Source organism: Xenopus laevis, chromosome 2S (genome assembly GCF_017654675.1).
Source record: "Xenopus laevis strain J_2021 chromosome 2S, Xenopus_laevis_v10.1, whole genome shotgun sequence".
Classification (NCBI taxonomy): domain Eukaryota; kingdom Metazoa; phylum Chordata; class Amphibia; order Anura; family Pipidae; genus Xenopus; species Xenopus laevis.
Genome location: NC_054374.1, coordinates 147,212,432 through 147,284,520, shown reverse-complemented (window position 1 = coordinate 147,284,520; position 72,089 = coordinate 147,212,432). Strand labels below are relative to the sequence as shown.

General features: G+C 42.1%; 1 protein-coding gene across 1 annotated transcript; it reads right to left on the bottom strand.

The window, feature by feature from the left end:
* Positions 1–27,528: 27,528 nt before the first annotated feature.
* On the bottom strand, positions 27,529–36,278 carry cdx2.S (caudal type homeobox 2 S homeolog). The gene is made up of 3 exons (XM_018250269.1): positions 35,659–36,278; positions 29,869–30,017; positions 27,529–28,439 (listed from the first exon to the last, which is right to left on the bottom strand). Exons 1-3 carry the CDS (start codon positions 36,095–36,097, stop codon positions 28,263–28,265), a joined length of 765 nt encoding a protein of 254 aa, XP_018105758.1. The 5' UTR covers positions 36,098–36,278; the 3' UTR covers positions 27,529–28,262.
* Positions 36,279–72,089: the final 35,811 nt, after the last annotated feature.

Here is a 72,089-nt window from a genome sequence, read left to right as displayed (position 1 = left end):
AAAACATTCATAGACGGCGGAATCCGTAAATTCACTGCAAATCCATGCCTGTCGAATAAATTCGCCCATCTCTAGCTGCTGTCAGTGAGGGGTTGAAATCGACCTGTGGATTAAAGCAGCCTGATTTCGGTCCCATCTGTCCCCAGCCTTATGGTCCAAGTTGTAAACAAGCCATCAAAAAAGAAGAAAGCAGTGCCAGGGGGGGCGTGGCCTGCAGCTTGATGTGAGCAGTCGCACTTGTTGAGAGCTCCGGTGCCCAAACTCCTGAATTACCCTGATTTACCCGACGGATCCGCATTCGACTGGTACAGTGGAGCACCCCTGGGACCAACTACCTCCCAGACACCTGATGGGCCAAAACCGAGCTCAAAAACGGGCCTCAGAGGCGGCGGCGAAGCTGGGAAAGTTTGCCAGAGACGGCAAATCTGCGCAAGATGGCGCCTCTCAATCTCGGCCTAGTTCCCCGGACCCCCGGAAACGGCTGAGCCTACGCTCTCGGATTTGTTGGCGGAGATCCGTTCCACGAGAGAAACCTGTGCTTCCCTGATTACCGCTACGACAGAAGAGATCAAGGTAGATCTTTCCATTATTAAACATGATATGCAGAAAATCAGGGAGCGCGCCAAGATGGCGGAGCAGCGGATTAGCACGCTGGAAGATACTTGCCTGCCATTGCCTAACACGGTGCAGCAGCTACAACAGTCTCTGAAACAGGCCCAGCTTAAAGCTGATGATATGGAGAATAGGCTCCGCCGAAATAACCTACGGTTTGTGGGTTTTCCTGAGGGAGCGGAGGGGGACAGTCCGGAAACCTTCCTGGAACTATGGCTTAAAGATACCTTTGGGACTCACAATCTCTCCACGACATTCGCCATCGAGAGGGCCCATAGGGTCCCTACTAGACGCGGGCCTCCAGGTACTCCTGCGCGACTACTAATTGCACGCCTGCTGAATGCGAGGGATCGTGACAAATTTTTGAAATTGGCTAGAGAAAAAGGCAGCATTACATATCAAGCCAGCAATGTGTCTATTTATGCGGATTTCTCAGCGGAAATACAAAAGCAGAGAGCCCAATTTGCTGAAAGCAAGAGGAGATTGAGGGCGCTTAATTTACAGTATGCCATGATGTACCCCGCACATATGAGGATCTCCGTAGATGGCATTACCCACTTTTTCACCTCCCCACGAGACCTTAACGACTGGCTTGATCGCAACGGGCGCAGGGGTGACCCAGATCACCCGGATCCACAATAACTGACCCTGGAGGTGGTTTTCTTGTTGGAGCCCTATCCTCGTTTTGTCTATGTGTTTCCTTCACGTGGCGGCCCTGCATTCCGGATATCATTTGTACCACTACTTTGTGTTGGGCTTCGGATTCAAGCACGGGACTGGTAATAAGGGCCGCTAAGGCATATTTTACCCCCTTACTTGTCGTTTGGGCAGTTGGCTTATTTGATTTTCATGGGGGTGTACTATGCATGTTGAACACTTTTGCGTATGTGGACATTATGTCTCTGGACTTGGAAGGAGGGCACCGTTTGGAGCTGTTCAAGTTGCTATACTTTTAGCTCGTTGTACGTTTACTGTTTTGGCCACCCCGGAGTGACCTCTCACTTAAGGTTATGGGTAACATTCTACCTACTGTTGGGGATCTGGGTAGAAAGGGAGGGTTAGGGGACAGATTATGGGTTTTTTTTTAAACAGTTTCTTTCTATGCACAGCACATGTTCAGGGAGGTTGATGTCGACAACAATGCAGATACGCAAATTTTGTTACCAGTGAGATTAAAGCCACCATGACCTTGACCCTAGTTAGTTGGAATGTGCGGGGTATGAACCATCCCATTAAAAGACGGCTGGTTACTGACTACCTGAAGCGTAGGGGTGTGGGCATCGCTCTTTTACAGGAAACGCATTTGTCCGGTAGTAAAATACTTACTCTTAAAAAACCCTGGGTAGGCTGGCACTTCCATGCAACCTATAGTAAGCACTCTTCAGGTGTGGCGACTCTGGTGGCCAAACATATCCCTTTTCAATTACTGGGAGTCCAATCAGATGCTAAGGGTGAAGATACATTTTTCTGCATGCTAAGGTTTATCATCAGGAGTATATCATTGCCAATGTATACATCCCACCTCCTTATGATCCTACTTGTGTCAGACAACTTATTCAATTTATGGCCCAGCACCCCCATGCACGGGTTATCGCAGCTGGGGATTTTAACTCCCTGCTTGATACTGATCTGGACAGGCTGCGAATCCGCCCACATAGTACTGTAGATACAAGCTCTAACTTAGCTGCCCTGATGAGAGGTGTGGGGCTTACTGAAGTATGGAGGCACCTTCATCCACACGATAGACAGTATTCCTGTTTTTCAGCATCACACTTGGTGCTATCCAGAATAGACTTTGCTTTTGTGAACGATACTTCTCTTGCTTGTGTGCAGAGAGCAGCATACCTTCCTAGGGGTATAACAGATGACGCTCCCTTAGAGCTTACTCTTAGTGTGGGTGTTGTACAGCCGCAGAATAGGTGGGCACTTAACCCAGTTTGGTTACAAATCCTTGATAATGATAAAGAGCACGAGGTAATGTTCAAGGAATTTTTCCAACTCAATGCTGACACTGAGGACCTGAATGTATTATGGGATTCTTTTAAAGCGTACGTACGAGGCCAGCTAAATAATGAGATAATAGGGTATAAGAAGCAGTCTAGACAACAACAAACCCAACTAGAGAGTGATATAGTACGTGCTGAAGCCCAACTTGCTGTCTCCCCTACCCCTTTGCAATACACCTGCTTAAAACAACTACAGGACAACTATTCGCAGCATATGTGGGAAAGGTCGCAGCATAGGCACCTGTTCACCAAAGCCAAGGTGTTGGAGCAAGGGGAGAGAGCGGGTAGAATGTTGGCACTGCTTACGAGAGAACAGACTTTCCCTCCAGTAATTACTCATATTAAAAAGACTGCTACTGAGTTGTCGTCAGACCCAGAGGAAATTAAGCGATTGATAGCTCATTACTATGCTAACTTGTACAGCTCTAAATTGCCTGATGGGTGCCTAGTGGTGGATGAGTTTTTACAATCCCTGCGATTTCCAGCCCTGACTGAGGAATTTAGGGTATTCCTAGACCAGCCATTGACGGTGATTGAGATTGTGGAGGCTATAGAGTCGTTTCCAGTGGGTAAAGCTCCTGGCGTGGACGGGTTGCCCATAGAAATTTATAAAAGACATGCTGCTACTTTGGCACCTCTCCTTCTAAAAACATATGGGTTTGCTCTCCAAAAAAAACTGCTCCCGGCATCTATGTATGAAGCCACCATCATACTCCTCCCTAAACCAGGCAAGGACTTAACAAGCCCAGACTCTTATAGGCCTATATCTCTTCTCACAGCTGATGTTAAGATATTGGCCAAAGTCTTGGCCAGGCGTCTTGCGCAAGTTATCTCACATATGGTCACTGAGGATCAAACGGGGTTCATCCCGGGGAAAACGACAGCTCATAACGTTAGAAGGCTCATGCTTAATCTCACTATTGACCACTCTAACTCGGGCCAGAGAGCGATTGCAGCCTTAGATGTAGCAAAAGCATTTGACACGGTGGAATGGGCATATTTATGGAAAGTAATGAAGGCCTTTGGTATTGGTCCATATTTTACTTCGCTTACTCAAATTCTGTACGGGGCCCCTACTGCTTCACTAAGAGTTAATTCCTCTCAGACCGACAGTTTTACACTATCCAGAGGCACCCGTCAGGGTGCCCTCTGTCGCCCCTGCTCTTTGTCCTTGCAATTGAGCCACTGGGACTGGCAATTAGGCAGAACCCGCATATCAAAGGGCTCCTGACAGGAAAGCGGGAGGAAAAAGTTCAGATGTATGCGGATGATACTCTAGTGTACCTGGGTGACACCTTGGGTTCTCTTGAAGCACTATTAATCCTTACTAAAAAATTTGGGGAGGTCTCGGGCCTGCAAACCAACCCGGCTAAATCCTCCTTATTTTTGATTGATCCTGAGGATGCCTATACGTTTCCTACTCCATTACCACTACAACTAGCCTCTCAATTTACGTATCTAGGTGTCAAGGTGGCCCTACCAATATCGACTTATTATGAGTACAACATTGCCCCTCTGCTACAATGGTCTCGTGATAAATTTCAGGTCTGGAAGCAACTCCCACTGGGACCGACAGGCCGTATACAACTCATTAAAATGGTAATAGCACCCAAAATATTGTATGTGTTGTGGCAGGCGCCAATTAAAATATGCAAGGCCTATTTTAACGAACTAGCCCAGACTTTTAGGCTGTTTATTTGGGGTAAATCTAGAAGTAGACTCTCCACCGCAACCCTCCATAGGCCGAAAGACTTGGGGGGAATGGCTCTACCAGACATGCAACTTTACTATCTGGCATCTCATCATCATTTATTTATATAGCGCTGTCAAGATACGCAGTGCATCTCAATTGTCTCAGGTTTGGACCCTTAGATACTCAGGCAACAATGAGGCGCTGTACCAGCTATGGCAAGAAGTGTTGCATACGGAACTTCCCCCAATACATGCTTTGGAAGCCACGGGCCTGGGGGGCCTTAGGCCCATTACCAACCCAATATTAATATCCCAGAGGTATATTCTTGACTTAGCGAATCAAACTATTAAAGCAGACTCTTTGGGCCCACTCTCACCGCTATGGTATAACAAAAAACTTGCCCCTCTTGATACGCTAACCCCACCTAAATCCTGGTTGGAAGCTGGTATTTATGCCTTGGGGCAGGTCTGGACTGAACAGGGTATAGCTTCCTTTGCCCACCTAAAAGAGGTCTTCTCACTGCCTGATTCGCAATGGTTTACCTACTATAAAATCCGGAGAGCAGTTCAACATTCCCTCAACTTTAGATCCACTCAGTTGTCTGTGTCTCCAGTCGTTGAGGTGTTCCAGCAGGAACAGCCTGGTCACAAAATAACATTGTTTTACAAAGCCCTCCTGTCGCCCATAGTTAAGAGGTCGCCCTTGAAGGTCAGAGATAGATGGGAACTGGATGTTGAGCAGATAACGGATGATCAATGGGATCAGGTGCTTCTGACCCCTCTATTAATCTCTCCCATATATAAGTACAGACTGCTTCAATTGTATTTTATTCATAGGGCTTATTATACAAGAACTCTTCTGCACAAATTGAATCCAGAGATTTCCCCTATGTGTTTGAGGTGTAATCAGGAGGAGGGGACGTTCTTACACACCTTCTGGTCATGTCAGGTAATAAAACCATACTGGCTAGCGATACAAGAGAGAATTACTAAACTGTTAGGGTTTGAGGTTCCGCTGGATCCGAAATGGTACCTTATGGGGATGGATCCTCCCGTCCAGCTAACCCGCCCAGCCAAAAAAATTGTACTCAAGTTATTGTTCCAGGCCCGTAGGCTTATTGCACAACACTGGAAAGATAGGAGCCCTCCCACCTACCCTGAATGGGAAAAATCTATTCAAGAAACTCAGGCCATAGAACATTTGATTGCTAGGAAAAATGGTACAGTCAAACAACATCTTTCTGTCTGGCAACTGTGGATTCTTGAGAATACCTAGTCTTCAGCACGTGTATAACATGATATGATTTCTCACTGTACTTGATCTCCTTAATGTATCTTTTTGGTTTGTATTACCAAGCTTGTGTCCTGCTAAATTGTACGTTTGTGATTCCATTGTTGTACCTGCTATTGTTGTTCAAATAAATCTTACCTGAACTAAAAAAAAAAAGAAAGCAGTGCCAGGAGTTGGCAAAGCTCAGCGAGATCTCCTCTCAGTGCTCAGACTCTCCAAGTGTTGCCTCCATACAGACAAGTTTCCATTGTTTTCAATATGTCTCTCAAAGGGAATCCAAATTGGACATCCACAGGACTGATGTGGTCCTCCTAGAGATTTTGATGACCATTTTGGATGACATGATGAACTGCATGTTACTATTTTCTTTTTTACTCCTGTATAGGTATAATTCCCCCTATGGCACTGCCCCCCCATCAGACCCTGTCTCCAGGGCAGATTCGGGGAGATTTAGTTGCTTGGCAACTAATCGCCTCTTATGCGGGGCGACAATCTCCCCGAACTGCCTTCCACCTGCTGTAATGACAAAATGCCTGCACCAATGCACTCGCGGTGCTTCGATTTCCGAACTCGCCCAAAGTTGCCTCACCAGGGCTGGAATTAGGGGTAGGTGTGAGCCTAGAGCACATCAGTGGGGGTGCTAGGCATTTACCCCTTTTGCATGTTTGCCTACACCTAGCTCCGGGCCTTTTGCAGCAGTTCGGTGGGGCTGTTTGCAAGCATGAAATGGTGAGCAGTGGGTAGAGGGTTGGCAATGACAAGTAATGCAGTGAGCAGAGCAGTGAATGGTGTGGTGAGCAGAGGGTGGGTTGAGCACTTGGAGGCAAATCATTTCTTTGGATGCTAATAACTTTTGGACTGGCTCTGGTTACACCATTGCCCTTGGCCCCTTCTGAGCAAGTCTGCAACCATTTGCTCACCAAGGGGCCTGCAGATGTCCTGCCCATCTGGACTGTATAAGTGCACTGATGCCGTCTTCTCTTGACGGGTCCACCTTAGCCCCCATTATGATGATAATGTTAACGGTCAAACGGTCAGATCATCCCAATTTGATCCTTGTCAATAGGGATGTAGCGAACGTCGGAAAAAAAGTTCGCGAACATATTCGCGAACTTGCGCAAAAACGCGAGCGGTTCGCGAACGGTTCGCGAACCCCATAGACTTCAATGGGAAGGCGAACTTTAACATCTAAAAAAAAAATTTCTGGCCAGAAAAATGATTTTAAAGTTGTTTAAAGGGTGCAACGACCTGGACAGTGGCATGCCAGAGGGGGATCAAGGGCAAAAATGTATCTGAAAAATCTGCCTGTGTGTGCTTGGAAGAGATAGTGTAGGGGGAGAGCTGTTAGTGATTTCAGGGACAGATGATAGTAAGTTTGCTGGCTAGTAATCTGCTTGATACTGCTCTGTATTGGAGGGACAGAAGTCTGCAGGGATTTGAGGGACATTTTAGCTTAGGTAGCTTTGCTGGCTAGTAATCTACTGTTCTCTTTAAACAACTGCCATACGTTGACCTTGTAGGCATTGTTTGCCCAGTTTTTTTGGACGCAGCCACTGAAGCACAGTTGCCAGAAAAAATATGCCATATAAATGCTGAAAATAGTCATTTTTCGCCATACGTTGACCTTGTAGACATTGTTTGCCCAGTTTTTTTGGTTGCAGCCACTGAAGCACAGTTGCCAGAAAAAATATGCCATATAAATGCTGAAAATATGCATTTTTTGCCATATACGTTGACCTTGTAGGCATTGTTTGCCCAGTTTTTTTGGTCGCAGCCACTGAAGCACAGTTGCCAGAAAAAATATGCCATATAAATGCTGAAAATATGCATTTTTTGCCATATACGTTGAGTCAACGTATGGCAAAAAATGACTATTTTCAGCATTTATATGGCATATTTTTTCTGGCCTCTGTGCTTCAGTGGCTGCGGCCAAAAAAACTGGGCAAACAATGCCTACAAGGTCAACGTCGTTGACCTTGTAGGCATTGTTTGCCCAGTTTTTTTGGCCGCAGCCACTGAAGCACAGAGGCCAGAAAAAATATGCCATATAAATGCTGAAAATAGTCATTTTTTGCCATACGTTGACTCAACGTATATGGCAAAAAATGACTATTTTCAGCATTTATATGGCATATTTTTTCTGGCCTCTGTGCTTCAGTGGCTGCGGCCAAAAAAACTGGGCAAACAATGCCTACAAGGTCAACGTCGTTGACCTTGTAGGCATTGTTTGCCCAGTTTTTTTGGCCGCAGCCACTGAAGCACAGAGGCCAGAAAAAATATGCCATATAAATGCTGAAAATAGTCATTTTTTTGGTCGCAGCCACTGAAGCACAGTTGCCAGAAAAATTATGCCATATAAATGCTGAAAATATGCATTTTTTTGGTTGCAGCCACTGAAGCACAGAGGCCAGAAAAATTATGCCATATAAATGCTGAAAATATGCATTTTTTTGGTTGCAGCCACTGAAGCACAGAGGCCAGAAAAATTATGCCATATAAATGCTGAAAATATAAATTTTTTTGGTTGCAGCCACTGAAGCACAGAGGCCAGAAAAATTATGCCATATAAATGCTGAAAATATGCATTTTTTTGGTTGCAGCCACTGAAGCACAGAGGCCAGAAAAATTATGCCATATAAATGCAGAAAATATGCATTTTTTTGGACGCAGCCACTGAAGCACAGTTGCCAGAAAAAATATGCCATATAAATGCTGAAAATAGTCATTTTTTGCCATACGTTGACCTTGTAGACATTGTTTGCCCAGTTTTTTTTGGTTGCAGCCACTGAAGCACAGAGGCCAGAAAAAATTAAACCAGTAGGGTTTGCACCCTAGTTTGTAACGGTGGCGGAGGGAGGAGGAGGACGCTAAAGGACAGCTGTGTGTGGAGTCATGAGGCTTGAAGAGAAGGACAGCTGCATAGAAGTCAGAACAAGTCTTCCGGCGTGCAGTAACCCTCCGAGATCCACCCCTCATTCATTTTAATAAAGGTCAGGTAATCGACACTTTTGTGACCTAGGCGAGTTCTCTTCTCAGTTACAATCCCTCCTGCTGCACTGAAGGTCCTTTCTGAGAGCACACTTGAGGCTGGGCAAGACAAGAGGTTCATGGCAAATTGTGACAGCTCTGGCCACAGATCAAGCCTGCGCACCCAGTAGTCCAGGGGTTCATCGCTCCTCAGAGTGTCGATATCTGCAGTTAATGCCAGGTAGTCCGCTACCTGCCGGTCGAGGCGTTCTTTGAGGGTGGATCCAGAAGGGTTGTGGCGCTGCCTTGGACAGAAAAACATTTGCATGTCTGACGTTACAGACTGGCCAAAGGGCTTTGTCCTTGCAGGTGTGCTCGTGGCAGGATTACTGGCACCTCTGCCCCTGGAATGTTGATGAGTTCCTGAAGTGACATCACCCTTAAAAGCATTGTACAACATGTTTTGCAGGCTGGTTTGTAAATGCCGCATCTTTTCGGACTTGTGGTATGTTGGTAACATTTCTGACACTTTATGCTTGTACCGAGGGTCTAGTAGCGTTGCGACCCAGTACAGGTCCTTCTCCTTAAGCCTCTTGATACGGGGGTCCTTCAACAGGCATGACAGCATGAAAGAACCCATTCTCACAAGGTTGGATGCAGAGCTATCCATCTCCGCTTCCTCATTATCAAGGACTGCATCATCCACGGTCTCCTCCCCCCAGCCACGTACAAGACCAGGGGTCCCCAAAAGGTCACCACTAGCCCCCTGGGAAGCCTGCTCCTGTTGGTCCTCCTCCTCCTCCTCCACAAAGCCACCTTCCTCCTCTGACTCCACTTCTGGCACCTCTCCCTGCGTTGCAGCAGGTGCCTGGGTTCGTTCTGGTGATTCCGACCAGAAATCGTGCGCTTCCAGCTCCTCGTCACGCTGGTCTACAGCCTCATCTGTCACTCGTCGCACGGCACGCTCCAGGAATAAAGCGAAGGGTATTAGGTCGCTGATGGTGCCTTCGGTGCGACTGACCATATTTGTCACCTCTTCAAAAGGTCGCATGAGCCTGCAGGCATCGCGCATAAGCACCCAGTAACGGGGGAAAAAAATCCCCAGCTGTGCAGATCCAGTCCTACCACCCAGTTCAAAAAGGTACTCGTTGACGGCCCTTTGTTGTTGCAGCAGACGTTCCAACATAAGGAGCGTTGAATTCCAGCGAGTCTGGCTGTCAGAAATCAAACGCCTGACTGGCATGTTGTAGCGCTGCTGAATGTCAGCAAGGCGTGCCATGGCTGTGTAGGAACGTCTGAAATGGGCCGACACCTTTCTGGACTGGGTGAGAACGTCCTGGAATCCTGGGTACTTGGAGACAAAACGTTGGACTATTAAATTTAACACATGTGCCATGCAGGGCACATGTGTTAAATTGCCTAGTCTCAACGCTGCCAACAGATTGCTTCCATTGTCACACACCACTTTTCCGATCTGCAGTTGGTGTGGGGTCAGCCACCGATCGGCCTGTGACTGCAGAGATGACAGGAGTACAGATCCGGTATGGTTTTTGCTTTCCAGGCACGTCATCCCCAAGACAGCGTGACAACGGCGTACCTGGCACGTCGAATAGCCTAGGGGGAGCTGGGGGTGCACAGGTGTGGAGGAGGAGAAGGAGGACCCAGCAGCAGAGTAAGAAGAAGAAGAAGACGAGGTAGAGAGCGATGGAGGAGTAGAGGTGGTGGCAGAACCGCGTGCAATCTGTGGCGGTGACACCAACTCCACTGTTGTTGTTGAGCTACCCATTCCCTGCTTCCCAGCCATTACCAAGTTCACCCAGTGGGCAGTGTAGGTGACATACCTGCCCTGACCATGCTTGGAGGACCATGCGTCAGTAGTCATATGGACCTTTGGCCCAACACTAAGTGACAGAGATGCGGTAACTTGGCTCTGCACATGTTGGTACAGGTGTGGTATTCCCTTTTTAGAAAAAAAATTGCGGCTGGGTACCTTCCACTGCGGTGTCCCAATTGCTACAAATTTGCGGAAGGCCTCAGAGTCCACCAGCTGGTATGGTAAAAGCTGGCGGGCTAAGAGTGCAGACAAGCCAGCTGTCAGACGCCAGGCAAGGGGGTGACAGTCAGACATTGGCTTCTTACGCTCAAACATGGCCTTCACAGAAACTTGGCTGGTGGCAGATGACTGGGAATGGGAACAGGTGGTCAAGATGGAAGGCGGAGTGGAGGGTGGTTCAGACGGGTCAAGGAGAGCAGAGGTAGAGCAGTAAGATGCTGGACCAGAAGGAGTGTGGCTTTTAGTTTGCCTGTTGCCTTTGAGGTGTTGCTCCCAAAGTGCTTTGTGCTTGCCGCTCATGTGCCTTCGCATAGAAGTTGTACCTATGTGGCTGTTGGGCTTACCAAGGCTCAGTTTCTGACTGCACTCATTGCAAATTACAATGCTTTTGTCAGAGGCACACACATTAAAAAAATCCCACACTGCTGACTTTTTGGAAGTGTGCGATCTGGCGGTAACAGTAGAAGTTGGCGGCATTGGCGGCAATGGCGGGTGCGTTGGCCGGCTGAACACAGGTGCCGATACATGTTGTTGCCCTACTGATCCCTGCGGGCTGTCCTCCCTGCTTCTTCTAAGTCTTATTCTCCTACTGCCTCTCTGACTCTCCGTCTCTCCATCTGAACTACCCTCCTCTTGCTCTCTTCTACTAGGCACCCACAAAACATCAATCTCCTCATCATCATTCTCCTCAGATGCATCAATTTCTTCTGACACATCACAGAAGGAAGCAGCAGCGGGGACCTCCTCCTCATCACTCATTATGTCCATCTCTGTCGTGTTCTCTGCCAGAATTAAATCTGGTGTAAGGTCCTCATCTCCTTCATCTTCTTCTGGCAATAATGGTTGCGCATTACTCAGTTCAAGAAACTCATGGGAAAATAACTCCTCTGACCCCAGTGAAGAAGGGGCACCGGTGGTGGAGGAAGTGTTACGTGGGGTGGCCATAGCAGTGGAGGATGAGGAGGATGTTGTGGTAAAGTTAGAAACGGTAGAGGATGGGGTGTGCTGTGTAAGCCAGTCAACTACCTCTTCAGCATTTTGGGAGTTCAGGGTCATTGGCTTTTTAAAACTGGGCAATTTGCTAGGGCCACAGGATTGCATAGCAGCACGGCCCCTAGCACGGCCTCTGCGTGGCGGCCTGCCTTTGCCTGGCATTATTTTTTAAAAAACAACAACAACAACAAAAACTCAGTTGGTTTTTCTGGAAACGATAATACACACAGCTAGATGGCGGGTTGAAGAAAACAGTGTGCAAATAATGCCTACAAGGTCAACGTATACACTACTACAGCGGTGGATACGGATTACGTAAAATATATTATGGCTGCTTGAAAAAAGTCACTCCGGTGTTTTTTCTGGAGACGGTAATATTATGGATATTTAGACAGAATGTGAACAAGGTCACACAGCTAGATGGCGGGTTGAAGAAAACAGTGTGCAAATAATGCCTACAAGGTCAACGTATACACTACTACAGTGGTGGATACAGATTACGTAAAATATATTATGGCTGCTTGAAAAAAGTCACTCCGGTGTTTTTTCTGGAGACGGTAATATTATGGATATTTAGACAGAATGTGAACAAGGTCACACAGCTAGATGGCGGGTTGAAGAAAACAGTGTGCAAATAATGCCTACAAGGTCAACGTATACACTACTACAGCGGTGGATACGGATTACGTAAAATATATTATGGCTGCTTGAAAAAAGTCACTCCGGTGTTTTTTCTGGAGACGGTAATATTATGGATATTTAGACAGAATGTGAACAAGGTCACACAGCTAGATGGCGGGTTGAAGAAAACACTGTGCAAATAATGCCTACAAGGTCAACGTATACACTACTACAGCGGTGGATACGGATTACGTAAAATATATTATGGCTGCTTGAAAAAAGTCACTCCGGTGTTTTTTCTGGAGACGGTAATATTATGGATATTTAGACAGAATGTGAACAAGGTCACACAGCTAGATGGCAGGTTGAAGAAAACAGTGTGCAAATAATGCCTACAAGGTCAACGTATACACTACTACAGCGGTGGATACGGATTACGTAAAATATATTATGGCTGCTTGAAAAAAGTCACTCCGGTGTTTTTTCTGGAGACGGTAATATTATGGATATTTAGACAGAATGTGAACAAGGTCACACAGCTAGATGGAGGGTTGAAGAAAACAGTGTGCAAATAATGCCTACAAGGTCAACGTATACACTACTACAGCGGTGGATACGGATTACGTAAAATATATTATGGCTGCTTGAAAAAAGTCACTCCGGTGTTTTTTCTGGAGACGGTAATATTATGGATATTTAGACAGAATGTGAACAAGGTCACACAGCTAGATGGCGGGTTGAAGAAAACAGTGTGCAAATAATGCCTACAAGGTCAACGTATACACTACTACAGCGGTGGATACGGATTACGTAAAATATATTATGGCTGCTTGAAAAAAGTCACTCCGGTGTTTTTTCTGGAGACGGTAATATTATGGATATTTAGACAGAATGTGAACAAGGTCACACAGCTAGATGGCGGGTTGAAGAAAACACTGTGCAAATAATGCCTACAAGGTCAACGTATACACTACTACAGCGGTGGATACGGATTACGTAAAATATATTATGGCTGCTTGAAAAAAGTCACTCCGGTGTTTTTTCTGGAGACGGTAATATTATGGATATTTAGACAGAATGTGAACAAGGTCACACAGCTAGATGGCGGGTTGAAGAAAACACTGTGCAAATAATGCCTACAAGGTCAACGTATACACTACTACAGCGGTGGATACGGATTACGTGAAATATATTATGGCTGCTTGAAAAAAGTCACTCCGGTGTTTTTTCTGGAGACGGTAATATTATGGATATTTAGACAGAATGTGAACAAGGTCACACAGCTAGATGGCGGGTTGAAGAAAACAGTGTGCAAATAATGCCTACAAGGTCAACGTATACACTACTACAGCGGTGGATACGGATTACGTAAAATATATTATGGCTGCTTGAAAAAAGTCACTCCGGTGTTTTTTCTGGAGACGGTAATATTATGGATATTTAGACAGAATGTGAACAAGGTCACACAGCTAGATGGCGGGTTGAAGAAAACAGTGTGCAAATAATGCCTACAAGGTCAACGTATACACTACTACAGCGGTGGATACGGATTACGTAAAATATATTATGGCTGCTTGAAAAAAGTCACTCCGGTGTTTTTTCTGGAGACGGTAATATTATGGATATTTAGACAGAATGTGAACAAGGTCACACAGCTAGATGGCGGGTTGAAGAAAACACTGTGCAAATAATGCCTACAAGGTCAACGTATACACTACTACAGCGGTGGATACGGATTACGTAAAATATATTATGGCTGCTTGAAAAAAGTCACTCCGGTGTTTTTTCTGGAGACGGTAATATTATGGATATTTAGACAGAATGTGAACAAGGTCACACAGCTAGATGGCGGGTTGAAGAAAACAGTGTGCAAATAATGCCTACAAGGTCAACGTATACACTACTACAGCGGTGGATACGGATTACGTAAAATATATTATGGCTGCTTGAAAAAAGTCACTCCGGTGTTTTTTCTGGAGACGGTAATATTATGGATATTTAGACAGAATGTGAACAAGGTCACACAGCTAGATGGCGGGTTGAAGAAAACACTGTGCAAATAATGCCTACAGGGCAAATAATGCCTAAAAGGTCAACTTATACACTACTACAGCGGTAGTAAAATAAAAAAAAGTAAAATAAAAAAAAAATGAATATTAAAAAAAAAAAATTAAAGTTGGTGCTGCTGAACTACTAGGAGCAGCAGATTAGCACACCAGTCCCACTCCCCAACACTGCTAGACTAATAGCACTGGGCTCTTATAGTAGTAGTAGTAGTAGTAGTAAAACAACAAAAAAATAAATAAAAGCAGTCCTTACAAGGACTACTGTTATTGCAGCAGTCAGCAGATGAGATCAGAAGCAGGACAGCTGCCCACTGCAGCTACATACAGAGCACTGCAGTAGAAGGTAGATTACTAGCCAGCAAAGCTACCTAAGCTAAAATGTCCCTCAAACCCCTGCAGACTTCTGTCCCTCCAATAACAGAGCAGTATCAAAACGATTACTAGCCAGCAAACTTTCAACTGTCCCTGAAATCACTAACAGGCAGCAGCTCTCTCCCTACACTATCTCTTCAGCACACACAGGCAGAGTGAAAAAACGCTGCAGGGCTTCGGTTTTTATAGGGAAGGGGAGTGGTCCAGGGGAGAGCTTCCTGATTGGCTGCCATGTACCTGCTGGTCTGGGGTGAGAGGGCAAAAAAAAGCGCCAACAATGGCGAACCCAAAATGGCGAACGTCGCGCGACGTTCGCGAACTTCCGGCGAGCGCGAACACCCGATGTTCGCGCGAACAAGTTCGCCGGCGAACAGTTCGCGACATCTCTACTTGTCAATCTAGCAAATCTGACAGTTTAATGGGGCTCCTGTACTTACCACTTTGTTTAGTTACCCGACATTTGGGATGCTCTGTGCATATAATCTGTGGCTTTGTCCATATGATTGGTCATTCACCGAAAATAGGCTAATCTTATTATGGTTTTTGGATTTATATCTTTATTTCTGAATCAAGTCCTCAAAATTCAGGGACCAACCTATTTCATTAAAAGACTTCTAGCAGCTCCCTGTAGATTGCATTCACATGGGCTGCACGGCTATACATTGTCATATATGCACTAGAGAGAATACTTGTTTTTTCCTACCTGCCCGGGGATAGTAAAATGCTGACATCAGTATATATGCCCAGTGCCGGACTGGCCCACTGGGATACCAGGAAAACTCCCGGTGGGCCCAGGTGTCAGTGGACCTCTTGCTTCTACCCATGTGGCATATTTCATGGTCATTCCCTATTTCTTTATGGTAAAAAAGAGGCTTAATAATGGAAGAATAGTAATAATAATAATAATAAAAAATAGTAAGTAGATGTAGGGCCCTATAGGGATACAGGCCCTATAGAGTTAATCTTTTCACCATTTCCTTGGGTTATTGGGTAGAATCCCTGTTACAGAATAACCTTTACAGTGATAGGCTGAGAGATTTGATGACACTGCTCTGACTCACTCCTATATAGTGTGTGCAGGGAGTGGCCTCTTCCTCTTTTGCCTCTGGATGTGATTCAGCTGGATGTGCTCAGGGGGACTGAGTGCAATAGGCCCAGAAGAAGGCATGTGTCCAAGTCGGGGACCAGGTAACCCCGTGAATGAGGAACAGATATACTAGGGCAGACTTGTCATAGTCTCTCTAGGAGAGAAAGGCAGAGAGGATAGAGAAAAAGAGCAGCTGAAGCTCCAACAAGGATTTGCAGAAAGGGAGTAGCTTCCCAGAGGCTCTGTGTGTTGCCTCCAGTCAGGGACCTCAGTGAAGAGGGACTGTAGGGTAGAAGCTGCTTTCCTGACAACTTCCAGAAGGGAAAGGTTGTACTGCATTTGCCTGTGTACTCTCTGTGTGAGCCTGCCTTTGTTCTGTGTGAACTCTCAATATGCTGTTTTCCTCAACTCCTGCGTGAGTATTAAACCTGTGGTCATTTGCCCTTTTTGGCATAATAAACCGTTCCTGATTGTTAAGAACCTCCTGGTGCCCAAGTTGTTTTTTTGTATGCACAGTAGCCTGGGGGGAAGTAGTTGCACTACACCATAGAGGGAACACTTCCACTTAGCGAAGGCCCTGCCCTGGGTGTAAGTCGCGTGTAACCCATGCTCTAGTGTTCTAGCTGGTGAATTAACCCCGAGTGGCCCAAATAGGTGTTACATTTGGCGCCCAACGTGGGGCATTAACCCTTTAAATACCAGGCTGTGCATTGTTTTGTTCGAATCGTACGAATGGATGTACGAATTTGTCGGAGTGTACGAATGGATCGTACGAATTTTTTGAAGTGGATTAACGGAACGTACGAATTCTTCGAATCGTACAAATTTCCTTAGAAGTATTTGGCCGTGGGTTCGGGCTTGGAGGTTCGCCCCAAATTTCACGAAGGCCTGCGGATGTCAGTTGGATGGGAGGAAGATGGATGTCCCGGTTGGAGCCATTTCCTGCTCATGTGTGATCCCGGATCATGGATCTGGAAGAGGAGAACCTGGAGGATGGATTCTTCTGATGTTTGCTACAGCTCTTCTATGGACTCCTGCAGAGTGAGATGCCTAGAGTGCTGCTTGCTTGTTTTTTTGTGGCTGGAAGGACTGCTGGACTAAGTGGGTTCTAATTCAGGACTATTGATCCCCACCACAACTCTTCTGCCTTGTTTCTGCACTTCAAGGATGACCTGTGTGGACCCTTGGGAGGAAAGAAAGTTTTTGGCGCATAATAAAGTTGACCAACTGCAACTGTTATTATTTAATGTTGATACAGTATTGTGTATGCTGTGTGTGTTTCCTTTGCAGTGACCATTGTTACCAGGTATGCCTAGGAGAGGATACCAGAAGTGGATGTGATGGTACTGTAAGTTGAAATGTTGGGGATTGTTAAACCATTGTCAGGAGAAATGGGTTTTTTTCCCCCGGGTGAATGTAGGGCCCTATAGGGATACAGGCCCTATAGAGTTAATCTTTTCACCATTTCCTTGGGTTATTGGGTATAATCCCTGTTACAGAATAACCTTTACAGTGATAGGCTGAGAGATTTGATGACACTGCTCTGACTCACTCCTATATAGTGTGTGCAGGGAGTGGCCTCTTCCTCTTTTGCCTCTGGATGTGATTCAGCTGGATGTGCTCAGGGGGACTGAGTGCAATAGGCCCAGAAGGAAGGAAGGAAACCCCGTGAATGAGGAACAGATATACTAGGGCAGACTTGTCATAGTCTCTCTAGGAGAGAAAGGCAGAGAGGATAGAGAAAAAGAGCAGCTGAAGCTCCAACAAGGATTTGCAGTAAGGGAGTAGCTTCCCAGAGGCTCTGTGTGTTGCCTCCAGTCAGGGACCTCAGTGAAGAGGGACTGTAGGGTAGAAGCTGCTTTCCTGACAACTTCCAGAAGGGAAAGGTTGTACTGCAGTTGCCTGTGTACTCTCTGTGTGAGCCTGCCTTTGTTCTGTGTGAACTCTCAATATGCTGTTTTCCTCAACTCCTGCGTGAGTATTAAACCTGTGGTCATTTGCCCTTTTTGGCATAATAAACCGTTCCTGATTGTTAAGAACCTCCTGGCGCCCAAGTTGTTTTTTTGTATGCACAGTAGCCTGGGGGGAAGTAGTTGCACTACACCATAGAGGGAACACTTCCACTTAGCGAAGGCCCTGCCCTGGGTGTAAGTCGCGTGTAACCCATGCTCTAGTGTTCTAGCTGGTGAATTAACCCCGAGTGGCCCAAATAGGTGTTACATAGATATAAAAGACTAGGAGAATAAAGAGGTTGACTTCAGAGAGAAGGAATAATAGTTTGGAAAGTGGGCCCATGGTCACGGTTTACTGGTGGGCCCACCATCTAAAGTTTTCTGGTGGGCCCCCGGCCTTCCAGTCCGACACTTGTGTAGCCTTGTCACTTACAGCCCCCCACCTTGGCTATACACAGAATTCCCAGCACAACACAATGGTCACCTGTTCAGTAGCTAATAACTAGTGATGGACGAATTTGGGAGAAAAATTCCCGAAACGGCGCCGGCGTCTCGTTTTTGATGCCAGCGTCTGTGTTTGAAGGCGGTGTCCATTTTTTTGGATGCCAGCGTCCGTTTTTTTTTACGCCGGCACAAATTCACTGGCGAAAATGCGACGGCGGCAAAAAAAAACGATGCCGGTATTTGGAATTTTCACTGGCGAATTTTAGCAGCGGTTTTGCAAATTTATTTGCTGGCGGCAAATCACGGGAATTCCATGCGAATTTGCACCTGGCGAATAAATTCGCCCATCACTACTAATAACTATATTTATTTGTGAACAAATTCATTGGTCGAAAAATAATGACTGAGGAAGAACAAACTACTTTTAAATCGTAGTAAATAATACAGCATTTCCACAGGGTAAAGCCAGAGGCTGGATACTCTGAATACTAAGGCTAGGGGCACACGGCGCGATTTCGCCGCGATTCTGCGCTGGGCGAGTTGTCGCTGCGTTTTTTAAGCCGAAATAGCTTTGCTAACTTTGGCGCTGGCGTCAATGCAAATCGCGGCGAAATCGCTGCGCTAATTCACACGCGGCGATTCTTTTTCTACTGTCGCCCGGAAACGCCCAGCGAGGCAACTTCGGACGACAATAGAAAACGAATCGCCGCCTGTGAATTAGCGCAGCGATTTCGCCGCGATTTGCATTGACGCCAGCGCCAAAGTTAGCAAAGCTATTTCGGCTTAAAAAACGCAGCGACAACTCGCTTAGCGCAGAATCGCGGCGAAATTGCGCCGTGTGCCCCTACCCTAAAGAGTACAGTGCAGACATGTGAGGCGTCCACATATCAATGTGCATAAGCAAGAGGTGACAGGTCATTAAATATGTAATTATTCTTTACTACTGCCAGCAATGACTACTACACTAGGAGCCCCTGCAGGGTTTCTGTTTGATACAACACAATAGTATGTCTGAAATTCGGGGAGATTTTAGACTTGCCTGTAATTTGTCATAGATGCAAAGATACATGCAAGATAGTTCAGAGCCACAGTCCCATAGGACAAAGCAATTAACCTTTATCTGAATGCCTTGCTAATATTTACTGCACTGCTGCCTGGAGATTTCAATGGCTGATTTAGCAATAAGAGTGAAAGTGATACAGGGGCTTGGTTGAGTCAAAGTAAAAGAATCCATTGATCTTAAAGGAGAACTAAACCCTAAAAATGAATATTACTAAAAATGCAACATGTTATATATTGACTTGCACCAGCCTAAAGTTTCAGCTTGTCAATAGCAGCAATGATTCAGGACTTCAAACTTGTCACAGGGGGTCACCATCTTGGAAAGTGTCTGTGACACTCACATGCTCAGTGGGCTCGGAGCAGCTGTTGAGAAGCTAAGCTTAGGGGTCGTAGCAAATTATCATGCAGAAAATTAGGTTTCACTGTAATATAAGCTGATGCTGATTATTAAATTCTGATGTTAATTGCACTGGTTTCTGTACTGCCATGTAGTAATTATCTGTATTAATTACTAATCAGCCTTATATTGTGACATTTCTATTCTATGTGTACTGTATATTGTGAGTGGGTCCCTAAGCTCAGTAAGTGACAGCAGCACAGAGCATTTGCAGTGAATCAGCAGAAAAGAAGATGGGGAGCTACTGGGGCATCTTTGGAGACACAGATCTTTACTGCTAAAGGGCTGTGGTTGCCTTGGACTGGTACAGAAGCACAAAACATAATGTACATTTCTAGCTACTTTTTTAGTTATGCTTTAGTTCACCTTTAAGATGTCCATAGACACAAAGATAAATTCACATAAAATTAGTTTTGTATGATTTTTGGACCATGTGTGGATTGTCCCGGCATTTTTCATACCATGGCGATCATCATTTAGTTGATCGGACAAGTTAGAAGATTTCTGTCGGCTTACTATAATATCTCTGCATGTATTGCCTATCTGACAATATCAATGGGTGACTGTCACTACTATTTGTCAGACATGACTTTTGTGCCATTGCTGTATGTCAATTCATGGCTGATTTGTTCTTTTACTACTTTATTTAAATGGTTAGTTGCAGGTCAGAAGATTGCACACAGGCTGAAGGCTCCAGTTACTCCCAGCCTATGTATTTTTGCAGGCAGAGAGAAGCGTATCTGCTCCGTGCCCCTACCCAATTGATTTGAATCCTATCAGACTGTATGCGCACACACAGCAGAGTGAAGTGGAGGTCAGTCTGAAGTTGGGCTGTGTGTGAGCTTATGCAGGCTGATCGGATTAAAATCAATGCTTGCTCTTTTGCTCTACCCTCATAAATCCATGAACAGTCCACTTTCTCTGTCCTCCCGGTGCCATATTCTTGGTCAATTCTGGCTTGGTCACCAGGGGGCAACATCAACAGACTTTACAAAGCAAAGTGTATTGCATTCACACTTTGTAACATTTACCTGTGCTGAGTTTATTGCCAAGTTCATTGACTGAGCAGAAATATGTGCTGACATAGGATGTAGCACCAATATCAAATACACTATATTAACATCTCTGACGGTTCAATTGCATTGAATCTATGCCACCTTGTAGTTGCACATGGCTTGGTCATTATTACGTGTGTTTCTCTGCCCTGTGCAGGTCAGTAATGGTGTGGGTCTGAGGTCTGGTGTTAAGGTAACACAATAATGTAACTATAGTCACATGTGCCAGCTGCTCTATTTTCACACAGGGACCCCTGACCCTCCACACTTTCCCCTTCACCCTAAGGACGTCTGCCCCCTGGACAGACACCTGCATAAATACCTTTCTCTCCCCTCAACAATCCTCACACTGTTATATCTGCAACGGATGGACCCTGGTGCAATTGCACCCGCTGCACCCCAGGTATTTACTCCACTGATGCATCACCAGAACTAAATACAGCCCTAGGCCCTGTAATCCACTGTTCTCTTATTCCAGCCATGTATACAGTGAGGGTAAGGCCACACGAGGAGATTCAGGGAGACTAATCGCCTCGTCTTTTGAGCGACTATCTCCCCAAACTGCCTCAGCGTTTTTCACCATAGGCGGCGATGCATTTTCAATAGTCACCCAAAGTTGCCTCAGTAAGGCAACTTCAGGCGACTATAGAATATATATATTCTATAGTGCAATAGCGCAGGCAACTTTTTATTGTAACCTATGGGGGAAAAATGCTGAGGCAGTTGAGGGAGATAGTCGCTCAAAAGTTGAGGCGATTAGTCGCCCATAGCCCATAGCATTAGCTTTTGATTAGATTTTCTCAGCCAGCTGCAGGTTGAGCAGTGAAAGCAGACATCTGATTGGTAGCCATGGCTGGATCTGCAGCCGAGTCTGCTCTGTTCCAGTGTTTTTGTATGTGCGGGGGCTGCCATATAACTTGCAGTGATTACACTCCCAAAGACAGGCACACACACACAATGTGGAGCAGGAAATGCTTAAAGTTAATTCTATATTTGACTGAAGTCCAAAGGTGACATGATCCATGCAAATACCAGGGAGTGGAGACGCTCACTAACCCTGGCATCTGTCACCAGCAATGATCTAAACCTGGAGCCACAGTGCTCCTGTGATAATTTCTCGACCAGACTGTATGAACAGAAATCTTCTGACCTGCAACTAACCATTTAAATAAAGTAGTAAAAGAACAAATCAGCCATGAATTGACAGACAGCAATGGCAATGACAAATAGTAGTGACAGTCACCCACTGATATAGTCAGATAGGCAATACATGCAGAGATATTATAGTAAGCCGACAGAAATCTTCTAACCTGTCCAATCAACTAAATGGCCTAGCCGGTAAAACACCTGCCAAGGCCGGGGCCAGTGTTACAAATTTACCAGCAATGTAGCTGCCAGTAAATTTGTAATACCCTTCAAAAAAGAGCCCTTGGCCTGCCCCTGATCCCCTGTAATTTACCTTTTCTCCTCAGTCTATGGTTCTCTGTGATGTGGCCCGTCCCTTTTGACATCACGACCCGCCCCCTTTGACATCACAGCCCCACCCTTTTGTTCCACCCCCACCAGCCGGTAAAAAATATAAGAAAAGGTGGCAACCCTAGCTGCCACCCTAGCCTCGGACTCATCAAACCCAGCGCCAGCCTCCACTTACTCACCCACTTCATGTACCTATTACTTCCTCATCTAGGCAGCAATTACACATCATACTTCCCCTTTGTGATTCACTGAAACTACACAAACACTAAATCTAGGGTCCCCAACCTTTTTCTACCTGTGAGCCACATTCAATTGTAAAAAGAGTTGGGGAGCAACATAAGCATGATAAAAGTTCTTGGGTGTGTCAAATAAGGACTGGTAGTTGCTATTTGGTAGCCCCTATGTGGACTATCAGCCTACAGGAGGATCTGTTTGGCAGTACACCTGGTTTTTATGGAACTAAAGCTGGGCTCCAAGCCATGAATTCAAAAATAAGCACCTGCTTTGAGGTCACTGAGAGCAACATCCAAGGGGTTGGTGAGTAACATGTTGCTCATGAGCTACTGGTTGGGGATCACTGCTCTAAAGCAATTGTTCCACCCAGTGAGGCTGGCAAAATACCATTCCCTGCCTTCTGCCTCAGGTTTGCAAATGCCCCAGGTTTGCCCCAGACACAGCACACACACACGGGGTGTATTATGGCACTAAAACACAAAAGTCTGTATTTTTGTACACAGATGTCAGTATCTGGCTGTTTCTCTGCACTTGACTCTTGATGCAATGTAGCAAAAGCCAGTGACAGTAACAGACCTGTCGGAAAATGAATCGCTCCGAGCGCCATCCCGCTAGCGATTTACATTCTAGCCGGCGGGAAGGCTTTTCTGGGAGATTAGTTGCCCGATGAAGAATAGATTTGTTGCTGGGCGACTAATCTCCCATAAATCTTAGCGTGTGTCACTACCCTGAATTGTTCTAAAATGATACATTCAGTTGATAAATTTATTTTTGTCCCTGCTGAGCAGTATCCCTGAGTTTCTTTAAAGGCAGCTGTTAGAATTGATACAATAGTTGCTGATATTACACAGATACTGCTGAGAAATGTTTCAACTAATTGTATCAACTAATGTAGCAAATTGTAACAGTTCAAAATCTGCTCTTGGATCACTGAGCTGCCAGACTTAAACACTAGAGACAGTGACATTATCTTTAAACTTAGATTTTTGGGGAAACCAGTTAAAAAAAAAAAAAAAGTCTTTGTTTATGGTGAACAATCTGAACTTTAAAAAAGTGTTTGGAAGGTGAAAAACCCCTTTAAAAGTCAGAACCAGAGTAGAGAAAGGGATTGAAAAAAAAAACCCTGCTTTCAATTCCAATTGTAAACAGAAAACGTTAAACCCATTCATAAAAAGTGTAATGAATGTATAAAGTTGCTTAAAATTACAATTTTCTTCCATGGTGAAAAAAAGAACTATTTTGGGTAGAGTTCCCCTTTAATCTTGAGGTTGACTCTAGCAACATAGATGGTGCAGTTGAGCAGACTGTGCCCAAGTCTGAATATATAGTACAGGGTTTGGATTTGGCCCGGATCTTTATAAATAGATAGGGTCAACACATGTCCTCTTGGATCCAGTTCTAGCAGCAATAATAATGTTACTAAATAATCAGTGTCTAATTTGCCACCAAAGTCATTTTTATTTTCCATTGCTCCTCCCTGTTCAAACAACTGTAATGATCTGCAAAAATCCGGCAGCCCATTCTGCCCCCTCAGTGCCACCCTCCGGCACTGGCATAACCTTTGCAATAAATATATCTGCTATTATTCAACCTTTCTTTCATTTCTTTTCAAATAAAAAGTGTATAAAAATACTCAGCACATCAATTCATAGTTCCTTGCTGCAGGATTTCCAAGTATTGATTTTTCATTTATCTTCATTGCTGAACCAAACAAATACCAGCAAGGAGAGGTGCAAATGGTGATGTAAACTTCTCCCAACATGATTGCTTTATAGTGCAGAGAGAGAGAGAGAGAGAGACAGGCAAGCCCTTGTTAACTGCGGACACAACTACAACTCCCAGTGGTTGAGGTGCTGAAAGCTGCCTCATCCTGTTATAGATATGGGGTATGGTGGCTTATCAATATTATGATCATAACTTTGTAACAAAAAAACCCTGTTTCAAAATTAAATGCACTGGCATATTTACTTGAATTACTTAGACAGGGCTTTATACTTTTTGAAATTATACTTTTTGAAATTGGCCTTAGGTGTGCATCCACAAACCCCCCCATATTGATGTATTTGCCTGAAGCTTTGGCTAAGCTCATGTGGTTATTGCACCCTCATATCCCCCCTTTATACTTTTGGTGGTCCCCCTCACTTGTTGTGCCTTGGTTTGTGCAATCACTCTCTCTTAAAAGCCATAAGTGCTGGCGGCATGGGAGGGTCTAGCCGTGAAAAAACCAACGTCCCATTAGACACTACTCTATGTACACATACACTTATTATGTCTCTCATTTATTTCTTCTTTACATTCTTTTATTCTATGCTTTCTTACACATATACTCCCAAATACACATACACTTTCCCTTACCACTACCATACATACTTTCACTTTTCACTTACACATGTATACACACTATTGTGCAACTGCACATATCACTCTACCTTGATTTTAATTACAACACCTGATTTCTACTTTTCTAAAATGGGCGTTGGTTAAGGCAGTCTCTCCCTCTTAAAAGCCGCTCAGCAAGTTGGCGGGGGAGGATTTAGCACAGAGTTGAAACCAAGGCACAGGAGATGTTTATACAAAGAATTGCTACTACAGAGAGGTAATGTACCTTGTTTACTATGACTAAAGATGAATAAGTTAGGGACCACCATGTGGGGTTTTACCTTGACGTGGTATGGTGGCTTATCAATATTATGATCATAACTTTGTAACAAAAAAACCCTGTTTCAAAATTAAATGCACTGGCATATTTACTTGAATTACTTAGACAGGGCTTTATACTTTTTGAAATTATACTTTTTGAAATTGGCCTTAGGTGTGCATCCACAAACCCCCCCATATTCATCCTGTTATAGACCCATTCATCATGGTCCATTTATGTGATTGATAAAATTGCTGAAATAAAAGACTAATAAGGGTTTAAGCACATGGCCAGATTCAAGGAGATTTAGTCGCCTGGCGACTAATCGCCTCTTCTGCAGGGTGACAATCTCCCCCAACTGCCTTCCCCCTGCCTGCCGCCTGCTATAATGACAAAACACCAGCGCCAATACACTCGTGAGGCAACTTCGGGCGACTTCGGAAATCGAAGCGCCCGTGTGCTTAGGGATGCACCGAATCCACTATTTTGGATTCAGCCGAACCCCCAAAACCTTCGCAAAAGATTTGGCTGAATACCCAACCGAATTCAAATCCTAATTTGCATATGCAAATTAGGGGTAGAAAGGGGAAAACATTTTTACTTACTTGTTTTGTAACAAAAAGTCATGTGATTTCCCTCCCCACCCCTAATTTGCATATGCAAATTAGGATTCCGATTCGGTTCGGCCAGGCAGAAGGATTCGGCCGAATCTGAATCCTGCTGAAAAAGGCCGAATCCTGGCCGAATCCCCAACTGAATCCTGGATTCAGTGCATCCCTTAGGAGTAGGATTCCTTCATTCGCTTAAATTAAGCACCATTAACTCTGACAGAAATGCGCCCATTTTCTGTACCTGGTGCAGGTTATTTATCAAAAACCGGATTTTTAAGTAAAAAATGTCAGACCAAACTAGAATCCACGATTTGTCTATGAAATTGGTTCGGAAAAAAACTTGAAAAACCTTATGTGTTTTATGCCAGAAATGCTCGAATTTTTAATTAAACCCCCCCCCCCAGATTTTTTGGGATTTTTGGCAGAAACTCCGCACAGACCATTGTATCTTCAAATTTGAAATGGGACCTTTGCATTGACTTCTACAGGACCCTAACAGCTTGGAGAAAGAGTATTTTTGGATTATGACTTTTAGCAGCTTCGGGGTATAATAAATCATAAAAAATTTGAGTTATTTTTCAACTAAAAATTCAGATTTTACATTATAAAAAACCCTATTTTTATGCATTTTTGGCATTCGGACTTTAATAAATAACCATCAGTGTGTTTTGTATTTGTGCCATGGAATAGTGTCTATATAAGGGCTCTTACCCATGGGAATTTCTGCAGTCCAGTCTTTTCTATAGGGACGGTACCCACAGAAGCACATGTAAATGCTGAAAGCTGATAAACTGGGGCATGTACAGTTTTTAACGTTATTTAGTGTTTGCCTTCACACCCAGTGGTACCATGCCCATAGAACTGGGATCAGTTAACTCCTGCATTGCTGTACTGTAGAACCGGAGGTGTATTTAGGTCTGCTGCTACCCTGGTCACCCAACCTCAGCCTGTTCCCTTCCTATCAGCGACTAATGTATGTACAGGAGAGTCTGCAAAGAGATAGTTGCCTCCTCTCCATGGAACTGCCACTAGATTTAGATGAAAGTATTCGGTGGTGGGCTGGAGGGAATTTTTCTTCTGGACTATTAATAATATAGGCTCCCCTAAAGCTGCTGCCCTAGGTACAGGCCCTGGGTGGAATGCACTAAAATGATGCAGAAGGATATCCCACTTATAAATGCCTGTGTGTAAGAGCTAAATGATTAAGTGCCTAAAGGCACGAAACGTGTTAGGCTATGTATTTATTTACATTGTGGCCTAAAATTAAGTTCTCAATTCTTTTACAAGCCTGATCTGTGAGTGCCTGTTATCTTCATTTTTGGTTGGATACCTCCACCTTGAGCTGTAGGTCTGGGGCACCCAGACCCCATGTGCTACTGGTAAGATAAAAACCTATTGGTCTTACACTGGGATTTTTTCTTTTTACCTGTATGTAAGAGCTCTTAGTGAATGAGGCCCTGATCTTACAAGACAAGTGGGTTTATGTAATAAAAGTCACTAAGTTTGCCAAGGAGCAGTAACCCATAGCAACCAATGAGCAGGTATCATTTACTGGTCACCTGTTTAAAAGAATGCATTTTATCGGTTGCTATGGGTTACTGCTCCTAGGCAAACTTACTGCCTTTTATTACATATAGGGAAGGTCTCTTTCCAATGGACAAGGGAGAGGCTGTATCTGAAGAACCCCCCCGAAATGTTGTGTATGCCACACACTCAATGGAGTAACTAGATGTTACTGGGCCCCCAGCATATTCAGAGTTTGCCCATTTTTACCAATATATGTTGACATTGCTCATTAATTAAGGCTTCATGGAGCCCCCTGTACCCCCTGGTCCCCCCTGCAGCCGCAAGGTCTGCTTCCTCTGTAGTTACAACCCTGCACACACGGCTTACACTGTATATCTTACAATAAAATATTTTAATAAAAGGGATGTAATCCCCCACTGAAATGTCAGAGTGCTTGCCTCTATTCTATTGCATGTGAAAGGCTGCCGGGTACATCACATATTATCATCTGCTTTGAAGATGGTTAAAGTTTAACAGAATATTTCCCCCACCCTGTTGCATCTGCTCCCATTAACTGGCACATGTGGAGCTGCCATACTGTATAGAGGGTCGACCTTTACCGCTTTAATAACCCATCCTGCACGGTCATATGTAAGTAAACAAATAATCCCTGAGACATACAATATCACATAAAAATATCATTTTTGTTACCATTTTATGTACAAATATATTAAAATTAACTGCATATTTTAAACCCTTCAATCTCTTAGGAGAAATGATTTTTATGTAAAAGTCTATGAGTATGCAGGAGTCCTGGGGTGCTGTCAGTGACCCCCAAGAATACACCCAATGAATAGCAGTCCATTCCTGTGTAGGCGTGTGCTACTGTTAGCAGCCCCAGGGATATAGACCCAATGGGTACCAGGAAGAGGTGGTACTGTCTGTTACATATAATAATATAATAATAACTGTCGGTGCTCCCCATCAGTCCAACCAGCTAAGAAGGGTCTTGCTCATAGTGACTTCCCACACATCTGGGTCCATCTCCAACCAGCTGGGGATCCAGAGAGAGGGGCGGTCAGTGTCCTTGAGAGCTGCTCATGATCAAACATTAAGGAGTAGGGGTTTCACTGAGTGACAGTATTTGGCAAGACCCCCACGTTACTTGTAGCATGTTGTATCATGTGGTGGGTAATGGAGGGTTCTGGGCTGAGAGTGTCTGGTCCATTTTGGCCAGTCTGCTGGATTCTTTTCTTGTTGATTTTTCTTTCTTTGGCTCTTCTGTTTTGGAACCAAATCTTTACCTGGAGGTGAAAAAAATGGCAGCAACAGGTCAACCCAAGGCTCTGGGACATAGTAACATTACCCTAGTTCAGAAGAAGCATGCATTATGGCAACTCCAGTATATGTATAGATAGAGAGAGAGAGAGAGAGAGATGAGAGAGAGAGGGGGGAGGGGGGGGGAGGGGGAGGGAGAGAGAGAGAGAGAGAGAGAGAGAGAGAGAGATCTATGGACAGACAGATAAAGATGAGAGAATTGCAACATTCTAAGCACCCACAGACTGGCAGGTCATAGTGTGACCCCCAAGCAAGGAATAATGATTGTACAGGCATTTGATCCGTTATCCGGAAACCCATTATCCAGAATTAAAGAAAGGCCATCTTCCATAGACTCCATTTTATCCAAATAATCCAGATTTTTAAAAATGATTTAAGGTATGAAGATGCAATTTACGGAAATGCAGAAAACCCCAGGTCCCGAGCATTCTGGATAACAGGTCCCATACCTGTACAGTTCATTCAGAAAATAATAAAACTGCATGAAAATCTGTATGCCTCCTTGATACAATTCCCTGGCAAGGTGCTCAACAGAGCTGTTTATACTTCACGGACTATATCAGGGGAAATACATGAAAGTTAATTGAAAATCATATAAAGGGGGAATCCGGTTTTACTGAAGAGACAAGCAGAATAGAAACCCTAATGGTAACAATAAGTCAACACCAGTAAAAATGACAATTCAAACGTTGAAACCTAATGGGGTACAAAACCCAAATACAAGATCTTTCCACTATACATGAATTACACAAATTATATCACATTAAAGTCAATTCCTGAATGTATCAATGCAACAGAAGCCAGGCCATTGTGAAGGCCTTCTGCTACATTGTTGCAAGAGAAAGGGAAAGGCAAATACATTTACTGCCAACAACTATTCTTCCTTAGAATTGCACTTTCTGTCATGAGGACTATTTTTTTTTTTTTTAGGTCTCATTTTGAAGAAGATATCAATTGGAAGTGAGGTTGGGGCATGGCTGCTGCAGAACCTCTTGAGCTTTGGAAACGATTGATATATTATTTTGAGGTTTACTTCTTCTTTTACTCAAAATCTAATTTTGAAGATGATAGCAATGGGAAGTGAGGTTATATGCAAAGATCAGTTTGGGGCGTGGCTGCTGCAGAACCTCTTGGGCTTTGGAACGTATTGATATTTTTATTTTGAGGTTACCATCCTCTTTTACTCAGCATCTCATTTTGAAGAAGATATGAATTGGAAGTGAGGTTAAATGCAAAGATCGGGTTGGGGCATGGCTGCTGCAGAACCTCTTGGGCTTTGGAAAGTGCTTGCAGCTCTGAAGCTTTGGCAGGTAACTGCAAAAGTTGCTGATGTGGCAGTTTCCCAGCGCTACTCAGCGCTATTACTGTGCAATCTGTTCTCTCCTTGGCCCTCACCTGTCTCTCTGAGAGCCCCAGATTGACTGCCAGCTCTGCTTTCCTCCTGATAGTGATATATCTGCTGTAATGGAATTCCTTCTCCAGCTCTAACCGCTGCTGGTCTGTGTATACAACGCGATACTTGTCCTTTGTCCTTGTCTTGGTTCCTGGGGAGAAATGAAAAGCGCTGTCAGTCGCAATCGCAAAACACTGCATTGTCTCTACACACATGGTTAACATTTACTGAATAAACATTTGTTTTCTTATATTTAAGCATGTATTTATAATATAACTCCCCCCCTCCCAGTTGACAATTTATATTAGATTGTAAGCTGTATGGGGCAGTGACCTCCATCCTCTTTGTCACTGCTCTTCTACTTTTGTAACTGTACTTTATATTTATTTTTGTACTTTTCACTATTTGTTTTATTGTAATGACCCCTGCTTGTTCTAATAATTTATTACACTATATAAATAAAAGTAGACACACACATATATAGTATATGTATAGATCTATGTGCAATAAAAAATGCAATAGTGGTACTGTTAGGCATATTGCACAGGAGAAACCTGAACAGTCAACGCAATTGCATTTAAATTTGGAATAACGCTATCACTCCTCCCGGATATAATTCGGTTGATGGTGGTGCGTTGGTCAAAGTTTGATAATACAATCCAGTAAATGGACCGGCACTCGTTCATATTCAGTGAAATAAATGTGTCTTTATTCACAGGTTCATTTCCAACGTTTCGGTCCTCTCTGGGACCTTTTTCTATCCTTGAAAAAGGTCCCAGAGAGGACCGAAACGTTGGAAATGAACCTGTGAATAAAGACACATTTATTTCACTGAATATGAACGAGTGCGGGTCCATTTACTGGATTATATTTATATATATATATATATATATAATATTATTATTAGTAGTAGTAGTAGCAGTATTTTGATATAATTTAAAAAATTCTAAATACTTCTTGAACTGCAGTCTAATAGAAATTCCCTAGTTTTCTCATTTGTAAAATCATATTGTGCAATTATTGTTATTATTATTATTAGTAGTATTATTATTCTTGTATTATTATTATTATTATTATTATTATGTATTTTAGAGCCCTTACATATTGCCATGAATTTGAAGCTTGCCAAGAGTTATTTTACTCTTGAACAATAATGTAAAACAAACGGGAAAAAAGTAAAAACAAAACGATAGAAAGGAATAAAAATCTTAACATGAAAAATGGAAATTTCACAAAATAAATTCTAGCAAATTAGCCGCTGTTGACAACGAAATTAGGTCAATTAAACGCCTTAACAAATATTATTGCAGGAGTGAATGGATGGCTGTTCCTTTCCCTGGAGGATCTGAGGGGAATTGCTATATAAATGACACCCATATTACAACTAATCATGTTTAATTTGATAGGTGTTGTAAAAAAGGTACAATTAGCGCCCATTTCGCCTTGAAACCCTCAATCTACAATATCGGCCTATGTCTCTATTAAAAATGATGTGCGAATTCACCTGCCACTATTACTGTTACACCGGGAGACACTTATTCATTTGAAAACTGATTTTGTTTTTTGTTTTAATTTCAGGGATCAAGAAGTCGGCGCTTGGGATCTCAACAATCGCAAGGATTTATTCCGGGTTACCGCTTTATTTCTTTTGAATATATTCGGCAACGTGTCAGGTTTGGAAGACGAACGAATGTGGACGTTTATTTGTAAGTGAAAATAATAAAATGAACTACCTGGGCCAAGTGGCATCCTTTTAATAAACCAAATTGAAATGGAGACGTTAAGAAGAAATTTTCATTTCAGTTACCAGCTTGTGCTTGTCAGGGAATGCTGGGAGTTGAATGCAAACAGACCTGGAGCTGAGATAGACTTGATTTAAGGCAAGTCGCGGCCCTCCAGCTGCAACTCCAGTCCAAGCGCTCGCCTACCTTTATTATTCCAGCCATTGCTAAATGAACAGTACAGGTAATAAATATTTAATTGTATGGTGTGGTGCCTGAATAAGTGTGTGTGCAAACGAAAAAAGGAGCTGAGTATGTGCAGGGGCAGAAGTTTAGGCACCGAGGTCGTTTGATGTCGCACTATCAGATGCATCTTGTAGTAGGTGTGTAATGCCTGCCAGGGGGACTTTGTTCAGGTTAAACTCTACAAGGAACAACAAAGACCCCCTGGAGAGGGGACAAAACAGATCAGAGAGAATTGGGCAGTGTTAGTGAATGGAGAACAATGAGCTACAAAGCGACTTTATCAGGGAGATGGCCTATAGATTGCAGATTTAGGAGGAATTACCACTACTGAACAAACGCCGCCGAAACCTTTCATCCCGACATTAACATAAACTGACAAACAGCCCCGCACAATAGGAGTGGGTCTAGCCCAGAACCAAGCAGAACCTCACAATAGAAGTGGGTCTATCCAATAACCAAGCAGAACCTCATAATAGGAGTGGGTCTATCCCATAACCAAGCAGAACCTCGCAATAGAAGTGGGTCTATCCAGGAACCAAGCAGAAACTCACAATAGGAGTGGGCCTATCCCATAAAGAAGCAGAACCCACACAATAGGAGTGGGCCTATCCCAGAACCAGGCAGAACCTCACAATAGGAGTGGGCCTATGCCAGAAACAAGCAGAACCCACACAATAGGAGTGGGCTTATCCCAGAACCAAGCAGAACCTCACAATAGGAGTGGTACAATCCCAGATCCAAGCAGAACCTCACAATAGGAGTGGGCTTATCCCAGAACCAAGCAGAACCCGCACAATAGTAGTGGGTCTATCCCATAACCAAGCAGAACCTAACAATAGGAGTGGGCCTATCCCATAACCAGGCAGAAGCCTCTCAAGAAACAGCAGCCCAGAACAGAACCCCGATTAACTCCAAACCCTGATCTGACCCTAGAAGCAAAAGAAAAAAAAGAATTCTTTGAAAAAAAAACCTCTTCCCCAATCTTTAATCAATTATAGACACAGAACCTGCATGAACAAAGCTTCTCTTGGCTAAAGCAGGGACTCATTTCCTCCATTGTAGGCAGATTTTAGTGAAACGTTTTAATTTTATGTCAATAATAGATTTCTTTTTAAGTTACACGTGAGCTGACAATCGAATGTGAATTGGAACAGACTCCAGTGTCACCAATTCTAGAAATAATCCTTTCATTTCTCCTTTGAAAATCACTAATGATTCCAGGACTGGAGACGTGATTGCCCATTTAACCAGTTCGATACCAAGCCAGGCTGCAGGCGTTTGCGTCGTCCTGCGCCCAATTGTCCCCCCTATTCTCCTGCTAGGAGGGTCTTGTCAAAAATCTTTATTTACTGCTATTTGAAGCGTGTTTTCCGGTCACAGGGGGGAAACAATAGTTTACAAGGTGGATATCAAAGCAATAGTCGCATGACAGATGTGCGACTGGCGCACCCTCTTCCTTATAATCAAGGCTGCAGCTCAAAGGCAACATTAACATGACAAGGGGACAGGGTCGCCTGACTTTCTCGCCACCCAGGTGAAAGGGACATCACCCTGCTCCTATGTAACCCCTCAAACCTACCCCTCTACTGTCTCCTACCCCTCTGCAGCTCCAATGATATATTGCTCAGGTGCTGGTATTATATTTTGCATTGCACAGAAAAGGCATATATATATATATATTTTTTTTTTTTCTATGTTTCAAATAATTAGAATTAGCCCTAGTGGAGTCAAATTATTATGAAATAATACCAGTTATAATGGACTCTATATAGTTATAAAAATATTCCATTATACTATGCATATGGGTTGAATACACATTATATATATATATATATATATATATATATATATATATATATATATATATATATATATATATATATATATATATAGTTATAAATATAATAAAACCTCGGTTTTATTCTAAAGCGTGGTGTACTCCTTATAAATATCTCTAATTTTAATACAATAATCCCATTTTCAGCCCCCCCCCCAGCACAACATAAATGCAGATTGGCAGAGCTCAGTAAATGCACAGGCATTTTTGCAAATTTTATATATATATATATATATATATATATATATATATATATATATATATATATATATATATATATATATATTTGTGTAATCTGCAGATTGTGGAATAAAGATTTCATGATACTTGTATATGGATTGCACAACAATACATATACAATACATATCTATATATTGTTTATTGTATATGTATTTGTACAATCTGCATATATTAGAATAAATATTTCATTATACTGTGCATAAGGAATGAAAACAGGTACATGTACAATACATATAGTTATTTGTGTATTGTATATGTATTTGTACAATCTGCATATATTAGAATAAATATTTTATTATACTGTGTATAAGTAATGAAAACAGGTACATGTACAATACATATATTTCTTTGTGTATTGTGTGTTTATTTGTATGCAACCTGCATATATTAGAATAAAGATTCCATTATACTGTACATATGGGTTGCATACAAAAACATATAAAATACTCATATATATCTGTGCATGGTTGATGTCCTTGTATGTAATCTGCATATATATATATTGGCTTGCATGTGATTTCACAACATAAATTGACTATATCACAAGAGATCTCGGTGTGTATTCAACCCATATGCATAGTATAATGGAATATATATATCTATATATATTTATATCAATATATTAATAAATAATATAATAAAACCTCGGTTTTATTGTAAAGCATGGTGTACTCTACTCCTTATAAATATCTCTAATTTTAATATAATAATCCCATTTTGCAGCCCCCCAGCACAACAGAAATGCAGATTGTCAGAGCTCAGTAAATGCACAGGCTCTATTATCCCAACACAATCAGAATTAATGGATGAGGGATATCTACTTAATGAATGACTCAGAAAGCAATGTCAGCGGCTGCAGGATTCATAGGATTCTAATAAGACATAAATGATATTTAACTGGCCATAACTAGGGCAACACGAAGGTTTTCAAGTGTCACTGGGTCGAGGGTCATTTTGCCTGTTTTTAAATTCTACTAAAAAAAAAAAAAAAAAGAACAGAGAATGGAGAAAAAGTCTACTTTATACCCAGGGTATTAGATTAACAACTAATTCAAATTATTTTTATTTTGTAGCAATAAATTACCGGTGAAACATTTCTACTAAAGTGTTCATATGTTCACTTGTCTTACAGTTTCAAATAATGGCAATTTATTTCTGAGTATGGCCTCTTTTTGACATATATTTATTGTCTTTTCAGTTCCAAAGTTTATAGCCGAACTCTATATATATATATATATATATATATATATATATATATATATATATATTTAACCACTTACCTGCCAGTAGAAGATCAGCCAATAGCAACATGTTAATGCAACTGTAGTTTAATAAGGCAATTTTTCAAACTAACGAATACACATTGCAACAGCCCCAGCGCAGGAATTAAATGTATTTTTTTTTCCTGCCTCGGAATTGTAATTCGATTTAAACCCAGGCAATCGGTTTCTAACCCTCAGATTTTTACACAGAGGAAGAAAAATGAGCGCATTTCTGCCGTATGACTAAGATTTCCTAGGAATTACCTGTCAGAAAGTTAAAATTTAACACTTCCCCTTGTCAGGGGGAATGGGCACAGGAAAAAGCAGAACTGGGTCGTGTCAGTTTCATTGTATTTAGGATTATTTTCCCTCTTCTTGCTTTATTTCTAGAATATATTTAACTCTGACTAGTGACTACGAACCTGTAAGTATCACATCCTACTGCTGGGAGTTGTAGCCCATGTTGGGGCAATTAAGGTGCCTTACCAATGCTGGCCTGGGGGACGGGTTTCCTGAGCCATTCGTAGTGATGCCGCCGGTGACCATCCTCTGATCCAGGCGATAGCTGAGGGGGTGGTGGTGGGGGCCCAGCTGGTAATACCCCAACACAAGGCTGTCCCTGCACCTGCGCCGGGGAATATTCAGGGCTAAAGGCCATGTTCCCTACAGGAGAGGGGTTGATGTGAGAGTGCCCAGGGGAGTACGTCGGATGGACCCCCCATTCATCCCTTGGGGGTCCATAGGGGGTGATCCAGCCAGCCGAGGAACCAGAGGAAGGTGCCCCATGGTCTGTGCCCATTGCATGGTATCCGGCATAGTCAGGGTACTGGGGGGCAGAGGGGTAGTTCTGGAGCCCCGGGTGGGCGCGCATAGATCCAGGGTACATGGCAGCAGCGTCCTTTTCCAATAAGTAACTCACGTACATGGTGGCAGGGGGGTGCCAGGCAGCTGCATAATCCTGTGCCCCTCTAACTGCCAGCTCAGACGTCTCGGGAAGCCCCTTTGCCTGTGATCCCGGCCCCAGCCTGTGAGCTCAACCGACAACTTCCACTCAGCAGCAGCGCCGCGCGCCCATTGGCCCAACACTCATCAACTGCGCCCAGTGCTACTCGCCTCTATTAGTATGGCCGCTCCCGCTGCGCGTGACGTCACCTCTCCCCCCCCCGGCGCTATTTGCATGTAAAGGAGATAAGAGGAGGCAGCAAGCTGATCCCAGAGAAATACTCCAACCTTTATTGTCTCACAGCTTCCTCCTGCCATTACCAAGCCCTGCACTTTAACCTTCAGCCGGGGGTTCAAAGAGCTCAGCCGAGCAATTGGCTCTACAGGCAACAAACAAATGGGCTAATAACTAATATGAATCTAATTCTCCCTGGCTGCTCTCCCTCCTCTCAGGCGCCCATTGCAGCATTATTAGGAGGTGCAGCTGAGAATAACGGTGCTCTTTATAGGACTAGATATTCCCTCTGTCATTCTGTCAAAATATCCATATCCATTATATGTTATCATCACCTCTTTCTTTCTTTCTTTCTTTCTTTCTTTCTTTCTTTCTTTCTTTCTTTCTTTCTTTCTTTCTTTCTTTCTTTCTTTTCTTTTCTTTTCTTTTCTTTTCTTTCTTCTTTTTTTCTTTCTTTCTTTCTTTCATCATCTATCTCATATCTATATAATTTTAGTAGTACTTATTCCTTCTATAATTCTCTCTCTCTCTCTCTCTCTCTCTCTCTCTCTCTCTCTTTCTTTCTATCTACCTTTCTTCCTTTATCTATCATCTCTCTTTCTTTCTTTCTTTCGTTTTTTTCTATCTATCTATCTATCTATCTATCTATCTATCTATCTATCTATCTATCTATCTATCTATCATTTCTTTCTTTCTTTCTTTCTTTCTTTCTTTCTTTCTTTTCTCTTATTTTCTTTCTTTCATCATCTATCTCATATCTATATAATTTTAGTTGTACATATTCCTTCTATAATTCTCTCTCGTTCTTTCTTTCTTTCTTTCTTTCTTTCTTTCTTTCTTTCTTTCTTTTTCTTTCTTTCTTTCTTTCTTTCTTTCTTTCTTTCTTTCTTTCTTTCTTTCTTTCTTTCTTTCTTTCTTTCTTTCTTTCTTTCTCTCTCTCTCTCTCTATCTATCTATCTATCTATCTATCTTTTCTTTCTTTATTTCTTTCTTTCTCTATCATCTTTCTTTCTTTCTTTCTTTCTTTCTTTCTTTCTTTCTTTCTTTCTTTCTTTTTTTCTTTCTTTCTTTCTTTCTTTCTTCTTTCTTCATACCCCTCTCTCTCTCATCTATCTATTTCTTTATTTCTCTTTCTTTCTTTCTTTCTTTCTTTCATCTATCTATCTATCTATCTATCTATCTATCTATCTATCTATCTATCTATCTATCATCTATCTATCTATCTATCTATCTATCTATCTATCTATCTATCTCTTTATCATCTGTTATTCACTTATCTATCTCATTACAATATCATTTTCCATTAATCAACTTTAAACCTATCATGTATCCATCTATCATTACCTGTAATTCTGTCATCCACTTATCTATCCATCATTTCTCCATCATTGCACACATCAGTCAACCATCTTCCTATCATGAATCCATATAGCATTGTGATCTGTAATTCCATAATAATACACAAAAGCCATGAATATCTTGTAAATTATATGCTTATAAACGGCGAGTAGTGATGTCATCAGTTATTGGTGAGTAGTGATATGGTCATGAAACTCCTCTGTAACTTATAATATCATTATAATTTACAAGAGGGGGTACTTTATTCACTATTTATTTATCACTGCCCTTATGATATGTACATTTATCACCTATAATCTATCTATGTCTCTATCATATATATGATATGCTATTTATAGCGCTATCTATAAAGTTATTTTGTAAATAAGGGCTATTTATGACTCTTCTATCACCGCACAGGTGGAGGTGCGCTCAGTGAGTGCTGGAGCAGATGGAGATTGTCTGTAGGAAACCTGATCATCGCTTCATTGCTTTCCTCACTATTAACCCATTTTACGGCAATTTATTCATTGTGAAATTAATCCCCAAAACCCTTGTCCATCTTGTACCGGCACCGGATTCGGAATCCTGATCTTTAATCAACACCATTTTCGGTTCATGCGATTTGCTATTCAGTTGGTTGAACAATGAAACTCTGTTGGCAACGGATTCACATTATTCGGAATTATTTCCTATGAACTCGCACACGAATCTGTTTAGTCGAGAACCTACTCTGAAGGCTGCACATGCTTCTAACAAAGTCCATCACAAAATAAATACATTTAACATGACAAATATTGTTTTTAAAAATATCGAACAAATGGTTACAATTTGTATTAATATATATGAATTTATTATTATTATTATTATTATTATTATTATTATTATTATTATTATTATTATTATTATTATTATTATTATTATAATGGGGGAGGGGTTGCTGCTCACACTGAACAATAATACAACTATTTCTTTCCATTGTGACTCCATGTAGCTGCCTGATGTTCTAATTATTGAGTCCAATTACTGGTTACACTGTATCTTTCAGGAAAGTGAATATAAATATTTAATCAGAATTTCGCTTCTGTCTCCACTGCTGTTTTTCTTTTTTACAAACACCGTTCTGATTAAATATTTTTGGCAAATATACTGAATAAAACACAGCAACCGATCACTGATTTGAACCAATCAGCCAGGTAATTCATTTCTAAACGATTTTGCAGGGCTCACAGTTTCAAGAAAAAATAAGGAGCAAGGGAAAATCCCCTGCTATCGATTTTCTTTATCCAAAAGGAACAACAAAATCAAATTCAGGAGATTCTAAAATTTTAAATAACAAATATGTTATTTCGATTTGATTAGAATAAAAATACATGATATGGTTGATTTTAACCCCAAGTTCGTAGTGTTTTGTGTGTAATTAAATTGTAAGTTTCTCGAGTCTGTAACCGGTTGTATCTTTCGCGTTACGCCAAATAATAAGACTGTTATTTCTATGCAACAGCTTAGATATAAATACATAGATACAAACTACATAAACACAGATGCGCATTTATGCCTTTTATTGAAATATTTAAGGATGTCCCAAAACAAAATCGCAGGCGCTGTTTGCACTCAATCCAACATACACGCAAAGGCAAAGTACAATCTATGGATATAGAGTAGCGTTGGGGCCATAAATAGTCATTAATTACTTAGCTGGTGTGAAAGACTGGAACAGTTATTGTTAAAAGGTGCCCTCAGCCCCCTAAAACAGAAGTTATACAGGATACACTGTGGGGTCGGTGGAGAATTAGAGAACTGGTGTCAATTGCAGTGATACTTGTGCAGAGAAAGCAAACTGTCAGGGGAGTGGGCAAAACACCACTTTGTGTCTCTATCGTGTTCCAAAGTTCCCTGAGAATAACTGCAGGCAGAAGGCTCATACACTGCATATACTCTCTCTGGATCCATATTTTTTTTACAAAACTAAAATCAAGTGAATGACTAACACAAATGGAAAAAGGAGAATTCAAAAATGCAGATGTATAAACAGCTGACTTTACACCATGCACCCACACAATAGGGGTGTAACTACAGAGGAAGCAGACCCTACAGTTGGGGGGGGGCAGGAGGTATATAGGGGCCCTACAAGGCCCTCATTAATACACAATTTCAATAAATATTGGCAAAACAGGTCAACCTCTAAACATTTTTTTTTGTAACTTACTTTTTATTAGTTTTACATAAGTCACTTTGAACATGGCATTTTTCCATTTCATTTTTCCATTTTTCTCTAAACATTTTAAGGGCCCCAAGAATAATTTGCTGTGGTACCCAATAATCAGGGCAGCCATCAGGGGGGGACAGGGGGGAGAGTTGTAGGGGGCCTGAGGGTAAGGGGTAGAGATGTCGCGAACTGTTCGCCGGCGAACTTGTTCGCGCGAACATCGGGTGTTCGCGCTCGCCGGAAGTTCGCGAACGTCGCGCGACGTTCGCCATTTTGGGTTCGCCATTGTTGGCGCTTTTTTTTGCCCTCTCACCCCAGACCAGCAGGTACATGGCAGCCAATCAGGAAGCTCTCCCCTGGACCACTCCCCTTCCCTATAAAAACCGAAGCCCTGCAGCGTTTTTTTCACTCTGCCTGTGTGTGCTGAAGAGATAGTGTAGGGAGAGAGCTGCTGCCTGTTAGTGATTTCAGGGACAGTTGAAAGTTTGCTGGCTAGTAATCGTTTTGATACTGCTCTGTTATTGGAGGGACAGAAGTCTGCAGGGGTTTGAGGGACATTTAAGCTTAGGTAGCTTTGCTGGCTAGTAATCTACCTTCTACTGCAGTGCTCTGTATGTAGCTGCAGTGGGCAGCTGTCCTGCTTCAGATCTCATCTGCTGACTGCTGCAATAACAGTAGTCCTTGTAAGGACTGCTTTTATTTATTTTTTTGTTGTTTTACTACTACTACTACTACTACTACTACTACTACTACTACTACTATAAGAGCCCAGTGCTATTAGTCTAGCAGTGTTGGGGAGTGGGACTGGTGTCCCTGAAATCACTAACAGCTCTCCCCCTACACTATCTCTTCCAAGCACACACAGGCAGATTTTTCAGATACATTTTTGCCCTTGATCCCCCTCTGGCATGCCACTGTCCAGGTCGTTGCACCCTTTAAACAACTTTAAAATCATTTTTCTGGCCAGAAATGTCTTTTCTAGATGTTAAAGTTCGCCTTCCCATTGAAGTCTATGGGGTTCGCGAACCGTTCGCGAACCGCTCGCATTTTTGCGCAAGTTCGCGAATATGTTCGCGAACTTTTTTTCCGACGTTCGCTACATCCCTAGTAAGGGGGGCCGGCCACGCCACACTTGCTTGATTAGCCAGGCCTCCCATCTTTCTGAGAGCTGCTGACTTTGGGAAGGCATGGACGTTTAAGGGGCCCTGGCCACCAATTTTCTTATAATGTGTGTGTGTGTGTGTGTGTGTGTGTGGGGGGGGGGGGGTGGCCACCAATTTGTTTTCTCATGTGGGGTCCTAGCCACCAATATTTTTAATGGGGGGCCTTGGCACCAATATCTTTTTATTTTTTTATTAATATGTGGGAACCCTAGCCACCAATATTTTTTTGTTTTTTTTACTGTGTGGTGGGGGCGGACCTGTGGGGTGGGGAGGGCGGACCTGTAGGTGGGGCTTGCGGTGGGCGCAGCCCAGGGGGCCCAGGAAATTTTGTCGTATGGGGCCCTGATGGCGGTCCTGCCAGTAATATCTAGTTATGCCACTGTCTGCAAGTTCCCCAGCAGGGATGCTAATTTGTGTCTGTACAGGTAAATCATGAGCAGTGCATGATTTTCTACAGTAGACTGCAAAAACACTGCAATTCTGGGAGGAAATTACTGCATTGTGGGTAAATAGTATAGTGACTGGTAAAGCAACTTGGGTTTGAGCCTTTATAAGGGAAAATGGGTTTTGAGATCCAGCTTTTCCTTCTAAGGCCTGCGTGTGCTCCTCTCGTGTGTGCGCTGACAGGCAGGGGCGTAACTACAGAGGAAGCAGACTCCTGCCGGCCCAGGGGTATAGGAGGCCGAATGAAGCCCTTATTAATGAGCAATTTCAACATATATTTGTAAAAAGGGACAACCTCGAGATATGTTGGGGGCCCTAAAATTAAATTGCTGTGGGGCCCAGAAACATCTCGTTACACCACTGCTGACAGTCATGGCTCATGGCTCTCATGGAGCTGATTTTGGAGCTGATATGGTAAATGATAATATGGATTCTCAAGCCGTTATCTGACCCGTGTGTGTGCTGATAGACCAATGCCGTGCCTGTCAGCGCACACACAAGAGGGGATTGGACACAAGCAGATCTGCATTTTTTAATGGCTTGAAATAAATGTATATGTATTGTAAAATGGCTATTTACCCCTTTCTAATAAAAATAATTGTATATCTGTACCCAAAATGCAGAAAAATCCTGGTAATTATAACTCCTGTTATTATTTTTTTCTTTATTGTGTTTTTCCAACATATACATACATTGTATCTTAAAATACTTCTCTAAGGAGTAAGATCTAAAATAAACTATAAATCTTAAAAAAAAAAAAAAAAAAAAAAAAAGAGGCCCATAAAAAAAAATAAAAAAATTAAAGTGAAGATATTATACCTCCTAGGGTAGTTACTACTAAAGATAGTCCAAGACAATATAGGCTTTATGTTTTGGTCTTAGATATATCTCCTGTTATTATAATTGGGTTTAACAAGGAAACAGTCCTGAGAAGCCATAAAGTTTCCTTGGTGAGTCACATGAAACGTCAAGGATTCTTCCCTGACATCAGTGGGCACAGGCACAGCTTCAGCCTGTCAGAGCACAGATAGGACAGAGTTTGCTACAAAAATGCACACTTTCCTGTTTCTGTGCAAAAAAAATCCACTCCATCTGTGCTATTATAGGTTGATCTTGTTCCACCAGGGTAGCCAATCAGCTCTCTTCCTACAATAGAATATAGTAATTAAAGCAAAACATAGAACCAATTATTGCTTATAAAAATTAGTCCTGAAACATAATTTGGATCCTCAGAGGAAAAGGTTAAAGGGGAACTGTCACGAAAATAAAATATTAATATAAGCTTCAGCATACTAAAATATGAAGCTTTGTAAATATAATCAATTAAAAACTCTGTACCATTTCTGAAGTAATTAAGTTTATCTCCACAATCCCTCTCTCAGTATTTCTGTTTCTCTTCATTCTGTCTTCATGCAGCAGTTGGGTGTCAGATATTCATTGACAGTTAGATCCAATTTATCTTATAGGGGGCTCCTTTTGCCTAGAAGATGTATTAGAGCTCACTCTATTAAAATCACCAGACATCATGTCTCTCTACATGCAGGATTTGTGCAAAAGGCAATTATTTTGTTCGATTTCGTTTGTACTGGAATCAGTTAATTGAGTGAGCTCTAATATATCTGCTAGGAAAGGAAGCCCACCATAAGATAAAATGGATCATACATCTGACACCAAACTGCTGCATGAAGACAGAATGAAGAGAAACAGATACTGAGAGCTGAATATTGAACATAAACTTGATTATTTCAGAAACGATGCAGAATATTTAATTGATTGCATTGAGAATGTTTCTTATTTCAGTATGATGAAGCTTATATTACATTTTCATTTTCTTGATAGTTCCCCTTTAAGCACTATTATAAATGGTGTTTAGTGATGTCATCAGTTATAATTGGTGCTTTGTGATGGCAATAAAGCAAGTTCATTGAAGCTTGTGTATTCTATGAAATAATGTTTCACCTTTTTAAAAAAATATCCGAATATAATATATCAGAGTTCCATGCCCTGTATAAAACCACTCAGCCTTTGGCCTGATACCTTTATGTGTATGTTGTACAGTATGTACAGGTATGGAGCCACTTTAGAATGCTTGGGATCTTTAGCTTTCTGGATAAGGGGTTTCCATAATTTGGATCTCCATGCCTCATGTCTACTAAAAAAAAAGTTTAAACCCAATAGAATAGTTTAGTCTGCAATAAGGATAGATTATACCTTAGAATTAAGCACAGTGAACCGTTTTTATATTATAGTGAAAAAGAAAAAAATTTTTTTAAATTTTAATTATTGGAGTCTAGGGGAGCTTTCTGGTGAATTTTTCTGGTTTCTAACTTGGAGCTTTCTGGTTAATGGGTTTTCAGATAATTGGTCCCATACCTGTATTACAATATGGGGGCCCTTATTTCCTATATATTCTCTTCTCTATCCATTCTGGAAATGCACACATGCCCATATACACATACAGAATTTTTTCAAAAACATCTAATTTCTTTAGCCCTATCTGTATTTAAGGAATATTTGCTTGAAGCATTATTGACCTACAGTGCTTATGCCAAAAATTCCCATTTATCTTACATATATCAGTATTTGAGGAAATGTACATAATGGTCAGTATTGACCCCCTAAATGGCAGCAAAGCTGTTAGCAAACACGCCTGCTCATGGACTGTTAAATTGCTTTCCAATATTTGTCAGGGTAAAACAAATGGAGCTGTTTGTGCCGGATTCCAGACAGTGAGACGATTGTGACTTGGCCTTCGTGCGCAAGTATTTACTTCAATGGAACAAGTGCAGGGTGTTTCTTGCCCATAAGCCAATGTGTAGCAGATGGGTGTCCATATTTTATTTTTTGTGGATAACACACATACAAGATTTTCTTCTTAGGCTGTGTTGGATTTTACTGGGATCCGTGGAATGATCATAGTTAGACTGATCCTCTGTTAAAAGGGATGGTTCACCTTTAAGTCTACTTTAAGTATGTCACAGAATGGCAAATTCTAAGTAACTTAAATTAACTTCATTATTTCTTTTTTATAGTTCTTTAATTATTTGCATTTTTCTTTTGACTCTTTCCAGCTTTCAAATGGGGGTCACTTCTAAAAATAAATGATCTGTAAGGCTACATATTTATTGTCATTGCTGTTTAATTGCAGCAATCTGGTTGCTAGGATCCAAATAACCCTAGCAATCATGCATTTATTTATTATAAGAGACTGGAATATGAATCGGAGAGGGACTGAATAGAGTCTCTTAATCAAATCAATGCATGGTTGCAGGGGAAATTGGACCCTAGCATATAGATCGATATATCAAGACCCTAGATATATAACATTATTATTATTTAGCCCCAGACTTAATTTATTTTCAGACAGTGTCCCTTAGTGAATGAACTCATTGACTTTGAATGTGCAAGCTCCCAGTCAGAGATCAGCATCAGGGATACAGTTACCAGAAGTGAAGCCGATAAACATGGCGGCTTCCAACCCTGAGCTCTTGTCTGTTGTCAGAAGTCCTGGGGTATAGGGCAAAGGGCAGTTCATGGGAGTTTCATTGCTGCAGGAGGAACGGGGGGCTCTATGGGTCCAACCAAAAATGGGGCTATATTAGATTTTGTGATCTTTTACAACACTGAACATATTATAAATGTGTAATTATAGATTTGGTTATATGAATTTCTTTGAAGCAGTGCCTGGGCAGTAAAGTAATTATTAATGTTATGTACATACATTGTCTGCAGATTTAACTTCCGATTGGGCTCCAGTCTTAATCTTCAGGTTATATGCCCAAGTATGGGATACTCTCATGGACAGATTTAAAAATCTCGTAAGGGCAATGATCGCATCAGCTGGTTGATACAGTCCTACAGATGCCAGAACTAGGGGGTAGGCAGAAGAGGCATGTGTCTAGGGCTCAACAGTTTGGGGGAGCTGGGCACAAACCTCTCCTCTCTGCCGACCCCTAGTCTGTGCTCTCGTTTTTCATGGCAAGTCATTAATGTGTGCTCCTGCCAACCCCCCTACCATGACACCATCATGCATGTGCACTACTGTCTGCACACACACAGGGAAGGAGTCAGGAGGCGGCCAGGTTACATAGGGTGCCCACAGGGTTGCCACCTGGCCGGTATTTGCTGGCCTGGCCGGTAAAAATGATGGTTAATCCCAATGTTATTAATAGGGGAAAAAGATAAATATATAGGTGCCCAACTGACTTGACCCGCTGTGTCCCCATCATTGTTATCTGATTGTTTGGCACTAGGGTCAAATCATCGGATCAGCCCAATATCACCAACCTCAAGGTGGGTATATCAGGGAAAGATCCACTCAGTTGACGACCTTGCCAAATGAGCATATCTTTCAGTGTATGGCCAATTTACGTTGCACCACATTCAGATAAGCACGCAATGAATGAAGGCTGCAGTGGGGCCCTACATTTACCATCTGCTCTATCAGAGGAGGAACTACTAGGGGTGCAAAGGGTGTGATTGCATCTGGGCCTGCATACTTTTGGGGCCTCTGGATGCTTCCATGCTGAAAACTGCTTCTGAAGAGGGGTTGGGGGGCCCGGTTTCTCTGCCTGCACCCGGGCCTCAGAGCTGATAGTTCCTTTATTGTGCTCTATGTTATGGTGTAAGAACAGGACTGGTTGGCATCTGCACCTCTTGTTGTATTTTTTTTTTGTGGAGGCGCCAAAATGTTCCACCTGCTTGTGAGTTCCTATTGCTGAATATCTACTACAGGTAGCAAGTCTATCTTTCATATTGGGCAGGGCCCCTCAGAAACTGGTGGCCACTAGACATGTGCCTAATGGCTAATCTGTTACTACTACAAAACAAGGTACACATGAAAGGAATACTGTCATTTGTTATGTAAATCTTGCTAGTGTACTTCAAAAAGAAGCAGACCAAGCAATTAGCCCCGGGCTGCATAGTGCAGCCTTGTGGATCCCCCTCCCCCAAGGAGCTGATCCAGGATTCCTGATTGTACTGTATTCGTTTCTGTGCTGTGTGAGGCTTTTAACTCACTAACTACTTTGCTGACTTCCCAGACATTATTCATCTTAAAAGGAAGTTTTTGGTTGCTACACATGTTCTGAATGACCCCCTGGAATGCTGTCAAACTGTTTGGGATGTTTGTGACGGTTCTAGTCGTATACAGAGAAATGACAGTGTGGTGCTTACAGAAATGGCTAAAAGGATTGTGTTATTAATCCAAGATGTAGAAGCATTATGGAACTGTGCATCGTAGGCTGATGGAGCAAAAATGCCATCTGATACCACCTGTGCCATAGGCAGTTGACTTCAATTGTATTAGACCTGACACTGCAAATTTTAGCCTGTAATGTTCCAGCATGCAATTATTCCGCTGAAATCCAGCCAATGTGTGCAGTGACAGATGCCCTGGGATTGGGTTCTATTGGGCTATTCTGTTCTGGGGTTTTGTTCTGTACCTGTATCAGTTAGTATTGGTCTATATCAGGGATCCCCTGTGAGCAACATTCAGAAGTAAAAGGAGTTTGGGAGCAACACAAGCATGAAAAATGTTCTTGGGATGCCAAATAAGTGTTGTGATTGGCCATTTGGTAGCCCCTATGTGGATTGTCAACCTACATTGAGGCCCTGTTAGGCAGTAAACCTGGTTTTTATACAACCAGAACTAGCCTTCAAGTCTGAAATTCAAAAAAAAACTCCTGTTTTGAGGTCACTGGGAGCAACATCCAAGGGGTTGGAGAGCAACATGTTGCTCATGAGCTACTGGTTGGGGATCACTGGTCTATATGTTTGATGTATACACTCTTCCATTGTACAGCACTGCTGGATATGTAGCACTTTATATATACATGTCAACATGGATACTGTTAATAATAATTATATTTTGCGTTAATTGACTCTTGTTGACTTAAATTCTTTAAAAAATCGACATTATTCCCTTGCTTATTTCCTGTGCTGTGCCTTATCAGTGGCCCCAATACCTGTATACTCTTGATACCTGAATGAGGTCAGTGAAAGCAATACAGGTATAGGACCTGTTATCCAGAACGCGCGAGACCTAGGATTTTTCGGATAATGAATATTTCTGTTATTTGGATTGTCATACTTAAATTTTACTAGAAAATCATATACACATTAAATAAACCCAATAGGCTGGTTTTACTTCTAATAAGGATTAATTATATCTTAGTTGGGATCAAGTACAAGCTAATGTTTTATTACTACAGAGAAAAAGGAAATCATTTTTTAAAATTTGGGTTATTTGGATAAAATGGAGTCTATGGGAGACAGCCATACATAATTCTGAGCTTTCTGGATAATGGGTTTCCGGATAATGGATCCCATACCTGTACTAACCAAAATGTTGACAATGAGATGTGAGCCCATGAGAGCTTGTGTGCTTGCTGTAATGTTTATTCATCTCTATGTATTGGATATCAGCTGGGGTCTCAGGAAAAGCAATACAAAGTCACAATTAGTGATCTCAAACACATTAGCACCTCCATTTGCATGAAGATCTGCCTGTTTATTAGTATATTAGCAAGTGGGTCAATTACTATATGGAGAAGCTAAGGGCAGAGACACATGGTCAGGGTCGGGGAGATTAGTCGCCCTGCGACAAATCTCCTCTTCTTCGGGGGCCGACTAATCTCCCTGAACTATGATAATTTAATGGCTGCCATTCTGTGGGGGCTGTTGTCCTGGGCCTGGCTGGTTTTGGATCATATGAAGGGCCCAACCATTCTGTTTGTGAGCCCATGGGTTATAATGGATAATTACACATACAGTAGCTAGATGGAGGAGAAAGTGATATGGGGGGGGGGCGTAGGGCCAATATGGCATGTGTGGGGTTGGGCAGTATGTGGGGGTAGGGACAAAATGGAATATGTGTGGGCAGGGGGAAAAGGCATATGTGGGCAGGGGAAAGATTACTAGTTTTTGTCCCCCCAAGTTTAATTCTATTCTGCCTTTGAGGCTCCCAAAGTCACATTAGTGGCCGGGGGTCTCCTAAAATGCACTCAGCTAAGCCTGCAAAGGAAGCAGCCCAGGATCCAATTGGTGCGCTAATGTAGTTGGGTTTTCTTGCAGTGGAATGCACGATAGAGTCCCCACAGGGGAAGAAATATGCAAACCATTGTCTCCTACCCACACATGTTCCATTCTGTCCCTTTCCCCTCATGTCACTTACACAGGGCTGGGAAGGCATTCCTCCAGAATACAGAAATATCAGAATACAAGTCAGAATACAAAATATCAGTGCTGATACACTGTAATTTGGTTTTAATCATTAAGGCCCCTGAGAAGGGGACCCAAATCATTTTCTTGTATGGGCCAGGGGCTTAATGTTCTTAAGAGGATCCCTTTTCTTTGTATGAATTGCACCCCCACCTAATGGTTTAATATTGTTTAGTGGTGAGCACAACTTTCCCTTGTTTGTTATAGTTTATACAGGAGCAGCTCCATGTTGTAGCTCCATCATTTCATGCTACAGCCAGGGGATCCCAGTGGTGGTCAATAAAAAGAGCAACAATTCAGGACTTTTAATTTTGAAAGGAAGCAATTTGCAAGTAAAGCTTAGTCCCTGTTTAAAATGTAAAATAAAGCAGAATAATTCCTAACGAATTGGATGAAAGTGAGTGTAGGACTGGCCAGACCAGGGATGACTGACGTAGAGGCCAAATATATTGCAATATATGGACAAACAATCCCTGTTTTTTTAAAAGGGATTGCATTTTTTGATAGCTTAATGCACGAAATGTCTCCATATCTTTAATAGATTGATTAAGTGTTTGCAGAGAACTTCTTTTCTTTGTATGAACTTCGTCATCACCCCCAAAAAATGGTTTAAAACTGCTCAGTGGGTTGAGCACTACTTTCCCTTTTTGATACAGCTTGTGATGTTGGCACTAGGGATGCACCGAATCCAGGATTCGGCCATTTTCAGCAGGATTTGGATTTGGCTGAATCCTTCTTCCTGGCCGGACCGAATCCGGTATTTGGTGAATCTTTCGTGAAGGATTCGGGGGTTCGCCCGAATCCAAAATAATGGATTCGGTGCATCCCTAGTTGGCACACAAAAAAAAACATGCGGAAAGCATAGAAGATTTTTTATTTTAGTCATTTATAACAAGTATATGCTGTGTTTTTGTTAGGGATGCGCCGAACCCCCGAATCCTTTGTGAAAGATTCATCCAAATATCGAACCGAATCTGAACCCTAATTTGCATATGCAAATTAATGGTGGGAAGGGGAAAAAAACGTACTTCCTTGTTTTGTGACAAAAAGTCACGAGATTTACCACCCCACCCCTAATTTGCTTATGCGAATTAGGGTTCGGATTCGGCAGGGCAGAAGGATTCGGCCGAATCCTGCTGAAAAAGGTAGAATCCTGGCCGAATCCCGAACCGAATCCTGGATTCGGTGCATCCCTAGTTTTTGTCATAATGTAAATGATGTCATCAGGACCAGGAAGGCTGTTGAGGACACTTAAACTCAACAACATTCCTGGGGGTATACAGGACTAGGCCATACGGTAGCCAATCAGAGTATAAGCTTTTTATTTAAAGCAAACTAGACCATGTAGCCAATGACAGCATATCCACACCTGCACCCAAATAGAGCAATACAATGTACAGAACATAAATGTTAACAAACCATTGTCCTAACCACACCAGAAAGGATCAGGACACAGAAAGGAACACCAGAATATTCATTGACCTATAGTAAGATCATTCCTGATGATACATTCAGGAGTTGAAACTGAAATCACCATGACCTGACAACTGGCAACATATTAAATCTTTACATGTGACATGGACACTACATTCTCCCAAAATGCATAACTTACCTTCAGCAATATCCAGGCTTTCAACATAGAGATAGAAAGAGGTGAGTCTACCCTGGAAATGTCGTTCTTGTGCTTAGAAAAGTGTCTGGCAGAGTTTCCTCGTGTAGGATCACCGCCGGACAACACAACTCATTTGGCTGTAGGGGAGAAGCCTGTGCAAACAATTACTAGCTGTCTCATTTTAAAATTTAAGGAGGATTAGGTACGAGGTCTCTGGAGAAGCAACTCCTTCCCAAATATTTACTTTGAGTCTCGGGAACTTATCACCCTTTTTGTATAGTAATGTTTGTTCCATGTCTGTTGCACTACTGACCTTTGACCAATACATGTATGAAGCACTGTGGACCTGTCATCATTTTAATACACTATCCTATAGGTATCCTATATATGCCTGTGGCTCAGAGGGTGTCATTGTGCAGTAGTAGTGGTAATTAGTTTAGACTGAGACATTTGGTGATGAGCAGCAAGTGGGACAAACTGAAGCCTGGTGGGGGGCGACTGGATAACAGAGAGGGGCTTGGAACTCAAGTATAAAATACAAATACTGCCCAAATATTAAAAATACACTTGGCTCATAACATACAATAAACATGGACTTAAAATATCTTGACCATCGTGACACTTGTTTGGACATCCTAGGACCTCCAGGTCTGCATTATGGATAGTTACACTTCATTGTGTTAATAGTACATGATTATATGAGATGGTACCAGTATGGGTCTTAGCTTGGTCTTAGATCAGCCCAAATATCTCACTGTGGACAAGTTAATGAATATAGCACCCTTAACTGAACAAGGCAGATGTTCCCAGCCTAAAAATGACAGGGTCTGAGTATTAAGGAACCATCAAATCATTTATGGAACAGCTGCCCATCCAGTTTCCAACCACATACCAAAAAACAAACTGGAAAAGTAGTGTGCGAGCGTGTTAGGAGTGTAAATAGCTGTATAATAAACGTGTGTGATGGAGCACTTTACACTGTAAATACTCAACAGTGAACCATGTTGGTAACCAGGAATTCTGAAGTCTTGCTTCCAATTTTTCATTGCTGGTTACCATGTTTGGAATGCTGTTATTTGTCACTGTAATGACTGGTGCAGGCTGTTCCATTGCTCTGTGTTTAGTCCTGTTGCAGTGATTTTCCATTATCAGAGAAGGATGCTTTAGTCATATTTCTGCTTCTATGGATGTAAAAGCACAATTTATTTGATCCGACTACTCACTGGCATACGGCGAATGATGTCTATTTTCAGCAGAAATGTTCTCTTTGCGAAGCTTCCAGGACTAGTGGTGCCAATAAACTATGTTGGAATGTGATTTCAGGCTTTAACCGTGAATATTGGGTTTTAGATATGCCTACCCTATTTGCACCAACACCTCACCTCTGCAACAAAAGTATGAAAAAACTGGAGCAGAGTGTAGTGATGTGCAGGTCGATAAATTGTTGACCCACACCCTACCCTAACCCAGCGCTTCATGATCCACACCTGACCCGGCCTGTGGGTACACATCTATTTATATACCTGCACCCAACCTTCCCCATCTCTAAAGTCATGGAGGGGGGGACAGGCATGCTTCTATAAATAGACACGTCTCTGGATTTGGAAATCAGGCACAGCTAGGTTGTAGATGGGAAGGGTGGCAAAGGCAGCAGGAAGAGGGCCCAAATATTTTGTTTGAGTGTCGGCACTCACATCACTAGCAGACTGGAAGTACCCTGGGCTCTTCGATTCCATGACTTTAAGGCTAGGGCTGTCTGACGCAGAAAAACGATCTGCTCTCAATTGTGCCTGCACCCGAATATAGCTCAACCAGAGGCAATTTCTTTTGTTGGCAGCAGAACAGCAGTGGAGAAGCGGATTCTTGGTCTTAAACTGTAGGGGTCTGGAGAGACTTCTACCAATCAAGCTAAGCTATTAAGGTAGAGTATTCCATATTCACCTTTATGTATAAACACTATTCTGTTGTAAAAGTGCTGGGGAGTATATTGGTGCTTTATAAATATGTATTATTATTATTATTACTACTACTAAAAATAGAACAAAGGATTTTTTTCAGTGCAGTGGCAAAAACAGTTGTTCTTCTAGATGAAAAATGTCCAAAAATTACAAAAATCAAAAGTAAGCCCAATGTGTTTTGACCATATTGGTCTTCCTCAGGGGCAAAAATAAAAAACAAAAAGAAAAAGGCTGCCTTTTTCTTTTTTTTTGTTATTTGTGCCCCTGAGGAAGACCAATATGGTTGAAACCTGGTTGGTTCTTCTAGACAGGAGCTGGTACAATAGCAGTCTCACATTGTGCCAGTGTAAGGGTAATGGCACAAAGAGGGATTCTGTGCCTTTAGTCACCTGAGCATTTTCCAGCTTGGTGGGCAGGTATAATCACCCTCGAGAAATATCAATTAAATGCACATGGGTGCATCGCAAATGTTCTTTTAAGGGGCTTGGTGCTACGGGTTCTGGCAAAAGCCAAAGGGGCTGTTGTAAGATGCCATAGACAGTCACTATTAATTGGGCTGGTAGGTGGGCTGTTTGGGCCTCTGTGTACTTAAAGGAGAACTAAACTTAAAAAAACCCTACCCCCCACCCTACATAGACCCCCCTCCAGCCTCCCCCCAGCTTAAGTGTTACCCCAGGCAAATGCCCCTAACTTTTTACTTACCCCTCGGTGCAGATTCAGGCATCAGACTTCACAGACGCCATATTCAGCCGCTACAGTAATATTCGGAATGAGACTTTGGCAATTTTCGTGAGTTTTGGCACATGCGCAGTTAAATTGCTCCAACTTTGCATGCGCCACCACGCCGGAGATTACCAAAGCAGCTGAAGAAGGCGCCCGTGATGTCTGATGCCTGAATCTGCACCGAAGGGTAAGTAAAATGTTAGGGGCAATTGCCTGGGGTAACGCTTAGGCTGGGGGGGAGGATGGAGGGGGGTCTATGTAGGATGGGGGGGTAGGTTTTTTTTGTGCATTTTATAGATATTTCTCGATGGTGATTTAACTTTAGGGTTGAATTCTCCTTTTAAAAGCCAGGGCCTAATTTTAATCCCAGTCCAGACATGACTTGGTGTAGGGGGATGTCATTGTGTCTTTCATTAAATATTTGGGGGGGCCATGTGTTCCATGAAATGCTTAGAGACCACGGTGTGTCATAAAATGCATTGGGGCCACAGTATGTCAAGAATGGCTTGAATGTGCCATGAAATGCTGGTAGGTTTGCCACCTTTTATGGAAAAAATACCAGCCTTCCTATATTTTTATCTTTTTTCCCTATTAATAACATTGGGATCAACCATCATCTTTACTGGCCAGGCTGGTAAAATACCAGCCAGGTGGCAACCCTAAATGCTGGGGGGCTGCCACCATTTGGCCACCCTGCCCTTGAGCCCCCATTGACTGCTAGCCAGCAGGACACAGTCTAGTGCACCCACAATTTCAGCATTTACCATAAAAAATAAAGGGCAATGATTCTGTGCATTTTACCACCTGCCTGCCAAGATGGAAAACAAGAGGAATCACCCCATGTGCCAACGTATTTTCAATGTTGTAATGTACTTATGGTTGAACATAGTTATAGAACACGGGTTATAGTACAAAATGTACACAATTTGCACTTTTTCGGAACGAAACCCATCTGTCACTGGCGGTGCCAGGAAGTTTCCATTCATCTAAATGACAGTCAGCACAGAGGGGAATGGAACGTATCTCCGGCGGTGACGTGTGCTGTTGGCCTTGGATTATCATGTTTGCCTCATTGTTGGTGGGAGTGTGTGAGTCAGGTGCCTTGGGCATAGTATGCAAATTTGGCTTTGATCTCAACAACAAAAGAGGACGAAACTATCAAAACAACAAATAAAAGGTTTTTGCACAGCACAATGAATGTATGGGTTAAAGCAACACCAAAGCCTTGTAAAGTTGGCCATAGATGTGCAGATTTTAGCCTTGTGTCTGACGAACGATTGTATGTTGCAATCTTTTGACCTGCCACTAACCATTTAGATTAAATAAAGTAGTAAAAGAACAAATCAGATGATGTTCAGGCCGTGACAGCAATCGAACAAAAGTTATATCTGACAAATAGTAGTAATAGTCACTCATTGATATTGTCAGATTGGCAATACACACACAGAGATTTTATCGTTAGCCAACAGAAATCTTCTAACCTGTCCGATCGACTAAATGACCGATTGCCATGGTACGAAAAACGTTGGGATGATCCACACATGGTTTGCAAATCGTACGATCCTTCGATTTATAAGATTTTATCTTTGCATCCATGTCCAGCTTAAGGGTTAGTTCACACGAGGAGATTCAGGGAGATTTTCGCTTCTTCTTCTGGGCGACAATATCCCCAAAATGCCTTTCCGAAGTCGCCCCAAAGTTGCCTCACGAGGAAACTTAGGGCGACTTTAGAAAACTAAGCACCGCGTGTGCTTTAGCACAGGCGACTTTTCATTATAGCGGATGGGAAGACACACAAAGGCAGTTCGGGGAGATTGTCGCCTATAAGAAGAGCCGATTAGTCACCAGGCGACACAATCTCCCCGGATCTCCTCGTGTGAATTAACCCTAAATCATGTTTGTGAAAGTGTTTGCCTTTTTATGAAGGGCTGCTTTACATGCTCAATAGTATGTTGGCTATAAACTACCCTCACTGAGTGCATGCTTGATGCAATGATGCCACCAATGGGGAAGGAGAAATATGATGCCAAAAAAGTCAAATTTGTATTCATGTATAATGTTACTTGTAGTGGGGGTGAACAGTCGTAGCATTGAGTAAAGCACTTTCTTGAATATTGTTACAGGACAAAGATCTATGACACGTGGAACATAATCTCAGCTGGTGGAGAATTGCCCAAATTTACCCACATTCAAATAAATTAAGAGCTTTTTAGGCCAAAAACACTCAATTGAATTCTCTGGTTTTATCTCAACTTGTGCATTTCAGCTGGCAGAAAAGGACCTGAAACCATCCATGCTGCCCAACACTTACTTTAATGAGAACCACTTCATACCAAAACTACAGTAAGTTACTGGCTCAAAAATGTTCTACAAAGAGATTTTCAGGCTGAAAAGCCCCACTACCAGTAGACTTTTCCCATTTGAGTGAATAGTAAAGGGCATTGAGAAGGTTTCATGGCAAATACAGCTGGAGATGATGCCTTCTTTGCAATCAGCCATATAGGACAAGGAAAGTCTAGGTTATATACTTCTCAAACTGTAACATTGTTATATTAAAAAACATAATCTGCCCCTGAATCACACACAGAAAATCAACAATCTTCTTTTTGGAAGCCGTGCAGCCAAGGTGGCAGTTGCTGTCCTCTACAATCAATCTGTTATTCAGGAAGAGACTGGTATTTTCATGTGGGGGTGCCAAAAATTAGCCAAATAAAGTTTTCATCGAGAAAATGTATGGGGTTCTGAAGGGGGCCTGGGACCATCAGCATGTTCAGTCCTGTGGCATACTGCACTTGCTCTATGCCCAGGGTGCTGAAGGTGGTATGATGGGTGACAGGACTGCCATCATAAATCACAGGGCCCCATACGACAAAATTTCCTGGGGCCCCTGGGCTGCGCCCACTGCAAGCCCCACCTACAGGTCCGCCCTCCCCACCCCACAGGTCCGCCCCCCACCACACAGTAAAAAAACAAAAAAAATAGTGGTGGCTAGGGTTCCCACATGTTAATAAAAAATAAAAAGATATTGGTGGTCAGGGCCCCCCATAAAAAAAAACATTTGTGGCCAGGGCCCCCATTAAAAAATATTGGTGGCTAGGACCCCACATGAGAAAAAAAATTGGTGGTCTAAATTAGTCCCAGAGCCCCTTAAACGTCCATGCCTTCCCGAAGTCAGCAGCTCTCAGAAAGATGGGGGGTAAATTCAGCAACACCTGATGACTCCAGCAGGGCCGCCATCAGGGGGGGACATGGGGGAGAGTTGTAGGAGGCCCGAGGGTAAGGGGGGCCCGGCAAACGCCACACTTAATTGATTAGCCAGGCCCCCCCTTACCCTCGGGCCCCCTACAACTCTCCTCCCTGTCCCCCCCTGATGGCGGCCCTGATGGGTGATATGAACAATTTTGAGGGCAAAAGTATTATTAAATATTTTTTTTTACATAGGGATACTTGAATACGCAGTGCAGAACAGGCTCCCCCCCAACCCATCTGCTGGCTCTCCACTGTTCAAAAATGGAATGTTGTTTGAAAATGGAATGTTAAACAGTCACCCCCCCCCCCAGTAGAATGATTTTCCCAATGACTTGCTCCTTATATCATCATTCTGGAAGGCCAGAATCTAGTCATTGTGGCTAGGATTTTATTAGTAGAAATATATGGTGAAGTTTCCCTCTGGTGGACTTTGGCGAGTTCTGTTAATAAATACATGCCCCAATGTATTAAATATGTCAGTAGAATTTGATCACCATAGGTGCTCAGTAGTGATGGGTGAATTTCTCCCGTTTCGCCTTGCCGTAATTGTCGAAATTCGAACGTTTTCACGAAAAAATTGTGAAATTCGAACGGTTTCACAAAAAAATAGTGAAAATCAGAAATTGACACGGGAATTTTCACTGGAGATTTGCAAATTTATTTGCCGACCGCGAAACGCGGAAATTCGCCACAAATTCGTGACAGGCGAATTCATTGGCCCATCACTAGTGTTCCAGGTATAATGCAGCCAGGCAAACATGACAGATGTGCAATTAGGTCAGAGGAAGGAGCCACATATACAGTACAGTTAGCATAATGGGAAAGCAGTTGAACCCCTTGTCTGCCAGGAAGGGAGGAAGAGGAACCATGTTGTTTGGCTGAAGCAGTTTCCTACACCCTGCAGCAATCATTTATGCAACTGTTTGGTGGGAGGTATGGAAGACCTGGATTACAGCTACTACATTCCAAGGGGTGGTTGGACTTAATATTGATTAAAAACATGTAACAAGCCACAGATATTCAATTAAGCACAAAACACTAAAATAGTCATAAAATATTAAGAACAAATGCAACATTTGGAGCCAGGCAGCCAGATGACAGTTGTAAAGACAACAGCGACAAGCAGAATAAATGCTGAAAACAAACGCACACTATGCAAGTAACTTGCAGTATTGTTCATACTTGGGTGAAGATCTGTTTTGGATCTGTATAGGAGGATCAATGTTTCCATTTAGGCAGAAGCATTTGCACCCCTCGCTGACATCTCCTGCACTCAGACTGGCTGGGGGCAGGACCACTATGGTTGCCACCTGGCCGGTATTTTACTGACCTGGCCAGTAAAAATGATGGTTCCTCCCAATGTTATTAATAGGGAAAAAAGAAAAATATATAGGAAGGCCGGTATTTTTTTCCAAAAGAGGACCACTCTCAATATAAGATTGGAATTACCCATTACCAAGCAGTGTTTATTGCTCCTCTGATCATGACCAGTCTTGACAACAGTGGGGCACAATTTTTGTGGGACCCTAGACTGGGTCTTGCCGGCTATCAGGTGATGGAGGCTCTAGGGCAGGGTGGGCAAATGGTGTCTTCCTCTCCCTCTCTCTCCTGCTGACTGCTCTAATGCTTTTTTGTTCTATTGCCCCCCGCCTCATGTCATGGCGCATTCTAGCTCCTAAATCTCTCGTGACACACTGTGGCCCCTTAGTCTTTAATAACCCTGGGGTCCCCAAGCATATCGTGGTCCCTAAGTATTTTTTAGTGGCCCCCATGTATTTCATTACAGACACAATGAAGTTCCCCCCACACAATGCACAGGTCATTTATCTACAGGTAGTTGTGCTTTATATAATGTGTGGGAGAAATAGTCTGAAAGCCCTCCTATCTCTTGGTGGGTTTCTGTTCAAGGGTAAATCTTGTTGTGGTCCCTACATGCTGCTACCATACACTATCCACTATTCAAAGCCAAATAACCAATGACAGATTACAATATCTTAATCAGTCCCCTGCAAAAAAATCTTCAGATGGGCCTGGCACCATGATCCCCAAGCGCTCTCCTGCCTGTCCACTCCCTGATCTGTGTCTGCTGATTCCCTGCCTTGCTCTAGGAGTCTCCCAGCTGCCTGTGTCCCCTTTCTCCGCCCGCAGGTAAGAGCGGATATTCTTTTCAGCTATAGAGAAAGCAGACCCCATGTTCCCCGGCCTTGGCCACCATATTTAACAAAGTAATTCACACATTTGTTTCAAGGAAAGCTGCCTTGTTGATATATCATTATACCTACTATTACTATCTGCCCATTAGACAATATTATAATAGGAAACACAAAAAGGTGACAGAATAAGGGCTAGTCCACACGGGGAGATAGCGACGCGTTTGCGGTCGCGGCAAAACTGTCGCCTGCGCCGGTCGCGGCGACTGTCGCGGCGCTTTGTCGCCGCGACCGCAAACGCGTCGCTATCTCCCCGTGTGGACTAGCCCTAAGAATTGCACACCAAAGGAATCAATAGCCTCATTTTATTGACAAACAAAAATAAATAAACAAATACAGGGAAAACATTAGAACTCACCTGATATGTTTCTCCCATAACATGGGTTCTTCCAAGTGTGGAACGTGTTAAGCAAGCTAGGTTGCCTCACGTTATCTCCTTTTTTTGTTGCCTTACCCAAATTTCAGCTGGGCAGTTTTGTAACTGAGTAAAGGTCTCCCCGATATGTCCACCTTGAGGCCCTAGGGCCCAACGATCGGATCATAACAAAGGGTAACGGGCGGTTGGATTGCGGGACCGCATCAACAACCAGATGCGGCCGAGATCCAACGGGATTTTTAGTCCCGTCTAATCGATATCTGCCCGACTTTTGTCTGAGGGCCCTATACACGGGCCAATAAGCTGCCTACTCGGTCTGTCAGCAGGCCTGTGTATGGCCACCTTAAGTCACAACCAAAGGGCCCTCACTTTTTCTTTGTACTTTTTGCATTTTCCTTTCTCATTTTACATTTGCAGTATGGTAGTATGGCACACAGCTATAAGGTCCACAGCCAATAACAAGTGGACAGTGTTGCACTATTTTGTGAATTATTAAATGTTGACATGGAGTATTTCAGCGGAAATCCGTAATGATCCATCAAAGTCATTTTAGCCGTGTTATTTTTATCATTTTATTAGTTTATAGCGCTTTATACAGATCTGTACACTGATGTTTTCTAGGAACGGACTATTTGGATTGCAGTTGATGTTGGTTCCTGTAGTAACACTTCCTCTGTGTGGTTTTGTGATTTACCAAAGCATGAGAGCTTGTTACCTGTGCCCGAGGCAGGTAGCACTGTATTCATTTTGGAAGCGATAGGTCTATGTGTCCCATAATGGAGTCCAGAGACCTTTTGAAAATCAGAATCAACAGAAGACAATGTGCAAAGTAATTAGGGTTAGGCTACAGACCCTAACCCCTGTGGTCTCTTTTTTGGGGAAGCTAAACTATGGGTATTTCATATTTACAAGTGCCTATAACTGGATCATAATACAGTATTGGGGTTAGGACCACATCAACAAGTTATTCGCCCCAACAAGCCTGTGTGATCTACATCTGGCTGATTTTTGCTCAGATATCAGCCAGGGAGGCACTTACAAGCTCTGTGTATGGCCACATCAAAGGAGAACTAAACCCTAAAAATGAATATGGCTAAAAAATGCCTTATTTTATATTCTGAAATTATTGCACCAGCCTAAAGTTTCAGCTTGTCAATAGCAGCAATGATCCAGGACTTCAAACTTGTCACAGGGGGTCACCATCTTGGAAAGTGTCTGTGACACTCACATGCTCAGTGGGCTCTGAGCAGCTGTTGAGAAGCTAAGCTTAGGGCTCGTCACTAATTATCCAGCAGAAAATGAAGTTGGTCTGTAATATAAGCGGATGCTACAGGGCTGATTATTAAATTCTGATGCTAATTGCACTGGTTTCTGTGCTGCCATGCAGTAATTATCTGTATTAATTACTAATCAGCCTTATATTGTGACATTTCTATTCTATGTGTACTGTATATTGTGAGTGGGTCCCTAAGCTCAGTAAGTGACAGTTTGGTCACCCCTGATGTAGAGAGTGGTATTTTGAGGCAATTTGCAATTAGTTTTCATTTTTATTTGTGATTTTTTAGTTATTTAGCTTTTTATTCAGGGGCTCTCCAGTTTGCTATTTTAGGGTCCAACTTACCCTAGCAACCATGCATTGTTTGAATAAGAGACTGAAATATAAATAGAAGAGGGTCTGAGAAAGATGAGTAATACAAAGTAGCAAAAACAATAAATGTGTAGCCTATCAAAGCCTCTGTTTTTACATGGGGTCAGTGACCCCCATTTGAAAGATGGAAAGAGTCAGAAGAAAAAGGTAAATAATTAAAAAACGATAAAAAAAAATAATAATGAAGACCAACTGAAAAGTTGCTTAGAATTAGCCATTCTAGAACATGCTAAAAGTGAACCACCCCTTTAAACATGGCACTGGGACAGAATGTAGAATGTATGTTGAAAATGTCTTTACTTGTATGAGCAATGGTATGATGTTGCAAACCACAAGAGGTCCACTATCAAATGATGAGAATAAGAAATAGCCCAGAGCTTTCTTTATGGAGACCTGGGAAAGTGCTTTTGGGACTTTATTTTGTGGGAAGAGAAGAGAGAGGGTGTGTGAGAAAAAGTGGGGGAGGGAATAGGCAGTTGACATGGGAGGAGGAGGAGAAACATGCAATTCAAGAAGAGCTGAGAGAAGAAAGTGTGAAAAAGGAGGAGGTGAACTTTAGTGTGAAAGAGGAGAAATGTCTATAAATGGAGACTAAAGGTGTGAAAGAGGATAATGGAAGTGAGGAGAACAAATAATGTGGTGTGGAAGTTGCAAGGCATCATTTTTTGTGGGACACATGGCAACTTTTATTGTGTTGCTTCTGAGTAACTATTGTCCGGATTCCTCAACAATAAGGTATGAGTATGTAGGAATTAAAAATATCTAATAGGCATTCAATATATACAGGAGGTGAGTTCTGGTATATGTGAAATTGGGAGGTAAACGTTTACAATACTTAAAACTCAGTTTGTCACATGACATTGTTAATAAAAACTGTTGACCACTAACCACCATACAGTGGTTAGAGATAACCTTATGGATTTTCATGACCAAAACTAAACGGTTTGACCAATTATTTATTAGGGATCTAGAGGGGTAAACCAGGCTGGGTATACCAAAATACACCAATGCAAGAGCAATGAGAATCACTGGCGGAACTACCGGGAGGGCAGGGGATGCAATTGTACCAGGGCCCGCACCCCCTGGGTGCCCGCTGATGATTCACGTGCCCTTGTAGCCACCTAGAAAATCAATTCCGGTGGGGGGTGGGGCGCAGGCGACTTTTCATTATAGTCGGCGCAAGACAGGCGGAAGCCAATCGGGAGATTAGTTGCCCCAAAGAAGAGGCAATTAGTTGCCAGGCGACTAAATCTCCCCGAATCGCCAGGTGTGCCTTTACCCTTCATCTGTTGACAATTCCTAACTTGTGGGGAGTTGGGTGTGGGCGGGTGTGGGGGGGGACACCTATGTGTTTTCCATTGCCTCTTGTAAAATCAGGCAGCTCTGTACTCATGGGGCAAATAAAGGTATCTGTGCATTGTTTAGTAGCACAGAAATCTTTGACAATTCTTCCAACTGCAGAACAGGGAGCAAAGTGCAAACTTTGCACCCTGCCTTACATTTAGTAACCCTGTTTGACTCTCAGGGGGAATGTGCATGTCGCAAAGTAATATTCTTCTTCTTTAGGCTTTGATTCATTGCAATTCAGTTTCATTAAATATTTTGTTGCAAAATATGGTTTGCGAAAATGAATATCGCATTGCGAAAGGATTGCAAATTATTTTTGCGTAAGCGACCAATATTACATTCCCCCATTAGTGCCTATACAAAACCTGTACAGAATAAGCCATTTTTAAGAAATAGGGATATATTTATCAAAGAGTAAAGATAACCCCAGTCCACTAGAGTGAAATACTGGCTCTCTCCATTAATTTCTATGGGATGTTTAAAGGCGTATTTATTAGTGATGGGTGAATTTATTCGGCAGGCACATATTCGTGGCAAATTCCCACGATTCGCCGCAGGCAAATAAATTTGGGAAACCGCAGTGAAAATTCGCCGGCTTAAAAAAATCTACGCCAGCGTCCGTTTTTTTTGGATGCAATGTCTCCAAAAACAGGCGCCGTTTCGCAAATTTTTCACCATTTCGTGAATTTTGCGGGAATTTCGCTTATTTTTCGGTGAAGCGAAACACCCCAAATTCTCCTTTACTAGTATTTATCAAAGGGTGAAAGTTAAAAAAATACACCTTTAAAATCCCCTAGAAATGAATGGAGAGAGGCGGTATTTCACTCTAGTGGACTGTGGTTATCTCTAACTTCACTTTTTGCTAAATATACCCCATTGTGTTCCATGGCTCATGAATATGTCCTGCTGCCCTGGGGAGCATTTAGGAAAAGAACAAAACATGCAAAAACCTGTGTGATTTTTTTTACTTCCATCCTGCCCATTCAGCCTGGAGGCGCACAGGGAGTGAAAACCCACAGTTCATGTTTTCTTCTGTATTAGCAGTTTGCTATGGATATTCCTACCTATGTAAACATCTCCACAGCTCCAGTCTATGGAAAGTCTGCAGTGGCATTTGAAGTCTTCCATGATGTATTTCCATAGGTGATCATCTAACAACTTCCTTGAGAGCAGGAACAACATGGTGAAGGGCCCCTAGTTTACAGAAGCCAATAGTATTTCTTCTCATCGCCTCATCCTTATCATCTCTTAGATCTTAGGCTACATGGCTAGACTATGGGTTGTCCTTGGGCAAGGCATGTTGGCATTCACGGCAAGTATATCAAACTGCAGCCCTTCAGCCAACATAATGTAGCTTTGTATAGGAGACAGGAAACTGGAAGAGCTGCTGTAAGAAAAACAATACTGTTAGCTTTAACATGCTCGCTTCACCCAATCCATCATTCTATTCAGTCACTTGCACTCTGGTTACGACTTCACAAGACCTCTCTTATTGTACGGCAGTGATCAAACAGATGTGACTTGAGGTGTCATCCTATCTCTCCACAGTTTATTGTCAACCCTTCTCTCCAATCACTTTTTCTTCTACATAACTTTCTGGAGCGTTTCTGTGCAGTTCATAAACATGGTGCTCAGTTTGGCACTCACCCTAAAGGCAACTTGTTCATGAATCAAAGTGGATGGTGGATAACAGGGAGCCAAGAAAAGTGGCTGTAAATAATAGAGATAGCATCTGAGCAAAAAATGACCTCTACAGCTTAGGCTGCTGTCTGACTGGGAGATTTTGTTGCCTGTGATAAATTGGCGCTACTGGGGGCAACAAATCTCTCAATAATGCTTCTCCACCAGCAACAATTGATTGTGGTCAAACCTACATGTGGCAAAGTCACCATTTCGTTTTTCGGAAATCATCTCGAGAAGTAGCTTCTGGGATTTCAGTTTCTCATCTCTTCAGGCAACTTTGACCATTTAATTTTTCCAAAAAATGCGACCTGTAAATATTACCCCTGGTGGTTTCAATTATTGCCGGTGGAAAAGCATTTTTGGGAGATTTGTTCCCCACAGTAGCGCCAATTTATCTACAAAATCTCCCCTAAGAGATGGAGTGTAGATAATTTAGTTAGTAGGCGGTTATAGCAATCCATACAATATAGACAATCTATTTACAAGTTGAAATGAGTTAGCTGACCAATATCTGGGCAATGCCTGGCAGGGCAATTTAAAAAATTCCATTGGACAAGGACTTCATTGGACCATTGATGTGTTCCTCTCCCAATTGTCTCCATAAGTTTCACTCATTGGCTTAGGGGTAAAATGATCATATTGGTAAGATCAAGAATGGCCATATCAGGCAAAGATCTACTTCCAAATGGGCTTCTGTCTGGGGATGCCAGTCAGTGAAATAATGGATTGAGGGAAAATGGGTGTCTAGGGCATGGTCATGATTTGGGGTGGGGACCATTATGTTACACGTGTATTGTCTCTCCAAGAAACATTTTAGGAAGTTTAAAGAGGGGTGACTGACCAGGAAGCAGTTGTAGGTATAAAGAGTAAAGGGACAAGCTGTTCTAGTAGGGCAACATCAATAAGTAGGGCAAGCTGGTGACAGTAATGTAACATACAGACAAATACAAGAGGTCCTCTGCACTCAAACCATTACTTTGAGACATTTTGTGCCTTAAGCTACCAAAACATGCCTTACCCTTTAAAAAACAGGGATTGTTTGTCCATATATTGCAATATATTTAAGCTGGCCAACTACGTCAAAGTCATCCCTGGTATGGCCAGTCCTACACTCAACTTGCATCTGATTCATTAAAGGACATGTAAACCCCCTCCACAAAAATGTAATCAGTAAATAGCCTCTTTGAAATCTTTAGATTCCTGCCACTGGTTGTTAAAACAATAATAGTAAGGCTGCACCATCCCCTTAATCACTTAGGAATATTTCTCCTCCTCTAACCCACTCAGACCCTTCCCTCAGGAATTTCCTTTGGCTGTTGACTTATGAGCATGCTCAGTTCTTCTCAGCTCAGATTACTAAACACACCCTCAAGTCTAACAGCCAATGAAGAGATAACATTGATGGTTCCCATAGAAACTCTGCTTCAGCTGCCTGATCCTATTTTATTCTCCTAACCACCTCTCCTGAGCTCGGCTCAACCCCAGCAGAACATTTTATGAAAGTAAGTTGTCCCTGTGTAAAGCTGCATTCTGCATTGCATGAACTTTACAGCATACATGTCGTGTTTGGGAAAATGGCCACGGGGTGAAAGCTGCTTTTTGTTTTTGGAAAATATGATGGCAAATGGAGGGGGTATATGCAGTAGAAATTATGTGGCTTGGGTGGGGAAGATATGCCCAACTTATATACATGGTAGGAAAATGTAGTCTTTTTACACAGGGACTAAGTTTTACCTGCAACTTACTTGCTGCTTTCAAGGTTAAAACTCCCAAACTTTTCCTTTCCAACTATTGTCAGGTGATCCCAGTGGTGGCCAGGGCAACCATGATTGGGAGTTTTACTTTGAAAGCAGCTAGTAAGTTGCAGGTAAAACTTAGTCCCTGTGTAAAATGTATAATGAAGCAATAGAATTCTTAATGAATCAGATTAAAGTTGATTGTAGAGCTGAACAGACCAGGGATGACTTTGACATAGTTGGCCAGCTTAAAGGAACAGTAACATTAAATTTTTTGTTTATAAAAAATTAGTTTGCCATTAACGGAAAAAAAAACACCGGCACACATTTAACTTTACATTCGCAAAGACTTTATTAAGAAATATCTTACCAATACTCCGCTTGCAACTCCTCTTCTGAAAAGGCGACACGGCGACGATCCATCTGGCGGCGCTCGATTTCTCCTCCCTGCCTTCTATATGAGATAGCCAGGGAGGAGAAATCGAGCGCCGACAGATGGATTGTCGCCATGTCGCCTTTTCAGAAGAGGAGTGCAAAGTTAAATATTTGCTGTTGTTTTTTTTTTCATTAAGGGCAAACAAATTTTTTATAAAAAAAAATTCATGTTACTGTTTCTTTAAATATATTGCAATATATGGACAAACAATCCCTGTCTTGTTTAAAGTGTAAGGTATTTTTCTGTAGCATTATGCACTATATGTCTCTGTCTTAAATATATTGATAATGGGTTGAGTGCAGAGGACTCTTGTATTTGTCTGTATGAATTTTCTTGTCACAGCCTCATTGCACCCCGGCTTAATGTTTTATAAAAAATAGTGGTGAACACAACTTTCCCTTGTTTAGTAATGTAACAAGTAATGCCAACTTTTTTGCATATGGAGCACAAGGATGGTCACTTTATTATTATCAAAACCAAAATATTCCTTGAAGTAATAGTGTAGAACCGCTTCTATCAGTAAACAACAACATATAATAGGAGTTCAATATATTAACTCATTTGATTTACTGACCTTTATTACAGTTAACAAATGAACCTTAATGGCTGCGTATATGTTTTTATGACACCATTGCTGACTGATAGCGAGGCATTATAAAGAAACTATTGGGGGTATTACATATTATCACCCGATTACTTGTGTGATTAGTGCAGAAATAGTTAACCTCAGATAGGCAAAGGAAAATATCACCAGTAGGTCCAATGACCATAACCTCTGAATTTTCACCTTATCGCAGTCAGATGGGGGTGTTATAACTTTTCCCCTGCACCGTTGCTGCCTTTTGTTGTCACGGCATGTTTATTGGCTGTTGTAAATGTGTGTTTATGAACTTTTCTTTACTGTGTAGTTGTGCTTATCACTTTTCCTATCACCGTGATACTATCAGTACTGTAGAGGGAATGAGCGGAGATGGGCAAAGCAAGTTTGTAGTAAAAAAGATATGGAATAGGGCAGGGATGTTGTTTTGAAGGATTCTTCCTCATTTTATTGATTTTTAACCCCAAAACAGAATTTATGCAGGGCCCATGCTGTCTGGGAATTTCTGAAGCTCTTACAATTTCCAAGAGCCCTGATTTGTTATGGTCTGTACTTTAGCCCTAGGTCTGTTGTTCCGATTGGTTGGCAGCTGCTTAGTCATTGAAGCTCTATATGTATGTATGTATATATATACGGGTGGAACTAAACATTATATTTATAAATTGTGGTGTAAATGAATAACTAAAGGTGCAAACCTTGCAACCAGGCCACCCCCTGCCACCATTGCCCCGCAGTAGTTATGCCTATATGTAAACACAGTGAACAGCTAAATAAAACATATTAAATCTTGAAAAATAGTTCAAATATATCAGCTGCAACTTTGATCTTGCAAAATAATCAATATTAGGGATGCACCGAATCCACTATTTTGGATTTGGCTGAACCCCCGAATCCTTCACGCAAGATTCGTCCGAATACCAAACCGAATCCGAATCCTAATTTGCATATGCAAATTAGGGGTGGGAAGGGGAAACATTTCTTACTTCCTTGTTTTGTGACAAAAAGTCAGGTGATTTCCCTCCCTGTCCTTAATTTGTATATGCAAATTAGGATTCGGATTCGGTTCGGCCAGGAAGAAGGATTTAGACGAATCCGAATCCTGCCGAAAAAAGGCCGATTCCTGGCCGAATCCCGAACCGAATCCTGGATTCAGTACATCCCTAATCAGTATACATGTATTGCAAAACCAAATGTACATTTACTATATTTCTATTGTCATGTGTAATACCTAAAGGCTCATTTACTTTCCATCAAGTGCTGGAGCTCTTAGGGGAACATAGTTGTGCCATTTAGAGCCCAGCAAAAAACACTTGTGCCACTCCCCACATCTCTCTGAACCATGAACCCGATTGCTGCCAAACAAACATGCCAGAAGCCCTATAGTCTATAGCAGGACTATGGAACTTGAGGGCAAGGAGGCTGGATGTGACCCTCCAAGAAGAGTTTTCATGGGCTCAGCATATACATGATCTCTGTAGACATTTTGTATAATATAATTGTTTTATAATCATCTGGCTTCCAAATGAATAAAGCTTGGATAGCTCTGTAATGCTTTGTTTTTGAGAGGGCCTAGCTGATTTTCTTTGGATTTTTGGGATGGCAGCCTTGATATAAGAAAGTTGTATAGACAGTCAATGGAAGGTTTTATTGCAAGGCAATATGTGCAAGAGCCACCTTATATCTTACCTCAATTGCATAACTCCCAACTCAGCCTGCAGTCCTGGATTGTTCCTGAAATGTCCCCAGTTTCTCTTTGACCTCCTTTAGTGAATAGCCAGGAAAAGATACAACGTTTCTAAAACTTAAGGGGATGGGAAAACATGTTTTTTTCAAAACACATCATAGTGCTGCTCCAACAGAATTCTGCACTGAAACCCATTTCTCAAAAGAGCAAACAGATTTTTTTATATTTAATTTTGAAATCTGACTTGGGGCTAGACAAATTGTCAGTTTCCCAGCTCCCCCCAGTCATATGACTTGTGTTCTGATAAAGATCAGTCACTCCTTACTGCTGTACTGCAAGTTGGAGTGATATCAACCCTCCCTCCCCTCCCCCAGCAGCCAAACAACAGAACAATGGGAAGGTAACGCGATAGCAGATCCCTAACACAAGATAACAGCTCCCAGGTAGATCGAAGAACATCATTCAATAGTAAATTCCAGGTCCCACTGCGACACATTCAGTTACATTGAGTAGAAGAAACAACAGCCTGTCAGACAGCAGTTCCATCCTAAAGTGCTGGCTCTTTCTGAAAGCACATGACCAGGCAAAATGACCTGAGATGCACCTACACACCAATATTACAACTAAAAAAATACACTTGCTGGTTCAGGAATGACATTTTATATTGTAGAGTGAATTATTTGCAGTGTAAACAGTGTAATTTAGAAATAAAAACGACACCATAACAATCATGAAAGAATCCCTTTAATTAAATAAGGAGCTTTTGACAAAGAGTCCAGAATACTCAGCACCTGAACCTAAATACATTTGTAATTATTTAAGATAAGCAGAGTTAACTTTTATTTAAGTTAAGCAGGTCTCTTGGGAGAAATTAGACTTGTAGCTTAAAGGGCAATTTCACCTTCATTAGTAAAACACATAAATATGACCCTAAACCCCCCAAACATTCCAAAAACCATTCAAACATTCCATAACCTGCCAAATTTTGGAAGGTATGGGTATAGTATTCATTATCTGGAAACCCGTTGTCCAGAAAGCTCCAAATTACAGAAAGGCCGTATCCCAAAGACTCCATTTTATTCAAATAATCCCAATTTTTAAAAATGATCTCCTTTTTCTCTGTAATAATAAAACAGTTCCTTGTACTTGATCCAAACTATTATATAATTAATCCTTATTGGAAGCAAAAACCAGCCTATTTGGGTTTATTTAATGTTTACATGATTTTCATCTGGAATTACGGTATGAAGATCCAAATTATGGAAAGATCCATAATTCAGAAAAAACCCAGGTCCAGAGCATTCTGTATAAGAGGTCCTATACCTGTACATCCATTGTGGTATATCACAATGGCAAAACCAAGGCAAAAAATTTATTCTCCAATAATTATATGAAAACAATCTGTAGAAATTTAGACCTATTTAAAGGGCACCTGTTGGCAAAAAAGATTTTCCCCAACAAAGGTGTGGCTAATAGAGCCTGCACTCTGGTTGGGGGTAACAGTAGTACCCCCAACCAGTAGTAAGAGTATAAAGTAGAAGATATGTTGTAGCACAAATATTATACGGCCACTGGGGAGCCTAAGCCCAGAATGCAAAAATACTTTACGTACATATTAAATCTTTATAGTTTATCTCTGTCTGCCTTACATCTGCAGATATATATATATTGGTAACAACAAGAAAGTTTTTCCTGCTTTAGCTGTTTATTGAGCCATGAATGAATGACCTTTGATCCAAGTTAATCGCCACTTAAGCACTAAACCTACTGTATTCTGCAAACCTTATCTGGTATATGCGATGCAATGTGGGCTCTGTGCTACTATTAGAGCCTGAAAGGCAGCAACATGGTTGTAGTAGCTTTTTGTTGTTCAACCCACTGATTTAAAGCTGAAAGTCTGCAGTTCAACTGCATCTGAGTTGTTTCATTTAAAATTCATTGCGGTAACGTACAGAACCAAAATTAGAAAAAAGTCCAAAGAGTTATGGGCCTAACTGTATATTTACAATGAATTGATTGGAACACTGCTTAGAATTAAGTTTTTTTAAACTGGGAAAGAAGATATTGCAAGAGTGCAAAGATAAAAATAATATTACAATTAGTAATGGGCAAATTTGGGGCGTCTTGCTTCGCCGAAAAATAGGGAATATCCCGCTAAATTTGCGAAACGGTGAGAAAATTCGCGAAACGGTACCGGTGTATCATTTTTGACGCCGGCATCCACTTTTTTGATGCCGGCGAATTTTCGCTGCCGTTTCACGAATTTATTCGCTGGCGGTGAATCGCTGGAATTCGTCGTGAATACGCGCCTGCCGAATAAATTCACCCATCAATAATTACAATGATTTAACCATTTCTTTCCTAGCCTTTAAGGAACAGTAACAACAAAAAATATGTAATTAAAACATAATGTACTGTTGCCCTGCATTGATAAAAGTTATGTGTTTGCTTTCCAATAGTTTATATAAATAATGTGTAGCCATGGAGGCAGCCATTTATTGTCAAAAAAGGAGAAAAGGCACAGGTTACATAGCAGATAACAGATAAGCTCAGTAATAGAATACAATGGTATTCCGCAGACTGTATCTGTTATCTGCCTTTGTAACATGAGCCTTGAATGGCTGCCCCCATGACTACACAGAACCTGGTTTATATAAACTATAGAAATGTTTCCGAAGGAAACCAGTGCAGGGAAACAGTACATTATATTTTAATTACTTTAAAGCACTTTAGTTTTTTTTGCTGTTATTGCTCCTTTAAGCTTGAAGGACCCATTGTACATTTGAGAGAAGTTGTCAGATAAATTTTGTCTTTGATCAAAATATTCAGAGAGGGCAGTGACTCGATGGGAACCCCAAACCTTTTGAACCCGTGAGCAACATTCAGAAGTAAAAGCAGTTGGGGAGCAACACAAGCATGAATAATGTTCTTGGGGTGCCAAATAAGGACTGTGATTGGCCATTTGTAGCCCCTATGTGGATTGTCAACCTACATTGAGACTCTGTTTGGCAGTACAACTGATTTTTATGAAACCAAAACTTGTCCCTAAAGGTGGCCATAGACGTGTAGATTTACCTGCAATATCGGACGAACGAACGGATGTCCCCATCTCCTGACCTGCCACTAACCTTCAGTTTAAATAAAGTAGTAAAAGAACAGATCAGCCGATGTTCTGCCCCTGACAGCAATCGTACGAACGTTTATGTCCGACAAAAGCTGGTGACAGTCTCCCACTGAAAATCGTCCAATCAGCAATACAAGCAGAGATATTATCGGCAGCCGACAGAAATCTTTTAACCTGTCCGATCGTCCAAACGGTTGATCTCCGTGGGATGTAAAATGGCGGGTCTCTCCACACACGGTCCGAAAATCACACGAATCGAGGATTAGTATGATTGGAACTTTGCTTCTATGGCCAGCATGAGCCTGGAATCCAAAAATAAGCACTTGCTTTGAGGCCACTGGGAGCAACATCCAAGCGGTTGGTGTTCTGTCTCAGCATCGGTTGTACCGGCCACAAGCTCCGTGTAGACACAATTTACACAAAAATTCTCTAAATGCAATACACTGCACAAAATGCAAAATATGCACCAGAAATGAAAAAAGTTAGTTTAGTTTCCTCCTGCCGGTCCTACTTCAGTCTCTCAACTGTGGAATGCTTCATATAGGATATAAAATGGATCAGCGCCTTTGGCAACGGAGTCAAGCTCACCAGAAACAAAAAAAAGGGAGAATAAATGGACATATAGGGGCTGATTCACTAAATTCGAGTGAAGGATTCGAAGTAAAAAAACTTCGAATTTCGAAGTATTTTTTGGGCTACTTCGATCATCGAATGGGCTACTACGACTACGACTTCGAATAGAAGGATTCAAACTAAAAATCGTTCGACTATTTGACCATTCGATAGTCGAAGTACTGTCTCTTTAAAAAAAACTTTGGCCCCCTAGTTCGCCATCTAAAAGCCACCGAAGTCAATGTTAGCCTATGGGGAAGGTCCCCATAGGCTTTCCTAAGTTTTTTTGATCGAAGGATATTCCTTCGATCGTTGGATTAATATCCTTTGAATCGAACGATTCGAAGGATTTAATCGTTCGATCGAAGG

What these genes read in the sequence shown, in the direction of transcription:
- cdx2.S (XM_018250269.1), bottom strand. Translation starts at nt 36,097, where the DNA reads ATGTACGTGAGTTACTTATTGGAAAAGGACGCTGCTGCCATGTACCCT. An exon ending in CGTCCCCCAGGCCAGCATTG is followed by an intron (nt 30,018 to 35,658) that starts GTAAGGCACCTT and finishes ATTTCTCCCCAG; the next exon opens with GAACCAAGACAAGGACAAAG. An exon ending in TGGGGCTCTCAGAGAGACAG is followed by an intron (nt 28,440 to 29,868) that starts GTGAGGGCCAAG and finishes TTTCACCTCCAG; the next exon opens with GTAAAGATTTGGTTCCAAAA.